This window comes from Barbatula barbatula (genome assembly GCF_947034865.1).
Source record: "Barbatula barbatula genome assembly, chromosome: 22".
NCBI lineage: Eukaryota > Metazoa > Chordata > Actinopteri > Cypriniformes > Nemacheilidae > Barbatula > Barbatula barbatula.
Genome location: NC_136785.1, coordinates 12,135,254 through 12,207,342, shown reverse-complemented (window position 1 = coordinate 12,207,342; position 72,089 = coordinate 12,135,254). Strand labels below are relative to the sequence as shown.

The 72,089-nt window shown below is 41.3% G+C and overlaps 3 protein-coding genes across 3 annotated transcripts; 2 read left to right on the top strand and 1 right to left on the bottom strand.

Annotated features, from left to right (window-relative positions):
• Window positions 1-41,788: 41,788 nt before the first annotated feature.
• Window positions 41,789-45,639, top strand: serpinf2a (serpin peptidase inhibitor, clade F (alpha-2 antiplasmin, pigment epithelium derived factor), member 2a). Its single transcript, XM_079486583.1, has 8 exons — window positions 41,789-42,123; window positions 42,640-42,710; window positions 42,810-42,996; window positions 43,117-43,260; window positions 43,611-43,799; window positions 43,895-44,037; window positions 44,508-44,706; window positions 44,843-45,639. The coding sequence occupies exons 2-8, from the start codon at window positions 42,654-42,656 to the stop codon at window positions 45,277-45,279; spliced, it is 1,356 nt and encodes a 451-aa protein (XP_079342709.1). The 5' UTR covers window positions 41,789-42,123; window positions 42,640-42,653; the 3' UTR covers window positions 45,280-45,639.
• Window positions 45,640-45,915: 276 nt separating this feature from the next.
• On the top strand, window positions 45,916-50,143 carry serpinf1 (serpin peptidase inhibitor, clade F (alpha-2 antiplasmin, pigment epithelium derived factor), member 1). Its single transcript, XM_079486584.1, has 8 exons — window positions 45,916-45,977; window positions 46,880-46,943; window positions 47,032-47,218; window positions 47,302-47,457; window positions 47,555-47,758; window positions 47,899-48,038; window positions 48,584-48,794; window positions 48,899-50,143. Exons 2-8 carry the CDS (start codon window positions 46,881-46,883, stop codon window positions 49,162-49,164), a joined length of 1,227 nt encoding a protein of 408 aa, XP_079342710.1. The 5' UTR covers window positions 45,916-45,977; window position 46,880; the 3' UTR covers window positions 49,165-50,143.
• A 3,876-nt stretch (window positions 50,144-54,019) lies between these two features.
• slco2b1 (solute carrier organic anion transporter family, member 2B1) lies at window positions 54,020-71,671 on the bottom strand (the record flags this gene model as incomplete). The annotated part of the gene is given in 15 exon segments (XM_079486252.1): window positions 54,020-55,337; window positions 55,653-55,773; window positions 57,199-57,263; window positions 58,166-58,335; window positions 61,166-61,307; window positions 64,674-64,863; window positions 65,580-65,744; window positions 66,531-66,636; window positions 67,455-67,585; window positions 67,981-68,073; window positions 68,159-68,383; window positions 68,515-68,677; window positions 70,052-70,189; window positions 71,596-71,650; window positions 71,652-71,671. Coding segments are annotated over 15 exon segments (1,971 nt in total). The 3' UTR covers window positions 54,020-55,150.
• Between the last annotated feature and the right edge of the window lie 418 nt (window positions 71,672-72,089).

The following is a 72,089-nucleotide window of genomic DNA, read 5'->3' as shown; positions in this document are numbered from 1 at the left end:
ATCAGATAAATAAGTTTACGTCCATCTTACTGTTTGGAGATAATAAAGCAGATGGAGACATAACTGAATAAGGAATATGAGAGAAAAAAGAACAGATGTACTTGAAAGAGAATTGACTTTATGCTACACTGAGATTCTTGGGTTATGAACTGTGGGGTTACTTATGAAGATTTCACTCAGTGTGTCATCCTCTCTTCTTCATGCTTCTATCAATCCATCCCTCTTTCTGTTTGTTTTTCAGTCTCCACCTATATTCTTATAATATATAACAGAATTGCCACAGTAATTTCATGTACTCTACAATATTTAGCAGTATTGACTATAGTCATTGGTTAAAATGTAGCAAATGCTGTAGTAGGCTTTAGTTTAATAACTACTATGATACGATTTTTACCACAAGTGAAAAACAAAGAAATGCTTCATACCAACTGCACTTTTATTTTTAGTTTCTTTTCCCTTCAGGTTTATTCTTTTTATACACATTTCTCATGGTCATGCGTGTGCTGATTGGTTAATATCGTCCAGGTCGGGAATATAATTTAACCTGTTGTTAATTCTGTTAATTATTAAGATGCTCACAGTAAATAATATTGATGTTACAGATGAATACTGTCATTGTTGCCTATTGTTTGGCGTTCGGTTATATTATGCTCATTATTTATACAATGCTGTTATTTTCGATAAATTAGAAACTATAGCTTCGGTGCATTTCTACTGTGAGATATGTTTACTGATAAAATCGTTGGATAACTCCTGTTAATCAAACTTTGCACGTATAACGTTAGTTGGTTGCAAATGCACTGATTTTAATTTGGACACATAGTTTATTCATTTTCTTTATTGTACCTTTATTCCTTGACTGTACGGATACCTCTGCCTGTGATGATGCTGTTTGATGCTTGCTACCTTTGACATGCATCTATCTTCAATACACTGCGACAAACCGGTCTCCGCTTACAAAGCAACCGTTTATTATCAAAGTAGACACTTCAAGATTTCTTTAGTCGTAAGCTTTACGTTACTAGGCTATTCGCAGAGTTTTAGTAATCATATATAAAAAATAGCCTCCTGCATTTTGAGACATCACAAGCATTCAGGGAAAGCTGCCTCAGATGAGTCCACTCGTGATGTCACACTCAGTCAGCTGAGTTCTTTCACATCTGATCTTCTAATGTCATTTCGACAACGAATTGGCAACTTTCGTGTGCACAGGAATTTGTTCAAATTCATCACTCATCCACACGAAACCACTCAACTATGAACTGCTCAGTGTCATCCCTGGCATATCCACTGCAGGTTTTGAGTTAGAGACGGCGGAGCTGGAAATATGGTCGACCAAATTTGTCGCTCTTAATACCAAGCTGGAAATGGAACAGAAATGGAAGGGCACCGTAAGGATAATCTAATTCTGAAAACCTGGAATGAACTTCCTCCGAACTTTGCCACTATGCAACGCGTCAGTACAGCCGTTCTGACTATTTTGGGGTCCACTTACTGTCACATATGAACGATATCAAGTCTGACCAGCGCTCAAGGTTGACAGAAGAGAGTTTGAACACATGTTTGAAATTAAACTTGACCACATATACACCAAACTTCAAGGCTATTAACAAGTCTATGCAAAGCCATAAGTCACACTCATTGTCAATATCCCGAATAGAGAAATGCTTTTTCATGACGGGATGTGTGACAAAGTTTTATTTTATGAAGGTTTGTTGTAAGCCTGTAAGAAGTTTATAAGCAATGGACATATTTTTGGACAAGCACTGAAATACAATTTGTTACTGAAATGTAGTTTGTTTTAATAATAGTCAAATTCTATATCTTCCCAATTGATCTATAAAAAATGTATTAGACAAAAAGGTTCTTTGTTCTTCATTCATGCACGTAATCAACATGTTGGTAGTTAGTATAACACTTTATTAGGGTTTCGAGCCCAAAGGGTTGCTACTCAGATACAGTGACCCAGCCAAATCGGCCCATAGGTGGCACTACAGCGATGAAAAGCCGTTTGGCGCACACCCAAGTGTTTTATATCAAGGTAATCATTGGCTCAAAACTTATAAAACATCTATCTCCGATTTCATTTCCGGTATGCAAATGTTTTCGCTAATTTGCATTTTATGCAAAGAAAAAAGAACTAGTCCCTGGATTTTTGCCCGATCAGAACCAAACCAACACTGATGGATTCTGTGGAGTGTGAATGTGAATAATTATCAAAATAAGAGAAATTTCGATCCGCGGTCGCTAGGGGGTGCCAAAACGTCTGAACCGGAAGCAGCACATTTGACTAAAATGGCCATAACTCGTGAATGTTTGAGCTATCTTCATGGAACTTGGACAATATGTGAAGACCCTCAGTCCGGCGTCTTTGTAATCAGCGTTTGGCCTCTAGGTGACGCTATAATAGAAACGAATTCGAAAAGGGCTTTAACTACGCAACCGTTTTCCGATCGACTTAGTATGGTGTGCCTTTGTGTCAAATGAACTTATTCGGCCACCAGGGGGGCCAAATAACGCTTTTTAAGTGCATAAACAATTGTGTATCACGTGACATTTGACATATACTCAAACTATTGGGATCATATGATAGCTCTTCTCATTTTAAACAACTTTGCCTCTGGAACCACTTCTGTTGATTGAACGGTTTGTGAGTTATCGCTGATGATGTCAAAAACCTACTTTCGCAAACTAGACCCTGGTTTATCGACCGATCAGAACCAAACCAATGCAAATGACATCTGTGGATTGTGAATGTAAATAACTATCGAAAAAAAGTTGGAATTTCTATTCAAGGTCGCTAAGGGGTGCCAAAAGTTCTAAATAAGCGGAGCCTATTACATTAAAATGGCCATAACTCGAGAACTATTAAAGATATCATCATGGGGCTTAAAACATACGTGTAGACCATCACTCCGAGGTCACCTACAAAAGGCAGTGGTGTTTTGACACTAGCTCTCCTCATTCTAAACAATTTGACGCCTTAGACTGCAAGATCCCGAGGATTGCTGCTTGCAGCCATATTTTATATTGCTTTTTTAACATTTTCAGTGTTACAAAGCAGCTATACCTTCACATGAAAACATGTTAACTATAAGCAATACATAAAATATAATGCTCACACAAACAAACGCACTCCAAACACACACGGACAGAGACAGAAGATAAAAGAAAAGAAACACAGGTAATATTTAAGTAGACTTTCAATCCATATATGGGGAAATTATAATTCAAGCAAATTATTACATTTGAGAATAATATTAATCAGTACAAAATTCTTAAGCTTACATCAGGACACCCCGGTGAGCAAAACCTGTGCAGCCTGTTTGCAAACAGTGGCGAGGAACCGAAAACTCCAGTGGAGAAGAACACCTCGGGAGATGTTTTTGGGGCTTTCCTGTACGTTAAGATATTCTTCTTCCGTGCTTTGCCTAATAGCTCTAATTTTGTTTTCTTAAAGTTACGCTCCATTTTCTGGGCTGCTCTCTTAAAAACGTGGGTGTGCTCATTATACCACGGTGTTGGACTGCTATCTTAAATTTTATTTAGGCACAGAGGAGCGACTGTGTTTAGTGTTTCGGAGAAGACAGAGTAAATATTTTCTGTGAAATTATCAAGATGTTTTAGGTTATCTGAAATGTGAGAGAAATTAGATAATTCAGGCAGAATATCAAGAAAGGAGTCTTTAGTAGTTGAAGTTATTGTATTACCGTATTAGTAAAACGGAGGTTTATTTGCAGCTATCATGTGTCATGTCATGTGTAATGTGTAGTGTGTGTGTGGCCTTGAAATTTTAGCGCGTCTACGTAATCATGAATAAATGCTTCTTGAGACACACAGTTTTGCTTCTTTGCATGCATCAAACAAATGGTTTCTGGCTATATGCATCCATGCATTAGTTTGAGAGGGGTGGAAATGGGACACTTAGGTGAAACAAAACTGCCCAAAAGGACCTCAACCCACTTTAATTACAGTTTTTCTAAGTTGCTTTGGTACATTTCGCAGATCCAAATTGAAATTCTCAAAACTACCTGTTCAATCCTCACATCATTGTGTCACTTGTGCACATCAAACAAGCATTTTCTCATTTCTTTGAACATGTTGCAAATGCTTTTGTACATCCATGCAAATGATTATGACACAATTCTCTGGTGTTTCCTACATTATCAATTGCTTAAGTCATGTTGATCAAAATTGTGCTGGAGTATTCGCCACCCAGTTATTTTCTGTTGACCACCCAGTGTGTTTTTCTTTTTGATTATTAATAAACCTCCCGTGTCGGACTCTCAAACCTTGTCCTCTTCCTTAACCTCAAGCTGAACCTTGTTACAATGAGTTAATGCAGTTGTTGAAGTTACAGTGCAGTGGATGAGTTATGCAGCTATTGAATTTACAGTGCAGAAGATGAGTAAATGCAGTTATGAAAGTAGTCTATTAGTGCAAATGAGCATTCAGTATAATATTTCTGGTGTGCAAGTGAGCAGTATAGAGTGCAAATGATGCTGTGTGCGTGTAAACAGTCCGGTAGAGCAGATAACATGAAGTACTGGTGTGTACAGTTCAGTCATGCATGGCAGCCCTGTGGTGCAATGTAAACAATGTTATAGCAGCATTAAAGTTAAAGGTATGAGGGGTAGTGGAATCAGTGTGGGGCAGAGTTCAATAATGAAACAGCTCTGGGAAAAAACAGTTTCCTAGTCTGCTGGTTCTTGTCCGGAGAGTAAACAGTCTATGAGCGGGGTGAGAGGAGTCCTTGAGAATTCTGTGAGATTGACGCAGACAGCGTTTCTTCTGGATGTCCTCAATGGAAGAAAGTGTAGTCCCTCTGATGCGCTGGGCTGTTTTCACCACCCGCTGCAGAGCCTTGCGCTCAGCAACAGAACAGTTCCCGTACCAGACTGTGACACAATTGGTCATGATGCTCTCTATTGAGCAGCGATAGAAATTCACCAGGATAGTTGAAGACAGTTGGTTCTTCTTCAGTGTCCTCAGAAAGAAAAAAACGCTGGTGAGCCTTCTTGACCAGGCATAAGGTGTTGGTGGTCCAGGACAGGCCCTCCGAAATATGGGTCCCCAGGAATTAAAAACTGGAAACACATTCAACAGCCATCCCATTAATGTGGATGGGGTCGTGTGTGCCTCCTTTCACCTTCCTGAAGTCCACAATGATCTTCTTTGTCTTGGAGGTGTTAAGGAGCAGGTTGTTGTCTGAGCACCATGTGGCCAGGTGCCGGACCTCCTCCCTATATGCAGTCTCATTGTTGTTGCTGATGAGACCAATCACTGTTGTATTGTCTGCAAACTTGATGAAGGAGTTAGATCCGTTCACAGGCCTGCAGTCGAGTGTGAATAGGCAGTAGAGAAAGGGGCTCAGTACGCAGCCTTGTGGTACACCAGTGTTGAGGGTGATGATTGTGGAACAGATGTGGCCTAACCTAACAAGCTGAGGCCTGTTCGTCAAGAAATCCATAATCCAGTTGCAAGTTGAGTTATTAATGCTGAGGTTTCCAAGTTTGATGATTAGCTTGGAAGGGATGACGGTATTGAATGCAGAGCTGAAGTCCACAAACAGCATGCGTGCATAAGTGTCCTTATTGTCCAGATGTGTGAGCACGGAGTGCAGCGCCATGGACACTGCATCATCTGTACTCCTGTTGCTACGGTAGGCAAATTGGTATGGGTCCAGTGTGGATGGTAGAGTCTTTTAGGTGTGCCAAGACCAGCCGCTCAAAGCACTTCATAACAATGGGTGTGAGTGCTACAGGGCGGTAGTCGTTCAGGCACGTCGGGCTGGAATGTTTCAGAACGGGCACAATGGAGGTAGATTTAAAACATGCTGGAACCACTGCTTGGGCGAGGGACAGGTTGAAGATATCCGTGAAGACCCCAGCGAGCTGCTCCACACATCCCCTGAGAACCCGACCAGGGATGCCATCTGGGCTGGCTTTTCCTTTCTGTATCGCAATGACACGGTCTGTGTATAAATTACGGTACAAACAGTAAAAGTATGTTATGTTAGGATATTTGTTAACAAATATCCTAATATAACATACTTTTACTGTTTAACAAGGGTTAACCCCTTACCTGCTGTCTGCACCTGGGTCCTCTGTCCTTGTCTCACCACCCGTGATCATGACACGAACGCACTCCAAACACACACGGACAGAGACAGAAGATGAAAGAAGAGAAACACAGGTAATATTTTAAGCAGACTTTCAATTCATATATGGGGTGTCATGAATCTGCCTTCATGTCATGTCTATTCTTGGTCTTGAGGCAGATTCATGACAAAGCCTTGTGTTTTATGTGAGAGAGAGATGTTGGCTATCGGCTTTATATGCTCTCTCTCTGGTCCGTGTCTTTGTTCCCGCCATCTCGTTTCCTCGTTAACCTTCCCTGAGTGTGTCATTACCCGCACCTGACCCTTGTCAATTATCCTCTGTTTGTTTCCCCTATAAAACATCCTCGTGTTCATTGTCCTGTGCTCGTTCATTGTATTCTGTACCTTGTTTGCGGTATGTTATATGCTCTGGATAAGTCTTGCGTCGTGTCTCTAGTCCTTGTGTTTTGGTCAGTTAGTTTAGTCTTGTTCTTAGTATTGTTTTCCCAGTCTAGTTAGTCTGTGTCCTGGTTGTCCCTATTATTTATCCTGTCTTGTTTTACCCCCTCGTGGGTTTTTGTTTTCTGTCTTATTGTATAATAAATTATCTGTTAAACCCCTTCATCGCCGTGTCTGCCTGCCATTGGGTTCTTCCTCTCACAACCGTGACAGAATGAACGAGCCCGAACAGAACCCAGCAGGCAGCTTGGAGGTAAGACGAGCAACCCAGGCTCATCGCCTCCTCTGTTTACGCCAGGGGCACTCTGATGTCCTGGAGTTTGCGGACCGTTTTTTTGAGACTGCAGGGGAGATGGTCCACAATGAGCAGGAGCAGATGGTCCTGTTCAATGGCGGCCTCAACCAACCTCTAGCGGGGTGGGAGATGAAGATGCTGAGACTTCTGGGCTTCACTGACTTGATCAGGTATGCCATGAATCGTCCGGAGCCCAGTGTCTCAGCTCAACCCAGTCTTTCCCCCCCGCTGGCCGCCATCCCCGAGGGCCGTACCCTACAAATCGGGGTTGTGGGCCTCTCCTCACCCTCTGCACCCTTCGACTCGTCCAGCACGGAGCTAGTCATACTCCCCACCGCTTCTCCGCAACCGGCTACACCCACCGTGAGCCGGTCGAAGAAGAAGAAGCCGAGGAGGGGTGTAATCTCCAGCCCGAACTTCCAGCTGGAAGAGAACACCGGGACTCAGCCCAAATATTTTTTGGGGGGGCGTCATACGGGCAGGAGGGCCCCGTCCAGCGGGCCTCCTGATGTCCCGTCGAGTCCGGTGGTCCCGTCGAGTCCGGTGGTCCCGTCGAGTCCGGTGGTCCCGAGTCCGGTGGTCCCGTCGAGTCCGGTGGTCCCGTCGAGTCCGGTGGTCCCGTCGAGTCCGGTGGTCCCGTCGAGTCCGGTGGTCCCGTCGAGTCCGGTGGTCCCGAGTCCGGTGGTCCCGAGTCCGGTGGTCCCGAGTCCGGTGGTCCCGAGTCCGGTGGTCCCGAGTCCGGTGGTCCCAAGTCCGGTGGTCCCAAGTCCGGTGGTCCCAAGTCCGGTGGTCCCAAGTCCGGTGGTCCCAAGTCCGGTGGTCCCAAGTCCGGTGGTCCCAAGTCCACCCACCCCAGTTTCAAGTCCTGCCCAGCCGGCCTTCCAGCCGGCGTCAAGTCCTGCCCAGCCGGCCTTCCAGCCGGCGTCAAGTCCTGCCCAGCCGGCCTTCCAGCCGGCGTCAAGTCCTGCCCAGCCGGCCTTCCAGCCGGCGTCAAGTCCTGCCCAGCCGGCCTTCCAGCCGGCGTCAAGTCCTGCCCAGCCGGCCTTCCAGCCGGCGTCAAGTCCTGCCCAGCCGGCCTTCCAGCCGGCGTCAAGTCCTGCCCTGCCGGCCTTCCAGCCGGCGTCAAGTCCTGCCCTGCCGGCCTTCCAGCCGGCGCCAAGTCCTGCACCAAGTCCTGCCCTGCCGGCCTTCCAGCCTGTGGCTCAGCCGGCCTTCCAGCCGGTCTTCCAGCCGGTGGCTCATCCGGCCTTCCAGCCGGCGCCAAGTCCTGCACCAAGTCCTGCCCTGCCGGCCTTCCAGCCGGTGGCTCAGCCGGCCTTCCAGCCGGTCTTCCAGCCGGTGGCTCAGCCGGTCTTCCAGCCGGTGGCTCATCCGGCCTTCCAGCCGGCCTTCCAGCATGTGGCTCAGCCGGCCTTCCAGCCGGTACCCAGTCCGGCACTTATGCCGGGAACAAGAACAGTTCTCCCGAGGACTTCTTCCATCAAGTCCCCGGGGACTCCACACTCTCGAGCGCCCCCGGGAACTAGGACTGTTCCCCCTTGTCCCACTGGACTTCCCCCCATGAACTTTGTTGTTCCCCCTCCCCCCCTCCCTTGTTTGTTATTTTTATTATTTCATCCCAACCCTTTTGTAATGTATTCGTGTCTGCCCTTGATCTTGTTTAGTATGTTTTGCCTTGTCTTGTGTTCCCAGTCTGCCTTGTCTTGTTAGTCTACCCCTTGATGAACACCTGGAGGTGTTCATTAAAGGGGGGGCTTCTGTCATGAATCTGCCTTCATGTCATGTCTATTCTTGGTCTTGAGGCAGATTCATGACAAAGCCTTGTGTTTTATGTGAGAGAGAGATGTTGGCTATCGGCTTTATATGCTCTCTCTCTGGTCCGTGTCTTTGTTCCCGCCATCTCGTTTCCTCGTTAACCTTCCCTGAGTGTGTCATTACCCGCACCTGACCCTTGTCAATTATCCTCTGTTTGTTTCCCCTATAAAACATCCTCGTGTTCATTGTCCTGTGCTCGTTCATTGTATTCTGTACCTTGTTTGCGGTATGTTATATGCTCTGGATAAGTCTTGCGTCGTGTCTCTAGTCCTTGTGTTTTGGTCAGTTAGTTTAGTCTTGTTCTTAGTATTGTTTTCCCAGTCTAGTTAGTCTGTGTCCTGGTTGTCCCTATTATTTATCCTGTCTTGTTTTACCCCCTCGTGGGTTTTTGTTTTCTGTCTTATTGTATAATAAATTATCTGTTAAACCCCTTCATCGCCGTGTCTGCCTGCCATTGGGTTCTTCCTCTCACAACCGTGACATGGGGAAATAATAATTCACGCAAATTGTTACATTTGAGAAAAACATTAACCAGTACAAAATTCTAAAGTCAGGACACCCCGGTGAGCAAAACCTGTGCAGCCAGTGTGCAAACGTTGGCAACTGGCGAGGAACCGAAAACTCCAGTGGAGAAGAACACCTCGGGAGATGTTTTTTGGGGCTTTCCTGTACGTTAAGATATTCTTCTTCCGTGCTTTGCGAAATACCTCTATTTTTGTTTTCTTAAAGTTACGTAAAAAATTTTTTATTTAGGCACAGAGGAGCGACTGTGTTTAGTGTTTCGGAGAAGACAGAGTAAATATTTTCGGTGAAAGTATCAAGATGTTCTAGGTTATCAGAAATGCGAGAAAATTTAGATAATTCAGGCCGTATATAGAAAAAGGAGTCTTAAGCAGTTGAAGTTATTGTTCTACCGTATTAGTAAAACGGAGGTTTATTTGCAGCTATCATGTGTCATGTCATGTGTAATGTGTAGTCTGTGTGTGGTCTTGAAATCTTAGCATGTCTACGTAATCATGAATAAATGCTTCTTGAGACACATAGTGTTGCTTCTTTGCATGCATCAAACGAATGGTTTCTGGCTATATGCATCCATGCACATCCCGAGAACTCAGCCACACCTACTGCTCTCTCCACCAACTACTCCTTCTCTCACTCTCCCCGCCAACTGTAAGAGGAGGAAGCACAGGTTTGCTAATAAACAATAATTGGAAATATTCCACACTATCTTCCCTGTGCAACAACTATTCATTTGAATACCACGCTGTCAATATAACTTCACATACTCCGCTCAGTATTGTCGTAGTTTACCGTCCAGGTCCTCTGCACAACTGCATTGAAGAGCTAGATGTTCTGCTCTCATCATTTCCGGAGGATGGTGTCCTTCTCGTAGTCTTTGGGGACTTCAATACCTGGACAAACCCTATGCTTCTGACTTGGCTATCAGTCACTGAAGCACTGCGGCATGCCAAGGTGGAATCCAAATCTGATTCTGCTGGAACTATCTGCAGCGTTTGACACAGTCAATCACCAGATTCTGCTAGCAACCCTGTCATCCTTAGGAATCTCAGGCTCCCCTCTCTGCTGGTTCCAATCCTACCTCTACGGCAGATCATTCAAAGTGTCATGGAGGGGCTCGCTGTCCACTGCTCACCACATGGTCACTGGGGTCCCTCAGGGATCGGTGCTTGGACCGCTGCTTTTTCCATTTACATGACATCCTTAGGACCATTCAGACAGACACACGGCTTCTCGTATGACTGGTATGCTGACGACACCCAGATCTACATCTCGTTTCACCCAGACGATACCACTGTAGCAGCTCGCATAACAGCCTGCCTAGATGACATCTCAGCTTGGATGAAAGAGCAATACCTCCAGCTGAATCTGGCCAAGACAGAACTACTGGTGTTTCCGGAACACCCCACGGTGCAACACGATCTCACCATCCAACTTGGCAATTCCACTATCACTCACTCAGCCATGAATCTCGGAGTCATATTTGATGAACAGCTGTCCTTCAATGATCACATTTCAAAGACAACGCAATCCTGTCGATATGCCTTATTCAACATTCGAAAGGTTAGACCCTACCTCACTGAGCATGCGGCACAACTCCTTTTATTTTACTAATAAGATTTGTGATTGAACTCTACAATGGCCATTCTGACTAGTCATTACATATGACAGGTAAAAAAACAATTGTAACCAGTAAGATGTGAAATGTTACTTGTAACAACCGTAAAAGACACTAGTGTCTAATATATAAGTACTAGTACTTAATTAATTACTACAAGTGCCAGTGCTGCTGCTAGCCATTTTGGTGCCCTAAGCATAATTCCATTATGATGCCCCCTTCGCATACAACCCCCACACAAATATACTAGTCATTATTGTAATAAGTACTAGTCAGAAATTAGTAACTGATATCAAAAACAGAATAACTACTAGTAACTATTCATTTAAAGATATCTTCCGCCTCAAAAGGAACTAGTAAGAATGGGTTTGGAGATATCTTAATTCAAATAGATCATTACATAAACATGATTACCTTTCAGCCACCCAATCAGAGTTAACATGCTACTACTGTGCAAAATGACCTTGCCTTGTTAGCTTGTCCAGCTAATTGGTTAGCACGAAAACACAAAGAAGGGTTTGTTTATTATCACTATTTTTGTTTTTTAATGTTGAATCTCACGTGATAAGCTTAACTTCGTTAGATGGTAGAGTTATATGGGGTCTTGCACAGCAGCTTTTACACGATCCTGAACATGCTGCACAGCTGCTGCAATATTACATTTGCAATGAGCAATAATCATATCACAGTTTAAATAAAAGTTTTAGCTCATCATGCTGCTTCTGGTCTGCTTCTGATTTTACTTTATTTATAAATCAGGCTTATATTTTTACTATAAAGTATGTTTAAAACCTAATTTGTGTGCGGTTAGGATCGTGGCGCTTCTGTCAAACGGGCAGGGCGAAGTACGGAATTAAATTAGTGATGCCGGACGGGTCGGGTGGTCTTTTAATTACTATATAGTTGGGGCGGGTTCGCTTTTATCAAACAGTACCAGTAACAGGACTCTGCTTTTGATTCTATTATTGGCAGTTGATCCAGAAACTAATTAATTAATGCCAACCAGACAAACAACCTTAATACCAACTTATGCTGGAATGAATAGCTATATGACAAAATATAGGCTATGTGCCTCTTATTGCTTTTTGACGGCGAGATCGAGCTTTCGAAGCAAATGCATGGTGGCAGAACTTGTGGGCCATTTTAAACAATATCGTGTTGCACAGGGCATACCAAGAGTATTAATGATGACAAAACAATAACGTGTCAGTGTTAAAGAAAAACTGACAAAACTCACGGAGTGTAGTTCTTTCCTGAAGGACGCTGAATTAATTCAAATCACATGCCGTCATTTTACCAGCAGGAGCCACTTTCATCTATATACAGGTGCTGGTCATATAATTAGAATATCATCAAAAAGTTGATTTATTTCACTAATTCCATTCAAAAAGTGAAACTTGTTTATTATATTCATTCATTACACACAGACTGATATATTTCAAATGTTTATTTCTTTTAATTTTGATGATTATAACTGATAACTAAGGAAAATCCCAAATTCAGTATCTCAGAAAAATAGAATATTACTTAAGACCAATACAAAGAAAGGATTTTTAGAAATCTTGGCCAACTGAAAAGTATGAACATGAACAGTATGAGCATGTACAGCATTCAATCAGTGCCGCCGCTCCCACCACGCGAATCACGCGCTGTACATAGGGCACCAAATGCTGAGGGGGCACCAAAAATAGGTAAAACATTTTTTAATCTTATTAGGCTATAGAAAAATTATTAGGCAGGCACATTTTAGCCATGTTTATGTAAAAAAAGTTAGACAGACAGTAGCCTAGGCAGCTTATTTGGAAATGGCCCGAAAAGACAGCAGGAGTCAGGATCAGAGAAAAGAAAGAAGAAGAAACTGCGAGATGATGCCCGTGCATCACTTGCAGGTAAGTCCATGTTTAATCAAATTAAATTCGGGAAATGTGCATGATGTGCTGCTACTGATCGTAATGCACGTCGAACTTGTGTAACGGAGGCCAGCTAGTGAAGAGCTATGAACAGAGACGCTTTAGCCTCTTCGTTAGAGCGCCTGTCTCCCATTCGGACCGACGTCGTTTCAAAGCCCATGTAGAGAAGGCCAAGTAACTTTAATTTCGGTGCAGCTTGCAAAATCTGAATTGAGATTTTACTATTAAACATTGAAAGTTTTTTGTTTTGCTATTCTGTTTACTGAAGAAAAGTTTGAACCTTTAAGGGGGGGGGGCATCATAATGTAATGTGCCTGTCCTCTCTTCCTCCAGACTCTGCAATAAACCCCTTACTTTCAGCAGAAAACATAACTTTGGAACACTCAGCAACAGTCCAGTCCTTTTTGTCTTTAGCCCAGGCGATTCTGACGCTGTCTGTTGTTCAAGAGTGGCTTTACACAACAGCTAAAACCCATGTCTTGCATACGTCTGTGCGTAGTCGTTCTTGAAGCACTGACTCCAGCTACAGTCCACTCTTTGTGAATCTCCCCCACATTTTTGAATGGTTTTTGTTTCACAATCTTCTCCAGGGTGCGGTTATCCCTTTTCTTTGTACACTTTTTTTCTACCACATCTTTTCCTTCACGTCACCTCTCTATTAATGTGCTTGGACACAGAGCTCTGTGAACAGCCAGCCTCTTTTGCAATGACCTTTTGTGTCTTGCCCTCCTTGCAAGGTGCAAGTTGTGTCAATGGTCGTCTTTTGGACAACTGTCATGTCAGCAGTCTTCCCCATGATTGTGTAGCCTACAGAACTAGACTGAGAGACCATTTAAAGGCCTTTGCAGGTGTTTAGAGTGTGGCACCAGGTGTCTTCAATATTTAACCTTTCACAATATTTTGACACATTATATAATACATACATTTGTTTCCTTTCAGTATAGTTTTAGATTTTTCGTGTCATTAAGGTTTTATTGCAATATATAAATACCTCATGGTAGAGCGCATTCATGGCAAAAATCATAATGATTTGTTGTAATTGCGATTATTTATGTTAATTATATTGACATCAAAATATTTCTAAAATGTTTCAAAACTTCTGTCAGGTATACTGTATGCCGTATTCTTTAGGCTAAATATTCTGTTCCTGAAATACTTGATTAGCATGTCTCAAAGGTTCAACACATTTTACATATTAAAACTATTGAATTAACATGAATTATTTGTGATTGAAAAAATCTGAAGTAATTCTAAAGTTGTCTACAATATTATCTACAACTGTAATAGGCCTACTCGTGAAGAAAACAGTCAGCCACGGTCCAGAAACGCAGCCAGTATGAAACACGTGCTTCGCCCATTTTGGGAACCTCTGAGAGCACTGGACCTAAATGACATTTGTTCGCCTACTATATGATTAATGACTATAGGTAACAGGACAATATAGAAGGAACATTCCACATTCTCCCCTAATTTTGTATATTATATTTACAACTTTTGTGCATTTCATATTCTATTGTGTCTGTGATTATGGAGTAAGATGCGCTGTACCCTTCAAAGCTGTCTTCCTCTTATCACTTTGATAACGGACTAATATTTTAATTCCTTATGAACACAGAGTGATCGCAGCGAGCTATAAACGACATAAACGTATTTTCGCACGTTGTTCATGGTGAGGCTGTAACCGTACCGACGTCGGTCCGAATGGGGATCAGAAAATATTAATCTTTTAAATAAATAAGAATGACAAAGGTGCGTTTGGTCAAGTTGTTTTTATTTTATCCAAGTTTAACTTTCACCATTGTGTTGTTTCTAAGCTGGAGAGCAAAAAATAGTGCACTTTTTCAGATCCGTTTCCACTCCGGTCAAAAGAGCAGATATGGCAGTTAATAACACAGGAACCTTTCTACATTCTAATATCTGTTTTAACGGAACAACAAAGATTTAAACGGCAACTCCACTATGATATTTCCCAGCCAATACTGCAGTCCTAAAGTCCCATATTGAATTGTGTTGCTGACGTCATGTTCCCATTTTATGCCCAGCCCCTAATGTAGTGACGTCAAATTGCCGCACTTTTTTTATAAGCATAGACTACTGCAGCGTTATAATATCGAGTTAGTTGATATGGATGGCACGCAACAGCAAAACAGCTCCAATTTAGCACAAAATGAGCAACCTGTAGTAGCCGTTTTTGATAGAGTGTTTAATGCCCTTCAGCGTGCAAGACGCGAATTAATTGCTTCCACATCAGCTAATGGAGCATCCAACATTTTGACCACGACCAGAACACTCTTCAGGAGGCGTAGAAATCATGTTCAAGGTAAGTCATTTGTAAGTGGATGAATTATTGTTTTATTGTGTAAATACATAATATGCAGCTTTTAAAGCATCAATTGTGATGATCCTGCATAAATTTTACAGTTAGTAAGCATTAGGGATGACTGGTCGTTAAAATTTGTCGTATTCAAAATATTCAAGGCATATACAAATATTCGCAGACAAAATTGACATTGACCGAATAAACTTTAGACAAAGCGATCCCAGTAACTTCCCAACCAAGCCTGCGTAAGCATAAAATTTTTCAAAGCCCGCGTTATTGTGGATGTGAGGTCTCGTGGCCTTGTGCCGCTTCCCTAAAAATGCTTAATAGTATATTTTTTATGTTAGTAAATCATTAGCAACATTAATGTATTTAAGTTATTCAATTTGTTACTAAATCTTGACATTACATTGGAAATAAGTGTGTTCCACTTCTTGCGACATTTTTCAGACTTGGCGCCGCCACCATGGCGAAATATCAGGCGTTCTGGCCACTGACCGTTTGTTGGGCCCTCACTAAATCCTTGCTGTTTCAAGTTGTTAAAAAAGAAAATCTAAATTAAGAACAACACAGGCTCTGAAACATGTTATACATTTTTATTCATACTCTGAGAAATATTCATTTTAATTTAATTAATTTCATGAAACTATAACATTAATAGCATATTTTAGGCACAATTAGTTAGTTCAATTGCCTTTTGCTTAAGTGTATAGTTGCCAAGACAGGGATTCAAGCATACCTGTGTGTGTATCTGAAAATGTTGTTTAATAATTAACTTGCGAAAAATAACTTAATCTGATACTTGTTGCAAGCAGCTTGAAAGGATGAGGCAGTGTGCGCATGCATTAGAGAACACTGACTGAAGACCGAAGATTCAAGTTCTTTATGCTTTACAATTATAGATCTGAACAACAACATTTACAATACAACTTTCAATTAGGCGCATCCTCAAGAAGAGGACGTTCATCCTGGCAAGTGGGCCTTTTTCTTATCCCAGGACCAGACATTCAAAGCCTTCCATCATTGTTTAACCGAAATGCACTGACGAATAATGGATTAGGTTTGTCATGTACTCATAAGCAATGGAGTAATTACTTGTATTATAAAATTATTTAAAATAATGTTTACAATGCATAATTTTCAAACATTTTAAGTCAGTGCTTACACTAAGTTTTAAAGAGAATTGTTCTCTTTAACTGTTTTTATTTAAAAAAAAAAATTCAAGGAGTTCCATCAAAAGAGGTAGCCGATGGCATGCTGTCAACTAAAGACTTAAACTGGAGTCTGGCAGATCTGAACCATTTTGTTTGTCAGAGCTTCCCTTTGATTAGTTTGAATCTTGAGGGCTTTGAGTTGGCTAAAGTTGACAAGGGGAAAAACATCAAGAAGGTCCAAGCAAACTCTGTGAGAGATCTCTAAAAGGTTGTTGGGAAAAGCAGGCTTTATGTTGTCCCTCGTGCTGAAGTTGTAACACTCCCGTCCGTTTCCCTGCCTGTTTTCCCTATGGACTTCATTTCACGATCCCGCACCTGTTCGACATCCGTAATCACATCGTTTCTTGCACCGGCCAGCCATCATTGTCATTACCAAGGACTATTTATACCCTGTGTTTCCTTTGTCCCCTTGTCGGTTATTGATTGTCGTGTAAAGTCTTGCGTTACGTGTACCAGTCTTTGTTTATTAAAAGATTACCTGTTTTTGGATACCTGGCTTCTCGTCTGTCTCGTCCGGCACGTGTGCCGTGACAGAATAACCGACCCAAACAAGATGGATTACATTAACATCTCTCCAGTGGACCAGCTCGTGGGTCTTCTTCAAGACTTCTTCTTGAAGAGGTACTTGGAGGAGTTTTTTGAGGTTACCGGGTGGGTTGGGACGATCCCACACTTAACCGTGTGTTTCTGACCGGTCTGGACGATGACCTGCTCGCCGCCGTTCTGTTCCCGTACGCGGACGATCTTCGCCTGGAGGAGTTGGTAAATCAGGTCTTCCCGGGGGAGGGGGAGGTGGACCGCGTTGGGGAGCGGGACGGTGGCTTGAGCGGTTCGCGTCTGGTACCGGTCATCCGCGTGGGGGTCGTTCTGACTCACTCCGGGACCGCGCCCCACTCCTCCACTAAGTCCCGTCGGCGCCATTCCACGTTGGCGGGCACAGCGCAAGCAGCGCGAGTGCGCTCCCGGGATTCCGCCGCAGCGGAATATGGAAGGCCATGAGTGCCTTCCCGGGCACAGCTACCGGTCCTGATTGCATCAGAGGCACTCCGAGAGTTGGGCCCCCTCTGGTTTTCCGAGCCAGCGCCCCTCTGGTGTCCCGTGCCAGCGCCCCGAAGCACTCCCGTGCCAGCGCCCCAAAGCACTCCCGTGCCAGCGCCCCGATGCACACCCGTGCCAGCTCCTGTGCCAGTGCCCGAAGCACTCCCTTGCCAGCGCCCCGATGCACACCCGTGCCAGCGCCCCGATGCACACCCGTGCCCGAGCCTCACCAGGCCTCCGTACCCGTGCCCGAGCCTCACCAGGCCTCCGTACCCGTGCCCGAGCCTCACCAGGCCTCCGTACCCGTCTCTGAGCCTCACCAGGCCTCCGTACCCGTCTCTGAGCTCTCTCCAGAGCCCAAGGAACCCCAGGGGCCAACCCAAATGTTTTTTGGGGGGGTGCACATTGCCTATCCGGGGAGCCCGGCACCCACCAGTCTTTCCCGAGCCTCCGGACCCACAGCCCGAGCCCAAGCCTCCGGACCCTCAGCCCGAGCCCAAGCCTCCGGACCCACAGCCCGAGCCCAAGCCTCCGGACCCACAGCCCGAGCCCAAGCCTCCAGACCCACAGCCGAGCCCAAGCCTCCGGACCCACAGCCCGAGCCCAAGCCTCCGGATCCACAGCCCGAGCCCAAGCCTCCGGACCCACAGCCCGAGCCCAAGCCTCCGGACCCACTGCCCGAGCCCAAGCCTCCGGACCCCAAACCAGGGGAAGCCAGCTGAGAGACTCCCTGTCCCGTCCTAGTTTGTATGTCCCGCACGAGTCTCTCAGCTTTATTTTTTGGTAACTTCTGAATTCATGATTTTATCCATGATTTCTGAAATATTGTAACAATACGTGGCGATGCAATTACAGACAAGCAACGTGCCTCAGACTCAACCTCTAAACATTAGTGCAACAGATCCTGCTGGAAGTCTACAGTAGATGCTTCCTGCAACAACAAGTGATTTAGAGGTGATTTTATCGTAAGAATTATTCAGTTGATTACATGAATTGAGAATCTAAACATCACGTCGTTTATTGCTATGTCATTGGTAACTTTGCTGTCTTTTGTCCCCAATGTTGAAAAGCTTATTTTAGGACTGCAATTCTTTTTGTAACCAATAGATTATATAAAACATTTCTTTATAGGAATGGAGGGCTTTAAGGAGGCAACAAGACATAGAATATGATGAATCATTAAGAGCTGATCAGGAAAAAGTATTTCTTTTTTTAAGTACGTGTATGTCAATGTAAGCAAAATTATTCTTGATTTATGAAAACTGATGATTCACCTATTGACAGGATCAGCGAAGACAAGAATTGTCAGAACTTGCAGAACGACGCTTAATGGTAGATTGTATTGTTTTTTTTCTTACATTTTCTCAGAAAGGCAGTCTTCTGCCTATTACAGTGGGTTTCCTGCAAATAATATAGTTTGTGACCCCTAACATCAGAACAAATACAGGTAAAAGCTGTTGAATAATAAACTTGACCCTTATTAACAAAGTATTTGTTTTCTTCTTCTGCCATTGCATCTATGGCAGCCCATAGAGCTGTATGATAAAATGTTATGGAATTTGATACTCCATTTGTGGAAGTAACAAGCGTGCACAAGAAAACATTACAGTAGCCTTTTGGAGGGACTATCTTCTGGATGCAGAAGGCAAGTAATGGGACTGATTGGTATTGGTGGTTTCTTGGGTAATTGGAACAGTTAGTACATACCGTGCATAAAATGGCATAAACCATTACCACACATAAAACTCCATGGATGATTATCTTAGTACTCAGCCTTTTCACATTTTTCTCTTTTTTTTCAGAAGGCAGCTCTAACTGCTCACTGAACAAAATTCTTATGTTTGCAACTGGATGTAGTGTTCTACCTGCCATTGGATTAAAGCCACAGCCATCCATTGAGTTCTTACACGCTGTAGATGCCTTACCTTTGTCTGCTTCAGTGAGGGAAAAGTTTCCAACTGCAAACACGTGTGTGAACTGCTTGCGTCTCCCCTTGCACAAGGACTATGCCACTTTTAAGTCTAATATGGACTTTGCCGTTTGCAACACACAAGGGTTTGGTCAGGAGTAGGAAGAAATTTATCCAAGTTTAACTACAGTTATTTTGTTCAAAAGTCCCTTTTAGGCTTCAAACACTAGAGCTTAATTTCATTTTTTTTAAATGTGGATTAGAAATAAAGCTATACTTAGTAAATTTTTTGACAGTTTGTGTTATTTTAGCCTTTATGACTTTAAACCTGATCCTAATACAAGGAACCAGAAACCTGCTCTTAATACAAGTGACCAGAATTACTAAAGTGTTACAATAATTCAGGTCTATTGAATATAAATGTTACATTTACACAAATAAATGGAATGTTGATGTTTTCAAGGAAGTTGACCATTTCTTAGTATTTAATGTAATATTGAATTATGTTTAATTCAAAATGTAATTTAATGGTTCTGCATTGAACGTAAAAAGAAGATAAAAACAAACTACAGATAAAGGGAGAGGAACACTCCAACATTCACAAACTTGTCATACAGATAGAGATTTCATTGCTGCACATTTGATATTTTACTTTTAAGTCTGCAATGTCCGCTATGGCTCTCAAAACACCTTGTTGTTGTTCCTGACTAAGAAAAACACTGGGTTGTTGGACATGAACGGAAGGGATCTCGTTTCCTAAATCAGCTGGGAAGTCGTGAATTCCATGTTGTGCCAAAAGTGCCTCCAAATTGTGTTCCCTGAATGGATCATCACCAAATACATTGTTGATAGAAGTGCTGTCTACCCACATGTTGATAAGCATGCCTTCAGTCAAGATCTGAAATGGTGTTCGGTTGTTTTCTGTTCTTAGGCAGTGGTGATTCCAGGCCTCTCGAAACCTGCTCAGTCTGCTCTGTATTTCTGGTAAATACACAAGATGCAGGATCAAGTTTGCCATTGTCCTCAAGGCTGTAGAATTCAAAACTTGCAAGAAAACGTCTCTCCAAAGGCGCTCGATTCTCTGGTTGTGCACAGATTCCCCTATGTGGCTTCTACGCTCAACACCATGAACAACATTCATGAACAATGCCACTTGTGTGTTCTCTCCTCCGTGATCTGATCGCACTCTAGATGGAAGTCCATAAATGCATGTGGCTTTTACAAACTGTGGAAGCACTGTGGCAGCTCTGTTGTTGGCATTACAATTCAGGTATGTTATCAGGCAAGAGTATCCATCTATAGCTCCATGAATCACCAAGCCCCATCTAAAAAGAAACAAATGAAAATTCATAAATCGAAATAGATTATTAGTATTACCAAACAAATCTTATCAAACAAACCAATGATATACTGGAACTTTGATTAGTGTACATATTGTAGCTGTGCATCCATAGAAAAAAGTTATCACACTCTGCATATGTGATTCTCAAAAAACTTTGCTTTCAAATGTATAAAACATATTTGCATGTATGTTTCTTTTCAAAGCTTTTAATTAAAAATATATATTTTTCAAAATGACTCCATTATATGTTATGAATACCTTATAAGGCGCATATTCCCATCGATATGCCACAGACTGTTTGGATATGGCACATAGTAGGTTCTTCTGGCCACAGCAGAGCTCCATCTACATGCAACCGCCGCTTGGTCAATTAGCAGTGAAGGCCAATGTCAGTCTAACTCTCTGACGAGTTACCAGCAATCCCTCTGCTCGCAGCAATGCTCTCATCATCTGTTTTGATGGGGTAAGCTTGATTACTTTAAGAATCTGAAGTATTGCACTTAAACATTTACATGTATGCATTTGGTTGATGCTTTTGTCCTAAGTGACTGAAATTCCATTCAAGGCAAGTATTTTTTTTATTAATATACCTGTTCCCTGGGATAAATTCCCATGACCCAACACGGTGCTCTACAAAGTGAGCTATAGGAACACTTAATTTTTAAGACTCTTAAGAATAGTTCACCCATTAAATCCAATACCAGTAGGCCTACTACATTTTGTCATTAAACATTAAAAATGTTAGGGATGATACCCTGTTGTCAGTTTAATTAAGTTAATTAGGCCTAAACATATCAATCACCTAAAATCTTGGCATTCGAAATGACTTTGTTATTATTCACCCAAAATTAGTTTGTAAACAAAGTTGTTCCTTATTTTTACAATACATCATTAAACTGAAAATTATTTTAAATGTAAAGATGAAAAGGTAAAAAGGTTAGTAGTAATGTACCTCACTGCCAGATCTAGGATACAGATTGTGGAGTCGTCTGGTGTGCTGTTCTAACTCCTCATCTGTCAACAAACTTGATGTGGAATTCCGGATTGGCATCCCCAGAGCTTTTGTCCTCTTATATAGAAATGATGCAGAACATCCCAAAAGCCATGCCATGCGTTTGATGGTGTAGCCCTGAGTCATTAGGAATTGCAGCTGTTGTCTTGTAACCGTAATTGTAGGTCTCCCTCGCTGACCTGTTAATATACATATTTGTAGAGCGCAGTTAACATAAATACTTAAGAACATGATTGGATTTAAATGTAATCTAGTTTGTATCTATTTAAATAAGATAAATTCTGAGTTCTCATAATATATGTTTAACTTATGTTCAATTATCTCTGGTAAATTTGGTGGGGCATTATATTTCAAATAATAATTACAGTACACATTGACTATTGAACATATAAAAAATAAAGTAAAAAAACCCTCAGATTTCATAATCCCAACTTCAATAAAGTAAAAAATAAAGATGTGACAATATGTAGGGGGAGGAGAATGTTTACATGCGTCAGGTTTAGTGGATAAAATACTTCCGCAAAGAAAACACCTGTGTATCCTTGCTCATGACTCCTCAGAATGCGAGAATTGAGATGTCCATCAAGATGGTTGAGCTTGATCGGTTTCTGGGTCATAGGATGGAAGATTGAGGAAATGAGGAGGCATATTGAGAAGCACCCTTAGTGTTTTGCCACCCAGAAGGGCACACTCCAACGTGCTCACGTGGTGTTCGTGTGGTAAAGTGATGACACGTCCATACCCCCTATTGTCACAAACCTTTTTGAGCCCATGATCCCCGATTTTAGAATATATGAATTGCAAGATCTACCACTCAAAAAGTTAAAAATAAAAACAGACCAGATTGAAATTCCATCTTGAGGCCTTTTATTTAGCCTATAATTGTCGGACTATTTGAATTACATGAAATTGTTCCACTTTTTTTAAGTTTCAGTGCTTGTAGGGCACCTCAGTGGCGTGAATTTGTTAATTAGAAATTATTTTCAAATAACTTTTTAAGTGAGTGTACAGAATTATGGCATTAGTGTACAATAGTGTATTAGTGTTAGGATGGAGGATTTGGGGATTTAGGATTGGGAATTTGAGGATTGGGCATTTAATCATTTAGCCATTTAGGATGGAGGATTTGAGGATTTGGGGATTTAGGATTGGGAATTTGAGGATTGGGCATTTAATCATTTAGCCATTTAGGTTTGAGAATTTGGGGATTTAGAATTGGGAATTTAAGGATTGAGGATTGTATGCAAATTAGAAGGCGTGGCCCAAATACTGAAAGATTGGTTTGAAGTGGCTGGTGCGCAGAGGCATGTTATGGACAGCTGAGGGAGCTCCCAGTGCTAAGGAGCACACTGTAATGAAACCAAACAGAGCGAGCGAGTGGCTGGAGCGAAGATATGAGGCGCTGTATAGGGTTTAAATTACACTGCGCTTATGAATACATGTATATGTGTGTATGCACGCTTTTATATATTGCTTATATTATCGAGTTTATATGTATGTGTGAGTGTTTTATAGATGTGTGTGTGCTAGAGATTGTATGTATGTGCAAGTGTTGCCCAATCCTATATACCAAATTTATTTTCGACTTGGACTTTTAGTATTAAATTTAGACTTTTAGATTTGGTTTAAGACTTTTAGTTTTAGACCTTTAGTTTACAATCTGACCAAATAATCCCTCCATAAGGGCTCCTGCCACTAGGCGCCTCTATGCCTACAATAGCTCCTCTTCTCGTCCTGCTGTGCTTCCTGCCAGGGAGACCCAGAGGAGTTGTGCGATCAGTGTCGTTCTTAAAGTGTATGTTGCCCCCATTGCTGCACATCACAATAGAGTTTGGACCAGGTGACTCCTACGTTGTGTTGAGACCCTGGCCAGGCTATGTGCCCAAAGTTCCCTCGACTCCCTTCCGGGACCAGGTGGTGAACTTGCAGGTGCAGCCCATTGTGGAGGAAGACCCAACCCCTGCCGTGTTGTGTCCAGTACACACCCTGCGCTTTTACTTGGACCGTACGCAGACCTTCAGAAGCTCTGAGCAGCTCTTTGTTTCGGATGACAGCAGAAAAAGAGTCTCCAAACAGAGATTGTCGCACTGGATCGTGGACGCCATCACTTTGGCTCATTCAACTCGGCTCATTCTTTCAAACTAGTCTGACATGTGTTGCTCTGGTCAGACTTTTTATGCTCTGTTAACTTTACATTGATTTACATTATTTGAGCAATAAATGCAGTAATTCTTAATGCTGTCCACTAGAGGGGGCGACAGGATAATCTTATTCATCTTTTCAGTATAGTTTTTTCCTGTTCGATTATGTCTGTTTAAATGACAAGTAAATGCAAACATTTTATTAGTACAGCCAGAAATAGGCCATATATGTGTATGAAAACACTTCAAGCCGTACAACTAAAGTTCCCATCTGGGCTTTCTCAAGCCTACTATAAAGTTTTTTTCACAGTAAATATTTTATTTTCAAAGTTTTTTCACATTAAAAAGTTTATTTTCAAAGTTATTTCACACAAATAGTTTTTTTCAAAGTTTTTGCACAGTAAATATTTTATTTTCAACGTTTTTCAACAGTAAATATTTTATTTTCAAAGTTTTTGCACAGTAAATATTTTATTTTCAAAGTTTTTTCACAGTAAATAGTTTTTTTTTAAGTTTTTTCACAGTAAATAGATTATTTGCAGAAAATAAGGGTTACTTAAAGGCCACACGGATAGTATTGACTACTTATGAACATCAGCTTATGATCTGAAAATGCATCTTTTATCATGACTTTTAACAGGTCCATGACTAGAAATGCACCATCCAATCCTTTTGAAGTAAATGAAGGAAAAGATCAGGAACTGTAATCTATGTTTGGATGAAGTGAACCTATAGTAGTGTAGCTAGTAGAAGCTGAGGCAGGTTATTCCTTTATTAGTTCTTGATTCCTCATCAGTAGTTCATGTGGAAGGAGGAATTCATACTTTTATAATTCATTGACCCTTGACCCTTATTGTCCATTTTTTATTTAATATTGCATTCCTCTATAATGGGTGCCTGTTTTCTATCAATTTAATAACATTACAATGTCAGCCACTTCTTGAATAGTCCTGTCATGATTCTGCTGCATCATGTCATGTTTCTCTTGGTTTAGTGGCAGGATCATGACAGAACCTCATGTTAAATGTGGAGAGAGACAATTATTGTTCTTATGGCCTTCCATACTCTCTCCGGTCTCGTCATTGTTCCCATCCTCTCGGTACCCTCGTTATTGATTAATCCCCTACACCTGTTTCCCTCTTGATTTGCTCCCTTATTTAATGCCCTTGTGTCTTCTGTCTTGTGCTGGTTCATTGTGGTTTGTGTGGTGAGTTCCTGTGTTGTGTTAGTTTAGTTATTTGTAGTTTATGTCAAGAGTTTATTCAAGTCTTGTTTATGTGTAGTTAGTTTTAGTCCTGTTCTGTCTTGTCATTATATTCCCATGTTTTGTTATGTTACCCCCACGTGGGTCTTTGTTTTATTATTTATTAAATTATCTGTTAACCCCTTACCCGCTGTCTGCGCTTGGGTCCTCTGTCCGTGTCTCACCCCACGAGAATCATGACAAGTCCACTCCTTATTTTTGAGTTTTTTAAATGTTTACAATAAAATAAGTGGTTTGTAGTATACAAATTCTATAAGTAATTCATTAGTAGTCTTATACTTTATTGACCAATTATAGAATAATACATACAAGTACGTAAATGCCTAAACCTAACCCATACCCTTAAGCACCGAAAGCTTACCCTTATGCTAACCTTAACCGTCTAAATCTTACTCTTAAGCTATTGTACCCTTAACCCCAAGTACCAATACTTAAGTGAGAATGGTCCTAAACTCTATATTATTTGTTAAACGTGTATATACAATACTAATCAAGTATATATGTACTCTATGAATATGAATATATATATATTATATTTGTCTGATTATATTAACTAGACACTGGCACTATTAAGACTATGCGTCAGACATTTGGAGAGGATAGCCGTGCCTTCGCGGTAAGGATAATAACCATCCCCTCCAAACAGGTCAGGTCTCTTGAAAAAATATTTCCAATTGTCAATAAATCCTAAATTATTTTGTGGACACCACTTGCACATCCAATCATGCAGTGACGATAATCTACTATACATTTCATCACCCCAAAAGAGCATATTACAGTATCTGACATAGTTTTAGCCATGTCACACACCTTTTTAATATTACTTTTGCTGATCTCGGACTGACGGAGTTGAACCTCATTTATGCCTAGTTGAATAATAATTCTGTTAAATCTACGCTTAGCATTAGCCAAGACAGTTAATTTGTTTTTAATGTCAGACGCTCTGGCCCCCTTTATACAATTAACCACGGTCCCTGGTGACTCTATTTGTACATGTTTCAAAGTAGAGTCACCTATTAACAGGGTGCTTACCACAGGCAATCCATCCGGAGTATCTTTGTCGGAAGTGGATCTGTCTGAAACTATTACAGGAGCAGGAATAAAGCTCCATTTCGCCTTGTGAGCATGTTCCTGTTCAGGAACAGCCTGGACTTCAGATGAAGATCTATAAATACATAAAATATTGTTAAGACCTGTGTCTACAAACATTCGAACACCAAGCAATTTATGTCTGATAAAGGACAACAGGTAAACATTACAAACATTTAAGCTAAAACCAAGAGGATTTGCTAAACTTACCGAGACTTATCTAAGGGAGAAACTTGTGGATCACTGACGGGAACTGAATTTGGTGGATTTGGGGCGAGTGGAGAAGTTGCTGAGAACAAAGCACATACAGTAAATGAAGCACCTTATATGTTGTTGCAGCCTTTAAGTACTTGAGTAAAAACACTCCTTAAAAAAATGATATTGTTTCAAATTTGTATAAATGTCTTTGTTCTGATGAACACAGAAATAAATTTGGAAGAATGCTTATAACCAGACAGATAGTAGGAACCCATAGTAGGCCTACTATATACTTTTTTTGGTTTGTTGAACACAAAAGACGACATTTTGAAGAATGTAGGACAGCAAAACGTTCTGGGGCACTTTTGACCACCACTTAAAATGCTCCTACTATGTAGTCAATAATATGCAAGTCGCAAAAGATGTCTGGTTATAAGAATTCTTCCAAAAATCTTTCTTTGTTCCCTTTAACATAATTTTAAAGTACGTAAAGCACTAGGGTAACTTATTAACTGACTAAAAGTGCAGATTTCTCACATCGCCTAACTAGAAGCATCTCACACACATTTTCAGTCAATGTATAAACTTCTTAATATAAAAAAAGTTCAGCCTTCATCCACTAATATATAGATATTAAGATATCTCTGACAATCACAATCTCTGAACGCTAACCCGATTACACATTTGCTAAAGAGTTGACAGTGAGTTTATATCAATCACTTATCAGCAAGACAGTAAAGCTTCATTTGAAGAACAACTGTGAATAACAAACTTACAGATTTTCTTCTCGTCAGAAGGCGGAGGAAAATAATCATTCCACTTGGGCACATCTAGCTTAAAATATTTCTGTGACGTTGAAGCGCTGTCAAGCTTCATCTGAGTCCGCCTCGAATAACGTGCAGACTGGACACGTAGCGGCCTCCTTTGTATCCAAATCTCAAATTTCTCTAAACGCCTTTGCTGTAAATACAACAGACAGAGAATGAATACATGTGCCACATTCATGGAAAATTCGAAGTTTCATGTAGTGATTGTGATGAGGGATCAGTTATAACTCTAACCGTTGAATTGTCACAAATGTGACGTCTGTGAGGAGTAACAAGCAGAGGACGTTCCCTCCTGGTGGATACAGGATCCTGAGATGAAGGTCTATAAATACATAAAATATTGTTAAAAAAGTTTATGCAAACATTTAAGGACGAAGAATCATTTTTTTTTTTAAACAAGCAAGGCTCTCTTAGAAGTTGTTTTTAAACCTAGTAACTGTTCATTAGACTTTCAACTGATTCTTTATGTTAACTGTGCCTATCATTTGTTACCCTGTAGTGGTGGAGCTTGTGGTTTTTAGTGTTTGACAGCAAGGCTCAGAAGCTTTGCCGTCAGCTCTTCTGGTCATCCCATCTGGACCTGTAAATGAAAATAAAATCATATACATAACAGTACAATAAGACTGAAGGAGCACAGCAGCGTATTGTCAGATGTGTGAGAAAGACAAGTGATGTCAACAACATTAAATAAATGAATGGGTACGTGACCTTATTAGGTTAACTCTACTATACGAGATAAGCAAACATCATATTTATTCTAGATTTGAGCAGATATGCTTACGTGAGCTTCTCAAGTTATTTTTACAGGGTGCAGCCAAAAAGTAACAATAAAACAAAAACGTACATGCAGGGCATCGTGTGATTGGGATGTAAAATAACTTCTGTGACAGACACTGTCCGATGAGCAAGACAATCAAATAAATATATATACTTTATGGATGTAAATTATTAGTAGCTTACAGATTTCCTGTACGATTTTCTGCAGTGACTCGAGCGCAGGATCATCTCTGTTGTTGATCGAGCGCATATAAGGATGGCCTGTCTTCCTCTGGCTCTTCAAACCGAGCTTAATAGAGCTCAACTCTTTCCGCTGATCAGATAAATGCTCAGTTGTTTCCTGTAAATACAACAGACGGAGAATGAATACATGTAACAATTGAAATGTAAAAATGTATTTTCATGTAGTGATTGTGAGGGGGGATCAGTTATAACTCTAACCTTTGAATCATCACTAGTGTGACGACTGCTTAGAGTATCAAGCCGAGGACGTGCACTCCGGGTGGATACAGGACCCTGAGATGAAGGTCTATAAATACATACAAAATATTGTTAAAACTTTCTGTAAACATTCAAGGACAAAGAATATTATTTATTTTAATTAACACGGATAAACCTAAACAAATCTGTCTCTTAGAAGTTGTTTTTAAACCTAGTAACTGTTCATTAGACTTTCAACTGATTTTGTATGTTAACTATGCAGGTGCATATCTTTCGTTACCCTGCAGCGAAGGAACTGTTAGTCCCAGCCATTGGTTCAGAAGATTCACAGTCCACTCTTCTTTTCATCACAACGGGATCTGTATATATAAAAAAGAGATCATAAACATAACAGTACAACAAGACTGAAGGAGCACAGCAGCAAATTGTCAGATGTGTGAGAAAGACAAGTGATGTCAACAACATTAAATAAATGAATGGGTATGTGAACTTATTAGGTTAACTCTACTATACGAGATAAGCAAACATCATATTTATTCTAGATTTGAGCAGATATGCTTACGTGAGCTTCTCAAGTTATTTTTACAGGGTGCAGCCAAAAAATTAACATTAAGCAAAAACGTACATGCAGGGCATCGTGTGATTGGGACGTAAAATAACTTCTTTGACAGACACTGTCCGATGAGCAAGACAATCAAATAAATATATATACTTTATGGATGTAAATTATTTGTAGCTTACAGATTTTCTGTACGATTTTCTGAAGTGACTCGAGCGCAGGATCATCTCTGTTGTTGATCGAGCGCATATAAGGATGGCCTGTCTTCGTCTGGCTCTTCAAACCGAGCTTAATAGAGCTCAACTCTTTCCGCTGATCAGATAAATGCTCAGTTGTTTCCTGTAAATACAACAGACGGAAAATGAATACATGTAACAATTGCAATGTAAAAATGTATTTTCATTTAGTGATTGTGAGGGGGGATCAGTTATAACGGTCAGTGGTAAATGAGACATTTTTAATAAACAATTATTTCACGACGCAGGACTTGGACATCTTATTTATTACTGAGACATGGATTGAGCCAGATGATTTAAGTCCTTTCACTGAACTAGTCCCGCAGGATTGTTTATTCCTTAATTCGCCGCGGCTATCTTGCCGTGGAGGGGGACTAGTGTCACTGTTTAAAAAACAATTTCCATGCCGTGGTCAAACAACTAGTACTTGTCGTACTTTTGAAGTACAATTGGTGCCACCTACATCAATAAACTCTCAGGTATTTGCCTTGATCTATCGTCCGCCTCAGCAAATTCATTTAAAAAATCCTTATTTAGCAGAGTTTGTGAGGGGTCTTGTTATGAGATATGATAAAATTTTAATCTTGGGTGACTTCAACATTCATGTTTGTTGTGATACTAAGCCACTCTCTAAAGAGTTTCTGAACCTTATTGCCTCCCTTGACCTGGACCAATGGGTGTCTGGTCACACTCATATTCAGGGTCATACTCTAGATTTAATTTTATCACATGGTTTACATGTAACAGACATTAGCATTAGTAATACTGGCTTGTCGGATCATTTTCCGATTCTGTTCTCTCTGCCTCTTAATGCTTCTACACACAAACTTCATACTTGTCCACGGAAAACTCGATTTTTTAAAGAATCTGCTAAGAAGGATTTTATAGCTCTATATCCTGGTTTAATTGTGAATCAACCCATGGTTCCATCATTAGGCCTCTTAGATGCTGATGAACATTTGAACTTGTTTAATTCTATCTGCTGTAATGTTTTAAATACTGTTGCTCCAATCAGGGAAAAGAAAAATAACCTTAATCATACTTCTAAACCATTGTTAACTGACAATGTACTTTTAATCTTCATGCTGAGAAAAATTCCTCAATGGGGTTAAGGAATGGAGAGTAGGGTGAGAGGAACTCCATCAGCATCCTGTTGTGGCCCGCAAACCATTGCCTGATGATGTTGGAGCGATGGAAACTGACATTGTCCCAAACTAACACAAACTTTGGCAGGTCATATCCAATCTGACCCCTCTGTTGTTCAGGGATGAGATCCCTATAGAGAGTGTCAAAAGACTGTTAGGTGTGAAAAGGGGCCATCTGCAACCCAGTGAAGTTGTCTTGCAGTCCTATGTGGAAACAAATATAGTAATGCAAAACACTAAATTGAGTAAAATCAAATGCCACTGTTTACTTAAAGTATACTTACTGTATATTGTAAAACTAGTGCTTAATGCTATACTATTCAACAGAGACCTATTATAATGCATTTTGATCAACATGACATAAGCAATTGATAATGTAGGAAACTGCAGAGAATTGTGTCATAATCATTTGCATGGAAGTACCAAAGCATTTGCAACTTGTTCAAAGAAATGAGAAAATGCTTGTTTGATGTGCACAAGTGACACAATGATGTAAAAATTGAACAAGAAGTTTTGAGAATTTCAAATCTGATCTGAGAAATGTACCAAATTGACTTAGAAAAAACTGTATTTAAAGTGGGTGTACTTTTGGGGCAGTTTTTTTGTTTCACCTAAGTGTCCCATTTCCACCCCTCTCAAACTGATGCATGGATGCATATAGCCAAAAACAATTCGTTTGATGCATGCAAAGATGCAACATTGTGTGTCTCAAGAAGCATTTATTCATTACGTAGACATGCTAAAATTTCAAGGCCACACACACTACACGTTACACGTTTCATTAAATTTACTTTTAGTCATTTAGTAGACCCTTTTATCCAAAGCGACTTACAGATGAGGAAACATTGGAAGCAATTATAACAACATAGGCAACAAAATGCATAAGTGCATTAAATCCAGCCCATTAAAGCCTAGCACAGTATACAAAGCTAAGAATAGTGAGGTAAGTACAATTTTCTTTTTTTAAGAAGACAGAAAAGAATTAGAGGTTGAAATCAGTCAGCTACATTTTGACGGAAGATATGCATTTTCGCACACTACACCAGCCTGTAGTGTTCTAGCAGTGTAAGGTTGAGATTGGGTTTCTTCAGTAGCCGTGTGATGCAGGCCTCTTTGAACGCAGTGGGAAATGTCCCAGTGGTGAGCAAAGAGTTGATGATGTGGGTCAGAACAGGCACAACTGCTGGAGAGATGGCTTGGAGGAGATGGGTGGGGATGGGATCCAGTGGGCAGGTGGTAGGGTGGTTGGAACCAATGACCTTGGAAACATCATCTTCAGACAGAGGAGAAAAGGCGGGGAGCACACACGTGTCAGGGTTATGGGCGGGTTCAACGGGTGGTGGTGGTGTAGAAAATTGGCTGTTGATGGCGGTAGTTTTCTTTACGAAGAACGATGCAGATCATCAGCCGTTAACTCCGATGAAGGTGTGGGATCAGGCGGACAGAGGAGAACAGAGAAGGTTTTTAAGAGCGTGCGAGAAGAAGTGATCAGACGTGTGCAGCGGAGTGACCTGAGAGTGATGAGCGGAGCATTTCTCGAATCATCCTTGACATTTGCAAAACAATAAGTGTATTTCTGATTTTGATTGTTTGATTGCAAGAGACAGCACATGATTCACGTTTACGCTTTTACTGTTTGTACAATCATTTATTGACAGACCGTGTCATTGCGATGCAGACAGGAAAAGACAGCACTGCATAGCACAAACAAATTTAGAAATCTGAACATAAGACAATCTCCTTAGGGAAACATGTACATGCAGTGCAGTGGAATTACAGTGCAGTCTTCCTACACCTCCTGACGTTCCTGTCTTTTGGGCAACGAATTCTCATCCACATCACAACGAACATCTTCTCTTGCGATACAGCCTGAAAATAATCTTTCAGAGGTTCTAATCCAGCCACTGCAGGCATCCGCTGTGATGTCATCACACGCTACATCCATGGCAGCCAGAAGGGTCATCTGTGTATGCGGCTGGCGATCATATACTTTTAATCTTCATGCTGAGAAAAATTCCTCAATGGGGTTAAGGAATGGAGAGTAGGGTGAGAGGAACTCCACCAGCATCCTGTTGTGGCCCGCAAACCATTGCCTGATGATGTTGGAGCGATGTAAACTGACATTGTCCCAAAATAACACGTACTTTGGCAGGTCATCTCCAATCTGACCCCTCTGTTGTTCAGGGATGAGATCCCTGTTGTCTAAAGACAGTTTAGGTGTGAAAAGGGGCCGTCTGCAACCCAGTGAAGTTGTCTTGCAATCCTATGTGGAAAAAATATAGTCAAGTCAGCTTTATTTATATGGCGCTTTTTACAATTTTCATTGTTTCAAAGCAGCTGTACAAGAAAACATTCACTATAAGTAAAACATAAAAGGTTATGGAAGTCAAAACACAGGTCAAATATCAGACACACAATAAATTCCTATATGCAGTGTTAATTAAATAAGACTATCAAATTCTAGCAGCCCCCCCGGCCAGGCAAACAGTATGCAAATGGTGGCGAGGAACCCAAAACTCCATTGGAGGAGAAAAAATCCTCAGAGGGAAACCAGGCCTAACCAGGGGACTCCAGTTCCCCTCTGGCAAAAACTGCTGCCTCTGCACAAGCTCGACAGTGCTTGCACAACAAGGCAAAATAAAAAAAGTTAGATTTAAAATGATTATTAATAATCTAATAGCGACTAAAGTTTTGTAGAGTCGCCACGTCCTTCGTCCAGCATTTGTCAGGTCTGGGAATGGATTGCGCCCTGCCCGCTCCGGTAACCTTGGACTGCATCCTGCCCGCTCTAGTAACCTTCGAACAATGAGACAAGACTGGCTGAGAGTAGAGTACTGTTCTGCACTCTTTGATGCAACAAATGCATCAGTTGTTATTGAAAGTGTCCCTGGTTCCGGTTGATCTAACTAGTGCAGCCTAGATCTTTGAAATATATTTATTATGATGGTGTAGTGTATGCAAGATTAAAAAGATGCATCTTTAGTCTAGATTTAAACCGACAGAGTGTGTCTGCCTCCCGGACAGTTAAGGGAAGACTGTTCCAAAGTTTAGGCGCTAGATAGTAAAAGGATCTGCCGCCTGCACTTGATTTTTAAATTCTAGGTATTACCAACTGACCTGACACCTGAGAGCGTAGTGCACGTGATGGACTATAATACGTTAGAAGTTCTCTCAAGTAGTGAGGAGCTAAACCATGCAAGGCTTTATAGGTAATAAGCAAGATTGCGGGAGGCTGCAAAACACTAAATTGAGTAAAATAAAATGCCATTGTTTACGTAAAGTATACTTACTGTATATTGTAAAACTAGTGCTTAAATGTCGTGGTGGATTATACTATTCAACAGAGACTCATTATAATGCATTTTGATAAACATGACATAAGCAATTGATAATGTAGGAAACTGCAGAGAATTGTGTCATAATCATTTGCATGGATGTACCAAAGCATTTGCAACTTGTTCAAAGAAATGAGAAAATGCTTGTTTGATGTGCCCAAGTGACACGATGATGTGAGGATTGAACAAGAAATTTTGAGAATTTCAAATCTGATCTGAGAAATGTACCAAATTGACTTAGAAAAACTGTATTTAAAGTGGGTGGGGGTACTTTCTCAAACTGATGCATGGGTGCATATAGCCAGAAACAATTTGTTTGATGCATGCAAAGAAGCAACACTATGTGTCTCAAGAAGCATTTATTCATAATAACACAGACATACTAAAGTTTTAAGCCCACACTACATATTATACATGACATGAGATATGATAGCTGCAAATAAACCTCAGTTTTACAAATTCTACCAGAAAGACTCGGGAGGCAAAGTGTAGAGTATTGAACATTTATTAAACAGCTGGTAAACAGAATATATGGTTATGGTAAATATGGTTATTGAGTTTCTTTGGAGAAGGCCCTGTCCGTGGCTCACATCCAGAGGGCCAAGAAGTCCTCCACTTCCCGTCTTAAGATGAAGACGGGGCGTAGCCAACCCCTAAGATGTTCGTAGGCTTACCTCTGGAGCGGGGCCTACCCCCAAGAATGAAGAGAGATTTCTACTCACCCGCTGGGGTTCCTGTAGACAAGATTTAGAATGCAAATGTTAATTGATATGGCCGAATGATGGTCACCGGCCCCGATTACCCACGACACTGAGACAAGGCCCTGATGGGCCACGACACTGAGACAGGGCCCCGATAGGCCACGACATTGAGACAGGGCCCCAATGGGCCAAGACACTGAGACAAGGCCCCGATGGGCCACGACACTGAGACAAGGCCCCGATAGGCCACGACACTGAGACAAGGCCCCGATAGGCCACGACACTGAGACAAGGCCCCGATAGGCCACGACATTGAGACAGGGCCCTGGTGGGCAACGACACTGAAACGAGCTGACTGAGGAAACTAAACACCACCACCAGTAATTGCATGAATTTACCTGGATCTTGACCGGATAGAGCTCGTTGAGCTGCCTTGATGTTAGAGGAGTCCAGTGTTATGTAGGACTCGTAAGCAGACGATGACCATCTGCCCATCCGTTTGATGGTTTCTGTTGTAATTCCGCGTTCGGCGGCAGTAGTGGCTGCTCCGATCCTGAAGGAGTGTCCGGTGTACAGGAGGGGCGAGAGATTGCATGCTTTTGAGGCCGCGGCTAGTTTGGTTCTGAACCAGGCTTTAGTGACTGGCGTGCCGTTCGGTAGAGTAAAAAGTGGAAAGTGTGGGGGAGTTTTGGGACGGACTTTCAGATAGAGCATCATGGAAGTGAATGGACAGAAGCTGGTGTTGATTTTCGGAAAATGGCGCCAGCTCGCTTCGTGTCAGATTTTGTGTGTTTAAGGGTGATTGAGAAGGCTTCCGAGGTAAACTGGAAGTCGGAAAACAAAAGGCCTTTCATTGGGTCGAAATTTTTCATTGAGTCTGGCATTAATTCCCCCGGGCGCATGAAGCCATAGAAAGCTGAGAGGAACATGGCCTCCAGCAGTGCATTTACGTAAGGAGTAAAAAGCCTGCCGCGGAGGGAATCAATAAGTCTGTGTAATATAGATAGTGTGATAGGCTTGCGTCTATCTGGATGACTGCACGACGAATGGGTCAAGCCTTTGAGCAACAAACGCACTGAGGGATTGGTGAAGAGGCTCGGATAATCGTTATTATGATACGTTGCGTAAAATTGGATTCCCGCCAGTAGTCTCCGAATGGAAGATATGGTCTGGTTACGGTTCTCATAATTATGGACGAGGAAGGAGCAGACTGATAAGATCAAGATGGGGAATAGCGGAATTTGGAAGGAGAAGCAGAAGATGTTAAACTGGGACCAGGCGGAAGTGTATGACTTAAGTGTCGACGGGGCCACTCCTTTAGACATGTAGCGTCCAACTGATTGTCGAAGATAATCTAGTCTAGGCAGGGCAATGGCTCCTGGTCTGCCGAAGGGCAGAGTCGTCTGAATGTCTGCAGACGAAGACGAGATAGAGCATCGGTGATGGCCCAGAATATGTCTGGCTGTGATTATAAAATTAAGGAGAACTGACTTGTGAGATCTCCCTTTGTTAATTATGGCAACTGTTGCCTCATTATCGCAGTACAGGGTGATACGTTCGCGAGACCACGCCGATCCCCAGATGACGCTAGCAACCGCTATTGGATAAATCTCATGAAGAGCGGACGAAGCGAACCCGGAATCGGGTTTGGGGAAATCGTGTGGCCACTTCTCGGTGAACCAATGGCCTTTGAAAAATCCCCCGAAGCCTATAGAGGGGGCGCCGTCTGTAAACAATTTCTGGTCGAGCTGTGATTCTGAAGCGTCGTTATAAAAAAAGTTCGTCCGTTCCAATTATTAAGTAAGTAGGACCAAAATCTGAGGTCGGAACGGCTTCCTTCGTCTAGCGAAATCGTATCGCTTAGTTCCGACACCGAATGGGTCAGGGTAAGCATGCGTGAGATAAATGACCGGCCTTTGGGAAATTATGCTTGTGGCAAAGTTTAGGTGGCCTAGGAGGGAAAGCATATCTCGTTTGGAAGCTGCGCTGCGTGACGAGAACTCTTCTGTGAATGACCTGATTCTTATTAGTTTATCGCGAGGAATGGAAGCTTGCATTTTGACCGAATCGAGATGAATGCCTAGAAATGTTAAAGCTGTGCATGGTCCCTGTGTTTTCTCAGTGGACAGGAGAACGCCGACGTCGTCGAAGGTCTGTCTGAGTGTGTCGAGGGTGGACGTTTGGGAATTGGGGAAATCAATAAGTAGAAAATCGTCGAGCAGGTGTAGGACGAAGTGCAGTTTATAGACGTTCAGCAGAATCCAACACAGGGCTTCAGAGAGACAATTAAAGATGTTGGGGCTGCTTCTGCAACCGAATGTGAGTCTCGCAGCAAATAAAAATTTAGACTCCCATTTTACGCCAAACAGGTGGCGGTCCGCGGGGTGTAGAGGTATGATTTTAAAGGCATCTTTGATGTCGGCTTTGGCTAGCGAAGCCCCGGGTCCGGCTAGCTTTATTAGCCTAATAGCGTTATCGACAGATGCGTTATGTAGTGAAAAGGGTTCTAAAGGGATGCATTCGTTGACGCTTGCGGTCGTGCTGGAATGGGAAGAAGACATGTCGAAGATGAGAAGTTTTTTACCTGAATATTTTCTAGTGGCAATGCCAATTGAGTTAATGCAAAACAAGGAATAAGGAGGGGCGTCGAACGGGCCGGTTACATAACCTTTATTTACTTCGTTCTCCAACATGGATGAGACGATTGCAGGTTCTGACATGGCTGATTGTAGATTTTTTGCAACAAAGGAAGCTGTGAGTTGTGACGTGATGTCGACCTGGAACCCTTGAGATAGGCCGGTTAACAAATAATCTACGAAACATCTATCGGGGGGGTTGATAGGTAGTTTGAGAGGATTGGGACGTTAATGGGAGTAGATACGAGATTTATCAGAATTTTCTCTTCCAATCGGCGGCTTCCTCTCGGATAGCTGGCCTGAATCTCCTGGGGCAGACGGATTTCGGGTGTGGGGCTTTCCAAAAGCTACATACGTTGTGGAAAAGAACAGACAGATTCGTTAAAATTATTGCAAAGAGAAGTGCCGTTAAAATTTATGATGTCCCAACCCCTAGCATCTGAACGCTTTCTTACATTTACAGCGCCGAGAACAACGGGCGAATCCGGACTAGCGGTTGTTTTAGGGCAAAACTGTGTGTCTGTGGGAGCTGGAAATGGAGCATGCGAGTGTCATATGGCCGCCAAAATGGCGAACGAGCAGTTCCGTATCTACGATGGACCAGTCGATTCTAGAGTTAAAAAGTGAGATGAAAGATGCGGATTTAGCAGAGAAAGATGTGTGGTATTCGTAGAACAGTGTACCCCCGTAGCGTCGGCTGAAATCTGCCATCGTTCCTAAATAAATATCCAGCTCCTCCCTTCTATCCGGGTAAACTTGGCAGAGTATGTCGCGGTAAATTCCAAAAGCGGTCACGAATTTGCCGAACGACAGGTTACGTTGGAGTCTGGGATCGAACATCCGGAGAGAAAGACTGCCACGTCAGCGCACTCGACCATTTTCCTGTCGGCTGCAGGCAAGGGGAGTAGGAGTAGAGCCAAGTTAATTTCCTTACCTTGGATGATGTTATTCCTTAGTGCAGGAGATACCGTGGCCGTTGCCGGAGGGCCGAATCGCCTGCCGAAAGCTTTGGCTGAGGTGGCGGTGGCGAGGGTAAAATGTGCTGTCGCCGGCGGAGCAGTTGCGTCCTGGAATGGTATCTGGATGATAGTTGGAGTAGCTACGGGGGTAGACCTCGACGGCATGCTTGGTTGATCGTATATTCCGGGGATGAGATGGTCAGTCGATGGTGCGGACCGCATCCTGATGTTAAATCCTGGGTTGCTGAGCGCTGTCTCGAAATGCACCATTTTTATTGTAGGCCTTGAACGGTGGCGGACAGAGATCGAACGGCCTGAAGCAGCTGATAGTTGGCGTCGCAGGATGCCTGCGGCGGAGAGTAGATCCTTGTGGGCTACTGGCACTTTTCGGATTGCTGAGGCGGAGAGGATTTGCCGGTTCACTTCCTAACGGCTTGTTTGGGCTGGGTTGGTAGCGCTGATGTTGTCGGAGGTGCGTCGGCCTCGCTTAAATTCCAGGCTTCTCTGCCGAAAGAGAAGATCGACAGAACGATCATCATCGCTTCCTGCCTATTAGCTAATCCCCGCTGCTCCAAATGTGAGTTCCTGTCTGTTCTCGGCCATCTGAATTTCGCGATGAGAATAATCCTGCAAGGCCGCCCGTTCGTTTCATACCTGCTCTCTCTCGCGTCCTCCACGCACGCTATAGAGGACACGTTATCCATATCCAACCATGGATAAAATGCCTCAGACAATGGAATGGTTTGTCATTTTTCTACAGTGACATGTCCTCGTCCCCCATCGATATTCACCTGTTCACTGACGCCGGCCCTTTCTGTAGGTTTTCGGAGGCTTCCAGTATTCAGGTTTGCATCCATTTGGCCCTTCCAGCTCTTAGAGATCTTCAGCACTTTTCAAACTGTATCCACTGGTTGTCGCAGCATCCCTATAGGGAAAAAGGTGGTCGGCTTCCAGTATAATCGTACATTGTGATAACGAGGCAACCGTTCATTGCATTAACAAAGGCCGTTCCCACTCCCCCGCTGTAATGCCGTTCCTCAGACGCCTCACCTGGATCTCAGCCTGTGACCAGTTCATTCTTACTGCCAAACACATTCCTGTATCAAAAAATCTGATTGCTGATGCCCTTTCTCGTTTAGCTTTCCAGAAGTTCAGGCTGCTGGCGCCAGAAGCAGACCCCTTGCCAACACCGGTACCTCCCTATTCGCAGCTGATATTCCGTTAATCCACCCACTAAAAACACTCCTATATGCATCTCGAAACTCCATCACCCAAGCCGTCTCCCTTAGGACCCTCCAATCTTATCTCACTGCATGGAAAAGCTTCAAGTCGCATCACCACGCATTCAACATTCCCTTTCCCACTTTTTCTTTCCTCTCCATCACCTCCTACATCTCCTTTCTAAACTCGTCAAAAAACATCCAAGCTAGCTCAATTAAAGGTTACATGAGTGGAGTCCACTCCTTCCACAAGCTCATATTCAACTCTCCATCCGCAGCCATAGCCAGCTCCCAAACATCTATGCTCGTTCAAGGCATTCAAAGAACCCAGCCTGCTCGCCCAGACACGAGGCAACCTATAACCCTGGATATACTGACCAGATGCATTTCCACCCTCCGTAAAGGATATCACTCCAAGCACGTCAATCGCACACTCGACAGCATGTTTATCCTAGCCATTTTCGGCTTTGAAGATGTTCGTAAATTTCCACCACATCCATCTTCAACCCCTTTATCCATCCAACGTTATCGGACCTATCATTACTCGATTCAGAGACGATTTCATTCTCCATTAAACAAAGCAAGACAGACCAAACCAGAAGGGGACATTTCATCTTCAACCTCCAGTCACCGATTCAGCCTTTTCAGACCCTTCTAGCCTACCTTCACTTCAGAAAATCCCAGACCAAAACCACATCAGACCCTCTCTTCGTTGACGAATCTAACTGCCCAGCCACATGCTTCTGGTTCCAAAAACACCTGAAAGCCGTATTGCTCCTGTCCGGCATTCCCGCAGACCACTTTTCCGGCCACTCCTTCCACATAGGCGCAGCAAATACAGCCGCCCCAAATCCAAGCACTAGGGCGCTGGACATCAGCAACTTTCAAGAGCTACATCAGGTCAGATCGCTCCATCATCAGGGAAGCCCATCGAACCCTCATTTCCCGAATCATCTAAAAGAATCCATCCTTCACCCACATGGGCTCGAACCTCCACCACTTCAGCCTTCATCTCCCTAGCAGGAGATCTCACCGCCACTGCAACCACCTCAGCAATCACCAGGGATTCAGACCCCACCCGCAGGGGCCATCGCCCATGTCTCAGGCTCTGAGCAACCTGAGCCAGGGACAGCTTTTCCATTCAAGCATGAAAGCAAGCGCCGCGACAAGAAGCACCCAAAGAAGCCAGAACTTTCATCTAAAGCGTCGAAGCCAGTGTCACAGCAGCGATCACCTCCGCAGAGCCAAGTGCTTCCATCTAAAGCGTCGAAGCCAGCGTCACAGCAGCGATCACCTCTGCAGAGGCCAGTGCTTCCAACTAAGGCGTCAAAGCCAGCGTCACAGCAGCGATCGCCTCCGCAGAGGCCAGTGCTTCCATCTAAAAAGGCGTTGAAGCCAGCGTCGCATCAGCGATCGCCTCCGCAGAGGCCAGTGCTTCCAACTAAGGCGTCAAAGCCAGCGTCGCATCAGCGATCGCCTCCGCAGAGGCCAGTGCTTCCATCTAAAAAGGCGTTGAAGCCAGCGTCGCATCAGCGATCGCCTCCGCAGAGGCCAGTGCTTCCAACTAAGGCTTCAAAGCCAGCGTCGCAGCAGCGATCGCCTCCGCAGAGGCCAGTGCTTCCATCTAAAAAGGCGTTGAAGCCAGCGTCGCATCAGCGATCGCCTCCGCAGAGGCCAGTGCTTCCAACTAAGGCGTCGAAGCCAGCGTCGCAGCAGCGATCGCCTCCGCAGAGGCCAGTGCTTCCAACTAAGTCGTGAAGCCAGCGTTGCAGCAGCGATCGCCTCCCCCGAGTCCAGTGCTTCCATCTCGCATTCAGTGTTAGATTTGCCGTTTATGATAATACCATACCATACCATACAATACAATACAGGCTACTTTCAGTGTTTTGTGTGTTAAAAGGCTTTATTTTGTACAGATATAGGATATCACTCCAAGCACGTCAATCGCACACTTGACAGCATGTTTATCCTAGCCATTTTTGGCTTTTGAAGATGTTCAGAAATTTCCACCACATCCATCTTCAACCCCTTTATCCAGCCAATGTTATTGGACCTATCATTACTCGATTCAGAGACCATTTTTATTCTCCATTAAACAAAGCAAGATGGACCAAACCAGAAGGGGACATTTCATCTACATATTCAACCTCCAGTCACCGATTCAGCCTTTTCAGACCCTTCTAGCCTACCTTCACTTCAGAAAATCCCAGACCAAAACCATTCCATACGATACAATACAATACAATACAATACAGGCTACTTTCAGTGTTTTGTGTGTTAAAAGGCTTTATTTTGCACAGATATTGTTGTAATTTTGTCACCTAGAATGACGTTTCGCAGAGGAACCCCTGGATTTTGTTTAGCCTAGTGGCATTGAGTCTAACAGGGGGTGGGATTAAGGATTCAAGGTCTTGCGTAGGCGGAGAACTAGACTTGCAGGACAAGCTGGACAAATACATTTCATTTATGGGTTTTGAAAATACTTCTAATGACAGTACAATTACGAGCAACATTTAATAACAAAATAAGTCTTCAACTTATGATTTGTTTCTTAAAGATGTTTAACTAAACTATGCAAGAAATTTGTAGGTTAGTTAAATATATTAAATCAATTAACTAATAATTAAAGAATTATTCAATTTTTAATCCTATTGCTGGGATAAGCAAGAGAACAAATATTATTTTTCACATTTTCTTTAGCAATTTAACAGATTTAAATATTTGTTTTTAAACTTTTAAATATTTATACAATTATTAATATATCTTGAAAACATTTCTGTGCACAGACATTCTATTATCCTTAACATTATTTACCATATTCTAATATAGACATTTTGTTCATTTGGTGGCTATGTGGCATTTCTTGAGTTTGACCGCCGGACCACATATATTCATATTTACATTTAAAACTAAACAGTGACACAAGTCAACGAGTAATAAAACATTAACCAGCAGCACAGTGTCTGACACCATTATCAGTCCTTATCAGAACAACATCATTCCCTCTCCTTATATTTAACAACACTTTCCTACGACAAGGTTCGGTAAGTTGAATGCATCTATTTAAACTTCTAAAACAGTTCTAGCTTTTTAGCTGACAATATATCTCTAATGTTGAAATCTGGCAGAGTTTTTAGTCTAGCAGTGACATGGCATGCATGGTGGCAGGACTAACATGTGCTATTAAAATATTGGAAATATTTCAGAAATTGCAGCATTATCACAGAAATTATATAATTACATACGCCATTGATAAATTGCTAAATTGATCTTATTTTTTTATTAAATGTTTTCAACATTTCAATAATTATTAATTTTATTACCAGCTGTATTTAGCTGGTCCTATTTTATTTATACAACGCATTTTATAGCCCTTTCTGTTTTTTCGTGGTGTACCACCTAATCTTAAAGTCTCATCAGACCAAAGGCTAATATTATCTCTGCTCCAAATGTTTTCTAAAAGCACTCACTGCACCACAGTTGTTTTTTTATTGTATATAGTCTTTTTATTAGTATCTAGAGAAATCTTATTACTAGATGCATTTTGTTGTGTTTTCCAGGCCAAAAGAAAAACATGAAGCATAGTCATGTGGTGTTTACACTGCTTTGTATATTTAGGTTTGGACTTATGGTAAGAAACAGCTTCTTTACTCTGGATATCAAACTGTCCTCCAAAACCTTTCCTGTTAATAATGTATCTTAAGTGTCTTTATAAAAGCTTTTTTCCCAGGCTTCTAATAAAACAGATAAAGAGAAATGCAATGGTATTTTAAGCTTGGAAGCTCAACGTACAGTTGGTGGTGCAGTTGCCAAACTTGGCTTAGAGCTTTTGGAGAATTTACAGCCTGGGCTTGAGCAACCAAACATAATTATATCTCCACTGAGTGTTTCCCTCGCACTTGCTGAGCTTGCTCTGGGTGAGGAATCTGAACAGTTGTGAGCATACACACATTATTTTAAAAATAGGGAACCTTATATTACAGTGCAAGATGGTATGATATAAATATTAACATATTTGAAAATATTTTGCTTTGTAGGTGCAAACAACAAGACTGAGGAGAAGTTGTTAGAAGTCCTTCAGGCACAAGCACAGGCTAATTTTCATGAAACCTCAAGCTGTCTCCGGGAATATCTGACTACCAAGGCTGTCAAGATGGCATCCCGTCTCTATGTCATACCAGGTAGAAATAGATTACATTTTGGTCAAAATGAATACATTATAATAAATAAATAAACAATTAGAGAAACAGAAATAAAAATAAAATGGTAAATGGAATATTAGCCAAAGTCTGGGGAGGGTAGGAGAGCTCCCCCCCATGTTTTTCTTGGGCCCCTCCAAAAATGTCAAACTGAGAAATAATAAACAATAAATACTTCTTATTTGCATTATCTGTTGAATAATGATCTGGCAATTTAATCGCAAATGTGAAATGATAATGTAATCAAATATGAGTATATTACTAGAAAGGTGTTGCAAATAACTGTATAGTTGTTTCCTCTTTACATTTTTGAGTTTTTTGTCATTGTAAAGGTTTTAAGGTGAACCAAGACTTCATGGATAGATCTTCGCGACTGTATAAATCTGAACCTGCACTATTAACCTCTATTGAAGAAGTCAATCGTTGGGTGGAGGAGGTCACCAAAGGTCACATAACCAACTTCATGTCTAGTCTTCCATCTAACGTGGTTCTAATGCTGATAAATGCCATTCATTTCAAAGGTTGGTTAATTAAATAATTATATATGTATATATATTTATATTAGGAAACAATTGGTTAGTAATGATGCAACTGACAATGTAATTCTTACTCTTAGGGGAGTGGCAGTCTCGCTTTGACTCAAAGTTCACTGTAAAGGATTTCTTCTACATTGACAAAAAAACCTCTGTTAAGGTGGACATGATGGTGGCAACCAGATATCCACTCAGCATGTTTGTAGATTTAAAGGATGGAACGCAGGTTATTATCATTTCCTTTATCCTGCTTATTTTCCTGATAATTTAAGGAACACTTCACCAAAAAATTACTTTTACTCACCCCCAGCTGTCCCACGTGTGTATGACTACTGTGTTCTTTTTTAGCGGATCACAATCGGAGTTATATTGAACAATATCCTGGTTTTCTCAGCTTGGTAATGGCAATGGAAAGAGACTTCAAAAAAAGCTAAAGAAAACTGCATATATTCAACATAAATGTTGTATATCCAGGGATACATGTCCAGGGATGTCTCATGACACCAAACAATACATTTGTGATCAAAATTACATTACATTACATTTCAAAGCCAGGATTTTGAAAACAGGAATGGCAAAAATGTCACTCTAGGGTGAACTGTTCCATTAATCATGTTGTTCTTTAGCCTAAACAAAGCATTGTTATATTATTATTATCTTAACAGCGTTTGGTGTTTCGCCATTATCTATCCTCAGGTTGCAAGGTTCCCCTTCCAAGGAAACATGAGTCTTCTTGTAGTAATGCCATCAGATGGAAATCTATCAACCACGGCTGCCAAACTCAACATTTCCGACCTGTATGAACGTCTCCCAAGTGAGAAGTCTATGCATGTGAAACTACCCAAATTCAAACTTGAGTCCAAACAGGATTTACGTCAAGCACTTACAAACATGGGTAAGAGAATCCTCCACATGTTCGCAATTGACATTTTTTGTGGTAAATCATTTTAAGCTAATGTTTGGTCAACATGAAGTTGAGTGGAACTGTGAGAATATTTATGCCTGAATACAAACTTTTATCTATATTTCAGGTCTGGGCATGTTGTTTTCTGGGCCTGACCTATCCAGAATCTCCCAAGGCCCATTAGTGGTGTCAGGGGTACAACATGCCTCAAGTATTGAACTGAACGAACAGGGGGCCGAAGCCTCGGCCGCGACCTCTGTCACACTAGTGCGTTCCATTCCCACGTTTGCCGTAAACATGCCATTCATCTTTGCACTGGTGGATGATGCGTCTTACACGCCTCTCTTCCTGGGAATGGTCACCAACCCCAATCCTCGAGCGACGGCTGAACAAAGCGATGAGCCAAAAACTGAAAATGAAACTGTACCAAGCAATGTTCGCCTGACTGACACAACACTCAATGACGGCCCACATGAAAACATGTTAAGTTACATGTTAAATATGTGGAGGGAAACAGTTCCTCGGCAGTTCCTTGGACATCAGGAAACGGATCAAGGGAGCTGAAAGAAAACACATGCATGGATCTGTCTATATTACATGTATGTGGTTAGGTGAAACGCAGGGTTTTGGTTTTCGTGACCTGTCTAAAGTACAGTAACATTATATATGGACATGCACCTCCTGAACATTGTTTAATTTTTGTAAGAGGAGAAAACTTAAGGACAGACATATTAAATCACATTAGAAATTATTTTTCTAATGATTAACAACATGTGCAAGTGTATGCAATGGCACATTAAATGTTTTTATTATCATACAGCTAAATCTGAAATATTATTAGGATTATAAATATTATAGTACATATATTGTTAAGTAGACATTGTAATCAAAGACATTTTCGTTGTATTCCACAAAACACCTTTTTTTCGTCTACCTGCATTGATGTACAGTGTTTTAGCAAATGGAAGTTTGTTAACCATTCTTAGCATTTCTTCATGCTAACAGTTATTACAAATAAAACGCAACATTTGAAAAAAAAACGATAATTATTTTCTACAGCATTATAGCATAAAATATTTTCATATTGTGATATTTTGGGATGCGTTTTACCGTGAAGACTTTCTCCTCGGCAGCTGCGGAGCTCAGACGTCATCGCAGGGCGGGTTTCTTAAGTGAAACGCTTCTCGCGCATCTGCTCGCGCACAGTTGGCGCAGCTGTGGACGGAGAGTCTGCACGAGACGACGGTAAAAGAAGAACGCAGGTCAGAAATATAAACATATCAATGTTCTTTGTGTTTTAATCTCAAACATATTTATTAATAAGTATTATTGTTCTATGCTAAAATGCTTTATTTGATCAGCCCTATTTCTTCTCCATTAGGTGTGCTCGAAAATGCTGTTTGTTTGTTATTCATCATCGTATTTAAGAAAACATGACGCTTTTGGGGGTTGCTTTACATATGAGTGTTAAACATTTCTAAGTGATAAATATTGGGACTAAATGTTTTTTTTTAACTTTTGAAGTAGTCTCAAACTTGTATATTTTTATTGTAGGTGTCTTGTAAATGTGTTAATAAATTGTAGTTGTGGACTGTGAATAAATGAACGCGTGCAGTGGATATAGCTTCGTCCACTGTTTAACTGCGTGGCATGCAGGCAGCCAGTCAGATGAATGTGAAAAAACAATAGGGTTAGGTGTATTTTTTCCAGTGATGGATCTGAACTCAGCAAGAAACTTGAAGACGACTTTAATGACAACCAGATGTGCTGAAGGAACATGGGAAAGTTTCTGAAAGAGGGTCTGTTTTTGCAGTAGGAACTCCTCCACTTGAACCCATTCCCGACGTTAACTGTGTCAAGTGTTATATAAAGTTTGGAAACTATTTCGATTTTTTTCTGGCTTCATTAAAAAATCTCTGCAGAACACAAAAGAAGATACTTTGAAGAATTTTGAAACTGAACAAATCTGAACCCCAATTGACTTCCATTGTATGGAAGACATTTTTCAAAATATCTTATTTTGTCTTCCACACAAGACAGAGTCATATACAGGTTTTAAATGAAATTAGGGTCAACAAACAATGACAGAATTTGTTTTTGTAACAGTGTGGACGTCCATGTATGTGATGTCATCCATCTAATCTTCGGTTTTTGTATTTGTCAGGATGAAGAAGACAACCCTTCTGTTTGGTTTATGGAGTCTTCTCTGCCTCTCACATGCTCAGATGGTGAGCAGTAACGTTCCCACGAATTCCCAGTTGTTATCTTTACTCTGACATTATGCAGGCTTTAACGTTCACCTCTCTCTCTCTATAGACAGATACAGAGGCTGACGGTGAGGAGGAGGTGGTTGATCTTTTCACCACACCACGCACCAAGCTGGCTGCCGCGACCTCTGATTTTGGCTACAACCTTTTCCGTCAGCTGGCAGCACGTGACCCCAAGGTCAGCGTCTTCCTGTCCCCCATGAGTATCTCAGCAGCCTTCACACAGCTCTCAATGGGTGAGGTTTGCGTTCGTCCAAGCACACACCCAGTTATTACGAACCTGATCTTACCTTGAGATTTTCTTTCTCATCTGTCGTAGGGGCATCTGAGCGAGCCGAGAAGCAGCTTTACAGGGCTCTACGTTACCACAACTTGCAAGACGGTCAACTCCATAACACATTGAAAGAGCTTCTCTCTTCTCTAAAGGCACCGGCCAAGGGCTTTAACTCCGCAGAACGCATCCTGCTGGCCAGGAGTGAGTGTATGATTTTATCTAGTTGAGCCTGCCTATGTGAGAAAAGCTGCTGGTTAATTAAAAAGCTGTACGTATTTTATTCATCTGTTCATTTCAGAGCTCCGACTTAAACTGGAATACCTCAACAATGTAGAGACTCAATACGGGGTACGCCCTCAAACTCTTATGGGTGGAGCCCGGGACCTGAAGGCTGTTAATGATTGGTTTAAACAGAATACCGGCAGAAAAGTGGACCAAATTCTTCCATCAGCTCTCCCGCGCAACACCGCTGTGCTGCCTGTGGGGGCAGCATACTTCAAGGGTAGATGAACTTCTCTTTTATGGACTTGGAAACTAGCAACATTTGTCATTTAGAAATGACAGACACAGTGTTTTACATAAAATCGATTTGAGCATTCTCACTTCTTAGCTACAACTTTAAATTGCTCTTTTGTTTCGCAGGTAAATGGGTAACTAGGTTCAGCAAGGCTAACAAGATGGACAACTTCCAGATGGATGGACAAGCGCCAGTTCTCATTCCCATGATGGAGCAGGAAAATTTCCCGGTGAAGATGGGGAATGACCCTGACCTTGGCTGCACGGTACCAGAAGCTATTTTTGATGAAAGATTACAAGTGCCTCCCAAATCACACTTAAGCACTGTTATGTGCCATTTTGTAGTATAAATAGTGTAAGTTGTACTGTATGTTCACTTTAAAAATTCCAAGAAGAAGTGCACTTTATGTACTAGAATGATGCACTTATTCAACTGAAAATGTGAAGTGTGGAATGCTAAGCATGTACTAAGCGGTCTTAGGTTTGCTTACGCAGCGGAAGAGAGGCGGGCACTGCCGAGCAAAGTTCACCCGCAGAGACGATTACGGATCAGTCTGACAGTGACTGAGGTCATGTTGGGCAACACAAGTGACATTAAATGTACAATAAACAAATGGATTTTCATTGACTTGGATTTTGTGAAGTACTTTTGGAGGAACAGTTATAATGGGAAAAAAAATTGTCCTGATGAACACAAAACAAGTATACAAACCCGCTTGTCAGGCTAGCGGGTCAAAGCGACGGAGGCATTTGAAGTAAAAGGATGATTTCTTTGTTATTCATCTCTGTCTTTCTCTGTTTTTTTGTCCAGATTGCCCAGGTTCCTATGCAGGATGGAGTAAGCATGTATTTTTTCTTGCCCGATGAGGTGACTCAGAACCTTACGATGATTGAGGAAGCACTTACTGCTGAATTTGTCCAGGACCTCTCCAACACCCTCCACGCGGCACAGGTCCGCCTCACTCTGCCCGTTATGAAAGTCAGCTACAGCACAGACCTGCTGCCCTCCCTCTCGGACCTGGGTGAGACCACTGTTTCATATTTTACTTTTATCGTCCAATAGTGACATTGGTTACATTGCTTATGTCATTTATAACATTAATTCATTACGTTCTTCTTCGTCCAGGTCTATCTGAATGGTTGGCAGAGACAGATCTTATAAAAATAACCAGTCAGCCAGTGAAGTTAAATGCTGTCCGTCATAAGGTTGTCATGGAGACAGCTCCAGAAGGCATAGAGTATGCCAGCACTACCCCTACTGCCAGAGGCCAATCACTGACTCTGGCATACAATGTGGACCGCCCCTTCCTCTTTCTAGTCAGAGATGAGCCATCAGGGGCACTTCTTATGATCGGAAAAGTGTTAAGTCCTCGTGACCTGGAAAGGGTATGAGACACACATTTGCACACACACACAAATACAACCAAATGAGAAAATCTCATGAGAACTTTCAATGTTAGGCCCAAGTATTTTATTTTTAACAAAATGTCGTTTGAAATGACATATTTGTACTCACATGACATTTAGAAGTATACTTTCACCACAACTGCCCTCACCATTAACATTTTTAGCATGCATAGGCATCCCCTTATAAGCAAGTATTGCTATGTGCGCTAATCCATAGTCAAGCTGTACATTTATAATAAATATGGACCTTTTTATGGATATTTTATGGATACTCAATTTCGTTTCATCTTGCTGGATCTTAGCCATACAGTCTGTTTTGAGGCATACTAACTTTATGACGCTCATAAATCTTTCGTTAGTAAAAATCCCCGAGGTATAAGCAGCTGCTGTAAAGACTGGGAAATGGTTGGGTAACATCTCAACATGTGGTAATAGACATTTTTACTTTAAAATGCTCAGTACTTTCAAATGTTTCATACTTTTGAATACTGATCATATGACTTTACAGTCCATCAGCAATGGTCGAATGAATCTGCCAACATTTATTTCATTCATTATGTACACTTACTACCCGCAAGAAAATTCAGAATGTATATATTATGTATGTCAAATTGAAGAAAAAACAATAAAAAAACATATTTCAAACATAATGTTTCTTACCCTTGGCTTATGTTTGAGCGATTAAATGTATGTTTGTATTTAATATATTAATCTGATCTTTCATGTGTGTTATGAGAGTAATATTGAAAAACAGAGTTTCAAACCGAATTTAGATTTGGATAATTACAGAAAAGTATTTGGATAAACTCCCTATTCTATTTCTTAGTACAGTAGCTGTTTGGTTTTCTTGTTTTTAAACGAGCAGGCTCAAGTTCAGCCTTTTTCTATGTGTTTGTGTATGTGTGTGTGTGTGTGTGTGTGTGTGTGTACCCTATCGGTCAATAAACTTTAGTACAAAAGTGTTTCACTACGTTTCTCTGCATTTACTCGCATGAGAGCCTGTGAGCTGAGCAAAAAGAATGGTTTAGTTACCACAACTATTTAATATCCAACTAAGGCATTGTTTTGATACTAACAAAAATCGGGATGCCAGTTATTTGTAAAATGATTTTTTTTTATTGCACATGCCAAAAAAGTATATATGTTATGTCATAGTAATCTTTCTCATGACCGAGTATCGAGCATAGAGCCTGATGGTTTCATAAAAAGGAGCTGTTCTGTAAAGCATACTGTTTTTCAAAGCACCAAAATATTCCTGGAAATATAAATAATTTGTTCAGATATAATTAACTAAATTAAATGAAATGTAATCAAAATTAAGGTTACCAGCCGACAGAATTTACGTTTCAATGTTGTATATGTTTTTTGCTTTTTAATTAAGAGATTAGTTTTTGTGGTATGAATTTTCATAATTGGCGAATTCTCGTTGTGTGTAGCATGCATCCAATATTACAACATTTGAAATACTAGAAAATTCTAAGAATCATGCTTTACTTGGGATTCCTTCATCTGGTCATTGTGTCTGTGCTCTCTGCAGCCACTAGATGGCGTCATAAGCTAGCTCATCATACAGACAAATATTTAAAATAAATAAAGCTTTTTTAAGGGAGTATTTGCAAAACAATGTGAGCATTATTTGGTGTAACTGTGGTTTTACTGTGGAACAGTAATTTATTTTCTGTTCAGTATTAATGATGAACAGCTGGACAGCTTTGGTACATGGTAAGTGTCAAATCTCTTCACATAAGTTTTTCCACTCTTGACACCCAATGTTTTTTATGGCTAAGAAAATGTGTAAAGAAAACATTGAGCTTTTCTCTTTACTTTAACAGGAAACACAGGGTCATCCTGAACTCTTTCACAACGAAATGAAAGAAGGAAACAGCACGGATGTTTCTGTTTGAGCAAACAGATCGTTTCAAATCACTGCACGTTTACTCTTCTTTTAATTTACTTTAATTACATTTTATGTATTAAAAATGTTGTTTACTCTAAATATGTTAAACTATTTTTTTATGTTAGTGTTAACTTCAATATTTTGTATTTAATTTTTTGTGTGTTATTTTTATTAAATTAAATTAAAACTTCTCAACAGTTATTTATTCTTTGTATAGTTGCAGCAAGTATTCCAGAGCGAGATAACTTGGTCACACTATCCAACTTATCTTTGAACTTTTAAGATAGCTAGCACATGCAAACAGAGCAGTGTTGTGAAAGCACCATAATCTTTTCCAATAAATCAACATAAAAAGAAATGGCTTATGGCTGTTCCTCCATTTTACATGAACATTTTAAAAAATGACACATGCCACTTAAAAAGTGTAGAAGTAGGACTGTCTTTGCAGAAAGACAAAAAAACTCTTTCCAGTGTAATCTTGAACCCTCTCAGAACACATTTGAGGATATTGTGCATTGTCGCAAAGTTTTCTAACAAACGTATAAACGAACACAATAAACTGCTGCAGGTGGCCCGATCCATTAAACAAAGAAGAGGATGAGACTACATGAATAAATCGATGCTGGAATGAGAACAGGAAACTGGTTTTCACACCCGCCATCCTGCTTACAGGTATTTGAGGTCAAAGGTTGTCAAAGAGGATCCACAACCCCTTTATCAATGCTGTTTCAATGTTGCTCAATAGTCATACAATAATTTGAAACAAATTTGTGAGGTCATTACTATCACACCACCATAACCATACACCCCATAGTAACAACATACTACAGTACCCATTACAACTATCCAACACTTAAACATATCTAACCAGCAAAATACTAATGATAATAACAACTTCCTTGAACCGCCACCTTAATGTGGTGGAGGGGTTTGAGTACCAGAGTGACCCTAGGAGCTATGTTGTCTGGGGCTATATGCCCGTGGTAGGGTCTCCCAAGGCAAACAGGTCCTAGGCGACGGGTCAGACTAAGAGTGGTTAAAAAATCCCTTATGATGCTCAATATATCAAGGACCATGACGTCGCCCGGTATGGCGCTACCGGGCACCACCCTGGAGCCAGGCCCGGGGTCGGTGCTCGTATGCGAGCGCCTGGTGGCCGGGCCTTTCCCCACGGGGTCCGGCCGGGCTCAGCCCGAAAGAGCGACGTGGGGCCGCCTTCCCGTGGGCTCACCACGTGCGGGAGGGACCATAGGGGGTCGGTGCATAGTGGATCGGGCGGCAGTCGGAGGAGATCCCTGCACACGGAAGCTAGTTATAGGGATGGTGGAACGTCACCTCGCTGGCGGGGAAGGAGCCTGAGATGGTGCGTGAGGTTGAGAGGTTACGACTAGAGATAGTCGGGATCACCTCTACGCATGGCTTGGGCTCTGGAACCACACTCCTCGAGAGAGGATGGACACTTCATCACTCTGGGGTTGCCCATGGTGAGAGGCGGCGGGCTGGTGTGGGTTTGCTTATAGCCCCCCAGCTCTCCCGCCATGTGTTGGAGTTTACCCCGGTGAACGAGGGGGTCGTGTCCCTGCGCCTACGGGTCGGGGTTAGGTCTCTCACTGTTGTTTGTGCCTACGGGCCGAACGGCAGTGCAGAGTACCTGACCTTCTTGGAGTCTCTGGGAGGAGTGCTGGAAAGTGCTCCGATCGGGGACTCTGTCGTCCTACTGGGGGACTTCAACGCCCATGTGGGCAACGACAGTGACACCTGGAGGGGCGTGATTGGGAGGAACGGCCCCCCTGATCTGAACCCGAGCGGTGTTCAGTTATTGGACTTCTGTGCTAGTCACAGTTTGTCTATAACGAACACTATGTTCAAGCATAAGGGTGTCCATCAGTACACGTGGCACCAGGACACCCTAGGTCCTCTCTCGTCGTACGCTCCTTGTTCTCAGTGCATGTCGGACTCCGGCCGGGCTGCCCATTGTCGCTGGTTCTGTTTGTAATTTTTATGGACAGAATTTCTAGGCGCAGCCAGGGGCCGGAGGGTGTCAGGTTTGGGGATCACACGATTTCGTCTCTGCTATTTGCGGATGATGTTGTCGTGTTGGCCCCTTCAAGCCAGTACCTTCAGCATGCACTGGGACGGTTTACAACCGAGTGTGAAGCGGCTGGAATGAAAATCAGTACCTCCAAATCCGAGGCCATGGTCCTCAGTCGGAAAAGGGTGGCTTGCCCACTTCAGGTTGGTGGAGAGTTCCTTCCTCAAGTGGAGGAGTTTAAGTATCTTGGGGTCTTGTTCACGAGTGAGGGAAGGATGGAACGGGAGATTGACAGACGGATCGGTGCAGCTTCTGCAGTAATGCGGTCGATGTTCCGGTCTGTCGTGGTGAAGAAAGAGCTGAGCTGCAAGGCGAAGCTCTCAATTTACCGGTCAATCTACGTTCCTACTCTCACCTATGGCTATGAGCTTTGGGTCATGACTGAAAGGACAAGATCCCGGATACAGGCGGCCGAAATGAGCTTCCTCTTCCGGGTGGCTGGGCGATCCCTTAGAGATAGGGTGAGAAGCTCGGTCACCCGGGAGGAGCTCGGAGTAGAGCCGCTGCTCCTCCACATCGAGAGGGGTTAGCTGAGGTGGCTTGGGCATCTGTTCCGCATGCCTCCTGGACGCCTTCCCCGGAAGGTGTTCCGGGCCCGTCCGACCGGGAGGAGACCCCGGGGAAGACCTAGGACACGCTGTTGGGACTATGTCTCCCGGCTGGCCTGGGAACGCCTCGGTGTCCCCCCAGAAGAGCTGGAGGAAGTGTCTAGGGTGAGGGATGTCTGGGCATCTCTACTTAGACTGTTGCCCCCGCGACCCGGCCCCGGATAAAGTGGAAGAAAATGGATGGATGGATGGATAATAACAACAACAATAGCAACAACAAAAACAATAATAAAAATACTAATATAATAATAATATAATATGATTTAATGTGACATTTTGAAACTTCTTCCACAAAACAGTATATAATTTTAATATGATTGTAGACTATAGCATTTTGTAGAGCCAAAAAACTTTCTTAGTGAGTAAATGGTAGGAACAACATTCAAGTAAACCTTGACACTGAAACCCAAGAGACCTAACTCAGCATTTCTGTTGCTTCATTTCCTGCAACACATACAGTTTTTATGCCCGTCCACGTTTTATTTAAAACAAAATCACATTCAGTACAATGTTGAATTGCAACAGAAATCTGACAGAAAAGATTTAAAATATAAAACAATTATTACAAAATTATAATTGTCACTTGGATTATTCGTCTTGTAAACGTGTATTTAATAAACGTCTACTTCTTCAAAACATCAACGATGTACGAAATCTTAGATTTTTATTTTCGGTATGGCTTTAGTTGGTTAGCGAATAAAACTAATACTTTGTTAAAAAAAACTATAACTGTATAGTTATGCAAAGTTTAAGGTACATCACATATTATCATGTAATTTGTAAACACAGATGAACATATCAAACATATGTTTGCTTGCACTGAAACATTTATTATCAATGTAATATATTTCATATAGAATGAAACCACAGAAGAATGCCTCTATTAGTGTGCATTTAGGTTATAAGAAAAATGCAAAAACAGCTTTATCATGTAAACATTATGTACTTGATTAAAAAGGGCACCAACAATAAAACTCCCTACAGTATATACGTGGCTACTTGTCTAAACTCCTTTGAGAGTTCAAACGTTTTCACATTATCAGCATCGGTATTGTGTCATTTAAACCTCCAAACACATCGCGCTCTCGGACAACATCTATAAAGACGTGTTATACAAACACATTAACATGTTTTAAAGTGTTGGCTCATATCTTTGGCAGACAAACGGTGATTGTCATGTTTCACAGAAAACAACTGTTCACAGAAACGACCATATTCACATCCTGACAACAACTTGGCCTGTTTTAGCTTGAAGACCAGCATGCAGTTAAGATTATAAAGGAGGTGATATCTCAAAATCTTTCTCTTATCGCTTCTCTCCTTTCCGCCCCTAAATTGACATTCCTATCCTTCTGTTTATTGCTGTTTTACTCTCTAAACACTCCTTTGTGTACTGCAGTGTTTGAGCTTGGCATCTTCCATTTCTCTGTCATCATGTTTGCTCTTGTCATTATTTTGGTCATTCTGCTTTTGGGTTGAGTTTAGCTTTCGAAGCACCAGAAACGTCAGAAGGAAAGAGACGAATCCACCAAATATAAAGAAAATCTGGAGTCCCAGGAACCTGAAATGCAAACAAATGTTTGAACAAATATTATGTGCACAAGCTTAAAAAAAGCTGGTTATCTGCAACAGAGCAATAAAAAGGCATGAACCCTAACAATTGGGTTGAAAATGTATCCAAACTGTTTAAACTTATTATTGGGTCATTCTCTGAGTTAATTTACCCCCAAAAGGTTGGGTTTCTCCCTTTTTCTCCCTTGTGTGTCTTGTGGTGTTTAGTTCATCATGGCGATCAGCGGGGTAGTATTTTATCGTACATATTATAAGCGCTATAAAAATAACTTCATTACATTTGAATTTTAAATGTAAACTTTACCTGTGTCTCAAAAAGTCCAAATCGTAGTAGATACACGATGTATTCCTGTCACATTTTTTCCCCCACTCAATGCAGGTGCTATCAATGGCATGGCCATACAGTACGGGTGCTGGGAGGAATGCTGTCAGAATAAAAAAAAAATGTTTCCCATGCATACAGTTATGTAAACACGCTTATCAGTACAAACAAAATAGAACCATGAGACATGCCCAAATTCTGCCAAAACATCCTCTGAAAACACCTTTTCCCGTTATGATATGTTGTCTGTTATAACGTGGTTTGCAATGCATCCTGTGCTATTGAAAGCTTAAACAGGTATAATGAAACGGTGAACATATCACCTCTGTAACTTTCACAATACTTGCAAATCTTGTTAGTGTACATTGAGAAAAAAAACAAATAATACTGAACTAAACAGGACCAACTAATATTCTTGTGAAAATGTTTTTTTAAAGGTTGAAACATCTATAGACCACTTCGATTTGGTTCTAAATGTTCTGTTGGTTGTATTTTGTTCAATAATTTGTGTAGTGTTAAAGAACTAAAACAGGAAGTTCGTCTGGATCAGCGTTGGATATGTATTTCTTACGTTTAAAATGGTCTTTAAAAGTGACATCTAACTTTTGAAGTTAAATGTTTTTACAATTTCTTTTTCAGATTTGCCTTTTCATTTTCTTTTTCATATTGGCAGTCTTTTAGTGAAAATGAAATGTCAAATCACAAATTGCATGTCCAACGCATTGTCAGTGTATAAAATTAACATTTTTATATTTCCTTTTGGCACATATAATGCGCGCAGTTGTGTATAATGAAATTGTCGATCTGGTTTTCAATTTCATCGATGAATTTATTTATTTAAACTTGGCAGGATTCGCCTTCCATGCAAATGTTGGATCTCTGCCCAGAAGGTTTATATTTTTTACTTTACATTTTAATTTGATAAAATGTATTTTGCATTTTATCGAGCAGCTTCTTGAGGCATCATACTGTGATGCTTTTTAGACTGTATTAAAAGAGTTCCCAATTGAACCGAGCAAGGCAGGTCGAAAGCCGTGAGGGAACAGCCGAGGCCGGTGATGCGAGTGTCAGCTGTGCGTGCACCAGTCTCACATCTCTCACGGAGGAGCTCCGGAAGCATAAAAGGACGAGCGACAGGAGCGTATGACGAGAGAGGACCAGGCCTGGAGTTTGTGTTGTGTTTAATTATGTTTGTATGGCTGACCGTAGAACGTAAGGGAGGCCAGCATTTTAAGTTCGTTTTATTGTTTGTTAATTTAATTAAAAGCTTGTTTTACGTTTGCCGGTTCCTGCCTCCTTCCTTTCTCTTATTGAATCTTGTTACACCAATTGGGCTTTTCCTGCATGCTTTTCTCCATTATGCTAAAGAAACCTGTTCTATTAATATCATGTAGCTGTTATTGTGAAATGTATAAATGTTGTTTATGAGAGAACGCTGTGTCCTCATGACAAGGGTTTGGCAGTTTAAATAATGTTTTTTTAATAATGAAAACATGTCTGTTCTGCATGAGCTATTGATTTCGCTTACCCAGGACTCTAAAGAGCATGAACTGGATTCCCAAAGCAAAGGACTTATCCTGTGGAGTCACAGTCCTGAAAAGATGCCAGAAATATGTATCATTAAACAAATAATTTTTTTTGTGAAAACAGCATTTCTCACAAAGCATTTGCTCGGCACAAAGAGTGCATCTCCTGAGGCTTTTCTGAAAGTATAAGGGCCATTTAAAACATGTTCTTTGTTATCATGACATGCTGTCAGGACCTGCACAGACACGTCTATATGAAGGAAGAATGATACCTTCACACAGTCTTGCCAAATGGTGTCAAGAATCAAATGTAATTTTCAAACTGGATCTGAAACATGATTAAAAATGTGGTTTCCTGCATAAAAACACGATTCTTATTTGATGTATAATTTAGATTTCGTAAAGAGAAAAAAGTCACAATTTGACACTAATGTAGCTTAGTGCTTTAAAACTCCAAAAAAGTACTATGCCTTGGGGAACATCAACTGTGTTAATCTGTAACACGTTGCAACCTGCTTAGCAAGTTTATCCCTGTTCTTCTGCATGACCTCAAAGTATGTGACCCGTGAAAGTGATTCTTTTATCATTGTGTTTGACATTTGTACATAATGCCACAAAATCATACTTCAGTGCCTTTTCACGATGAAAAATGTTCTCAACCGTTTTAAACAAATCTTCAACACAAAAACTTAAATTAAACTATAACACCAAATCATGTACTAAACTATACTGTTATACCATTATACAGTAGTCTACTTAAAAAAGAAGGAATCCTGCAGGATCATCATAAATGTATTATACCAATAAATAAAATAAAACGTTATCCTGACTGTAAAATACCATTATACCAATAAATAAAATAAACGTTATCCTGACTGTAAAATACCATTATACCAATAAATAAAATAAAACGTTATCCTGACTGTAAAATACCATTATATTAAAACGATCTTAGAATAGATTAAATACCTGAGGATCATCATAAATGATGGGGTGTGAGAAAGAGAAGCCGCAAAGCATGTGAGGGAAGAAAGGATCATGAAGGGAATGAGATAGTTGGCACATCCATTTCCACATGGTCCTGGCGTGGCATAACCTAGAGACGTTCCCGAGGCCACACATGCACAGTCTGTGTAGTTCTAAAGAAACACTTAAGGTTATACATTGACAACTTGAAAACGATCAGTTTGAATTTAAGATATTTATAGTGCAACCATTGTTGTTGGCAAAAAGTATAAACAATTGCTCTTCCATTTCTCAAACTGTGTCAATTATTGTATTGATTTTCATGTTTGTTGCTTGAAATCACAAAGAAAAAAATCACACTGTACAACGTTTACCAAGCGGGTAGATAACAAATGTAAAATAACAAAAGGTTAGTATAAGGAAAGATGAAACAGCTTTCCTGTAAAAATAGAGCTCATGTAAACGTGATTATGTTTTTTTTTATTTTATTTTAAAAGCAGCTGTTTTCACAGTACATAGCAGAGCATTTTACTCTTGTGAGGTTTTAAAAAAGAGCCATAAAGGCCATGCAGGAATCTGTTAAATACACCTTAACAGCAGGAACTTTAGTGTAACTTCAGTTTAGCTATTATGCCAGCCACAGCTGGAACCAGCTTCCAGCTGTGGCTGGCATAATAGCTAAACTGAAGTTACACCCACAGAAGTCACATTCAAATCCAGACTAAAACACATCTGTTTAACTTTGCATTTAATGATGTGCACTGTGCCTCTGACCGTCCGACTGTCTGTACTGTACTTTATTTATTTTCTATTCTAAACTGTATTTATTTTATTTTTTTATTCTTAACTGGTTAAACGTTATTTTTCTTATTTCTTCACTGTTCTATCAAATGGGTATTTTAACTTCTTCTTTGTAAAGCACTTTGAATTACCATTGTGCTTTGTGCTATATAAATACACTAGCCTTGCCTGACGACTGACCTACTTTCAGTTTGAGATATCAGACACATGTGTTATCCAAAAACAGTTGTGGGGAAAGTGGTAAATTACAGCATGGATGTAACAATTTCAGTCAAACTTAAAATCCTCAGTGAATTAGAAATAAATGGATCGTCATTGTTCTTCTGTTTGTATTTTACTAAACCCCTGATAATTGAGTCCAGAGTCAGACATTAGAAAAATACTGGTCTATGCACAAGTTTTCTATTTGAAAAACGAATTTGTTGTGGATGTGCTAAAAATGAATGCACGTTTTTGAGAGACAACATACTTTCTAGGATTTCTGTGAGTTAAAATATTCAAACCAGAAGAAGAAAAAAAAACAGAACAATCGGAGAAGGGATGGCTCTTTATAAAATAGCTACTATATCTTATCTCAAGGATGACATTTGCAATTGAATTGTCGTTCTTAACAGTGGTTGCTATTAATACATTGCTACAGTATATTATTAAGGAAACTCATGCCAAAAAGCCTGATCAAAATCAAAAGATTTATAGGGATCAAGAAGCAAATTTCCCTGAGCAACATGCTTCAATTTGTCCACACACTACAATTTGAACTGTATAAATGAGTTTGTAGAAACGGTAAAAGTACTGTAACCTGGCTTACCCGACATTTCTTTTACAATAATTTGATATAATAATACAGTTATTTAATTGTTTGATTGGTGTGTAGTCATTTAATCAAGGCATCCACTTCGTCTTGTCTTCAGGATATTTGTTCTGAAATATCTAGTTTATTTTCATATGTTTGTGTAGTTTGATGTTCACTTTTCCCACAAGTACAAGTAATCATGCTTGTTTTGGTTGTTCAAACATTTCCAGCTGTAGAAGCATTTCGGGTCCAGTTTCAGAGGTTTTTTATTTCAGGAAGTACCCAAATTTTCCACATTAAGACGTTTTTGAGTGATCTTTTCTGTTACCAGTCTTACAGACATGTATAGTAATAAAGATATAATTCTAGGATTCTTTATGTATTTCATAGTCTCATGCGATGTGTCTTTTTGTGTCAAATAAAATATGCTTTTTTAAAGCTCACTTCCTTGCTATTGTGAAAAGCACAACACAAATAAATGGAATTGAATTCTGGATGTCCCAACACTACCACAAATTTGAATCTAAACACTTCCTCTTTAACCGTAACCTCGGTTTTCTCACCCAAAAACGGTAAAAAGCAAGATGGGTTACAAATTTACACCCAAAAAAAGTTTATATTTGACCTAACCATGAGTTGAAACAACCCAGCAGTTTGGCCTAAAATAACAGGTTAATTTGGGATCCAATGGTTGGGTGTGTGCATTTTGGTACATACATGAGTTGAAAATACTTACTTGACTATAGAATACTATGCTTTAAAACTTTAAGACAGACTTCACATGGGTATTTAAACCACCAAACACTGACATATCAGCGATACAGTAAATCAATGGTGAAAACCTTTCTTTTCATCTCAAGGATGACATTTGCAATTGAATTGCAGTTCTTAACAGTGGTTGCTATTAATACATTGCTACAGTATACAGTTAAGGAAACTCATGCCAAACAGCCAGATCAAAATCAAAAGATTGATAGGGATCAAGAAGCAAATTTCCCTGAGCAACATGCTTTAATTTGAACTGTATAAAGGAGTTTGTAGAAACTATGTATATAGTTAAAGTAGTTGTTAAAGTAGTTCAAATGAGTTGAAAATAAGAGCATTGTTTTAGATGGTATGTGGTTGTTTGGCCGGGTACAAGTACTTATTTTCTGCTCCACATCACATCCCCATTCAACCACTACACGAATTTAAAGATATAGTCAGCACTTTATTTTACAGTAATATTACACATGTATCTTCTATGTATCTAATATTAGTCTATCCTATGTTTTGTACTGCCTAGTACTAAAATCTATTTATGTATTGATGCACCTGGGTTAAGTTAACAACTCTCAGAATCAGCACTCTCTTTTTTGTTTTATTAAGAAAAGTTCCAGGAAAGAAAGTAAATAAGAGCTTACCAATACCTTAATTTCATTAGTTTCTGATTTTATTTCTATCCTGCATCCTGCATGGCAGGGGGAGCGAAACTCCATTCCATCTGAGCCACACACAGGGTTGAAAACTTCAGTAGAGCAGGAACACGAGGGGCACTGTTGGGACGTTCCTCTGGAAAATATCCGCAAAGCAAAAGAAAGTAATGAACACAACAGGATGCACATTAGCATGACTTATAAACAAACTGCAGTTAGTTCAGAATACAGCTGCCAGAGTTCTAACCAGGTCCAGAAAATACGATCACATAACCCCCATTTTATCAACCCTTCACTGGCTACCCATTAAGTATCTTATTTACGTGCTAATTGCACTTCTGGTTAGACCTTCCACCCGGTCCCTGGGTGCTTGGTTAACATTTCTAACCATCACGCTGGCTGGGAGTGCGGTCCGTCTCGGTATTCGATCCAGTTCGCAAGAACTCCGCAGGGCTTCGGGCATCCTCTTACCTAAGCAGATGCAGGGATGTTCCCGTGCTCCAGGCCGGGGCTGCCACCCCTCTGGCGAAGGCGATCGAACCGTCCCCCTCGGCCAAGATGTCCAGTGGCTTCTACACCCGCACTTCATCATCCCCAAAACCAGGGGTCGCTGCATACCTTGAGCAGCACTTTGCAAGGGTGCCTTTCAGGAGGCGCAGAAGCGCGTTCTGGTGTCTGTCAGACGCCAGGATGGTTCATGACAACTGACCGCATACACTCATGTCCAGTCTCCCTCGGCACTGTCGAGGGGCTGGCATGTCAGTAACGGGTCAGCTGGGAAAAGAACAGCTCTCCCTGGCGCGGAGCACCTTTTTCCTGGTGGGGAACTCGACACTGTCTCCATGACGGCTCTCGAGCATGCACAGTAAGTGCTGAGCTGCTTGAACTTTCAGGCAGCAGCCAGCGGTCCCCTGAAATCAGTTTCAGAGGCTGCATGGTGTCCTCGGGGGTGGCCTGTCCCCCTCGTGTTGATGCACATGGGACCGCTACAGCACTGACTACAGAGACGAGTTCCCTGGAGTGCGTCGCGCACTTGCAGTAGGCGTGTCGTCATTACGCCTGCTGCGGTCGCATCCTAACCCCGGGCAGGTCTTGAGGCCGGTCGTGGTAACGACAGACGCCTCCCTAAGGGGTGCGGGTGCGGTGTGCAACGGGCGCGCAGTGTCAGGTCGCTGGACGGGCCCCCACCTGCGTTGGCATATCACTGCCTGAAGTTGCTAGCTGTCCTGCTTGCACTGATGAGGCTACGGCCTCTCGTGCAGAGCCAGCATACTGGCCCGGACAGCACGACCGGCGTAGCGTACTAAACCCCAGGGTGGCATTCGCTCGCTGCAGTCATCGCAACTCGCCCAAACGCCTCCTCCCGTGGAGACAGCAGGTGGCAAAGCCCCTGCATGTCACACGCCCACCGGGTGTCCTGAACCAGACAGCCAATCGCTCTCTCGTTAGTGACACCTCGTGGGAAGTGACGACTCCACCCCTGGTGGAGACAGCAGGTGGCAAAGCCCCTGCATGTCACACGCCCACTGGGTGTCCTGAACTAGACAGCCAAGCGCTCTCTCGTCAGTTGACACCTCGTGGGAAGTGACGACTCCACCCCTGCGGGCCAGCTTGGGTGTGGTTTGGGCGGGCACAGGGGGACCTGTTGCCTCCCTGAACACCACCCAGTACCGCTGGCCACTCCCTGGACGAGGCCCCCCCCTCGACACGGAGGCCCTAGCGCACAGCTGGCCGCGGGACAAGCGGAAGTATGCCTTCCCCCCAGTGAGCCCCATTGCGCAGGTCCTGTGCAAGGTCTGGGAAGGGAGTATCAAGGGCTGCTAGTTGCGCCTTACGGGCCCAACTACACTTGGTCCTCGGAGCTACTACTCCTGACGACAACTCCCCCTGGCCAAATCCCCTGGTGAAGGGCCCTACTCGCAGGGGATGGGCACGTTGTGGCAGACCTCTGGGTCTGGCTCCGGATGGGACGAGGAGTTCCTGGATGATCTACCCCCCACAGTGGTGGAGACTATCACTCAGGCAAGGGCCATTCCCGCAAGGCTGGATGCCTTTAAGTGGCGCCCCTTCGTGCCCTGGTGCTCTTCTTGAGAAGAAGACCTGCAGAATTGCTCGCTCAGGAACGAGCTGTCCTATTGCAGGAGAGGCTGGGGAGTAATTTCCCTTTCCACATTGGAGCGTGGGTACCCGCTATCGCGGTTATCACGTACCAGTTGCTGGTGAGCCTCTGGGGCGGTATGACCTGATTATTAGGTTCCTCTAGGGCGAGAGGGGCTAAGGCCTCGTCCGCACCCCGTTCCCTCTTGGGGCCTTAAGGTGGACCTTTGGATCCCCTTTTTTCGGGCCCTGCGGAGAGCCCCCTTCCTCGTTCTGCGAGGGGGGTTGGCTCTCCTGCTGGGGCTCGAGTCCATCCAGAGGGTGAGGCAGCTGCAAGCATTCCGTGTCCACCGATTGCCAAAATTCAGGCCTGGTGACTCTCACGTGATCCTGAGACCCCGGCCGACTTACGTGCCCAAGGTTTACGCCGCTCCCCTTCGGGAACTAGGTGGTGAACTTGCAGGCGCTCCCACACCGGGAGAAAGACCCAACCTGTACGTGGGGTGTCCAGTAAGCGCATTGCGCCTCTACTCGAACCACACGGAGGGCTTCAAAGCCCTGAGCAGCTCTTTGTCCATTATGGAGGTCAGCAACGGGAGTGCTGTCTCCGAGGAGAGTTGTCGCGCTGGATCGCACACGCCGTCACTTCGGCGTGCCCATCCTAGCCCGTGCCCATTTGAGTGACGGTACACTCCACTCGGGGTGTGGCCTCCTCGTGGGCACCGGCTCAGTGCGCCTCTCTGGCAGACATCTGTAGAGTTTTGGGTTGGGCTACGCTATACCTCGCAGAGGCTTGCAACCTCCATGGGGAACCGGCAGCTCGAGTCTTGCCAACAGTGAGTCTAGCTCCACCGAATCACAACCTGAAAGTGTGACTATTTAGTTTTGTATATAAAGGGGTGAAACAAAAATAGTTTTTTATAACGTTGACAATCTAAAATTCTCTATGTAACATAACAACGCACAGTATAGACGAAATAATATTATTACTAACGTATTAACAGTATTTTACGCAAAAAAATTATTTCATTTCAATGATGAGCAAAAGCACAACATGCATGTTGTCACACCTGAAGACTCGGCCTCAAACTGCTATCTATAATACCCAACCACTTGTAAACTGTAATCCAGCAAAGATTTGCGACACATGATGAACGCGTTTTGACCAATCACAACAGACTACACCATCTGACCGATCACATGAGACTTGGCCTCTTGGATAGGAGAGGATAAAATATAAAGGAACTTTAATCTTCTGGATTAACCTAAATGTGTAGTCTATCCCAAATAAATGTGCATTCACCTAAAGTACATAAAAAACATTATTTCACATTTGATCACATTGAACAGCTTAAACACTTCAGATGCTGATACTGAAAGGATTTCTGGGCCAAAAGTGACTCACCCCAGATGTTTGATGTTAAAAATGCTCTGTGTGGGGCAGCCAAGGAAGAGAAGTGGAATGGCAAAGCAAATACTGAGAAGAACCACTGTTGTACACATCAAAGCAGAGGATCGGACGGAAAGACTGAGTCTGCGCAGGATAACTCCTCCAATCATAATGCCTAACATGGCTGAGGGTATATTCAAACCACCTTCAAACACACAGTAAAGAGGATGAGACAGTATGTTTACATAAGCCACAGGCTTATATCCTTTAATATCTCAATTATTTAGACTAGCCATAAATTAGATCATGGAAAGCAAATGTAAACTTTTTCTTAAGTCTCCTGTGTTTCAGAAATTGCTCCAGAGAAAACGGCTCATACATCTAAAAAAAATGTTCTATTGGAGTATCAGAAGAGATCTCAACAATGTCACAAACTGAGCTCAGATTTGCCAAGTCAGCAATTTAAATCTCAATATGATTTCTTATTGAACTTTCAACTTGGCCTGATTCTGAATATTTTATCTGCATTCTCTTTTTTACAGCAGAGATGAAGTACTTTTACTCGTGTGTACATTTTCAAGTATCTGGACTTTAAAATAAACACTTGTCATTTTGAGCATATATCACCCTTTTTACTCCTCTACATTTCATAATAGATGCAATTGTTTAATGCTTAATACTCGAGTACATAACAAATCTAGTGCTTGCTCAAGAATTTGAGTGTAACACACTTTATGCAGATACTTATAGTCTTTCTATAGTCATTTTACATCTCCATACAGTGACTATACTAAATTGTTTTATTTCTCATAAGGAATTTGTGAAATGTAAATCAAATGACAACTAAGAAATTAGAAACCTCTGATCAATAACATGTTCTTCGTATTTGATTGAACGCCCCTGTGTTCTTCACCATCTCACCTATCATCATTGTAGAATCAGAAGCCGTCTGTGTGAACTGCTTCTCTATGAATTTGGCCATAAAAGTGGCCAGTCCAGCTACCATGGCAGCCATGTTCACCTGCGCCAGCACTACCAACAGGTAAATAGGGTTCCGTAACGTTCTCATTAAAATTTTGGGGAAGCCTGAGGTAAAATAGAGACAGAAAACAATTGAAAATAATCTGTCAGTTACAGCACACCATGAAAAAGTAACGGGATCTATAAACAGTATCCAAAGAAGCACTGCTAAGTCTGTGGTTTTGCTTCAAGGCCCATTCATTGTAATTTAAGTGCTTGTACAGTATCTACTAAATAATTATTTGCCAAACAATCCAATACAAACATGGGCTTTTTGTGAAAAGCTCATTTTTTGGATTGCTCCCAGAATACAAAACTGAACGAAGTAGTTCTTTTGAAAGGCAGCGACTGGACCCTAAAATCTCTTGATGACACATCTTACATCTCCTCGTGAGTTACCGGAACCCCACATAATAGACAGCTAGTAAATGCAGCTGTCAGTTTGTTTCATGCCGAACTGGTTGTGTATGCCATATTTAGTAGCCTACTCGAACAGGCGTGACTGAGGTGTGAATTCTGCTGCCAATGAACAAAGCTATTGTTTCACTGCTACTAACGTAGTGCATCTGGATATGTTTTAGAAGTCACATGACATGAGGCAGCTTCTTTTTATTTGTTTAACTTGACACGTTTAGCATTAAGAGCACAAGAGAGATTTGTGTGACAGTTTATTTTCGTATTAATCGTGGAAGGGAGGGTCACTGGATTAGATGTGGAATGAATGTGGTTGGTTGTCAGCGCTAAGACACGCGCTAAAACAGGTCAGTGTCTTGCTGACCTCCACGGATCCAAAATATATTCATGTTTGTCAGCTGAACTCGCACAACTTTTTGATCAAATCGTAAAACATACTTTTTAGGAACTCGGTGAGCGACATGTCTTCCATTGTATCGGTTTTGGGTTTCTTGTCCTCTATCAGGTTCTCAGACGATGGTTCTGCAGAGACCTCTATGGTTTCCTGTGGATAATAAAGTTGTTTGTGAAGAGATGACAGAGCAAGCGACCGTGGTTACTTAGGCTTACAGGTTTTCCTTTAGTGTCATCAACCATCAGTCATAAAAGCCTTTTGTGAAAAAGGTTCTTTATAGAACCATTCAGCCAAAAATCTGCCTTTTTTGTATATCAATATAGAGAATAAGGTGAATTTACAGTAACTATTTTGTATCTTTTATTATCCACCAGATATAAAACTTGATCCTAAACTGTGTAACATCTGACATGAAAGGAAATGACACTTTGCTACAATGTAATGTAGTGAGTGTACAACTTGTACATTATATACATTCCTTTGTTATACTAAACACAGAGAAAGATATTTGGAAGAATGCTTGTAACCAAACAGATCTGGGGCAACATTGACTACCAACATTGACTACCACTAAGAAAAAAACTTCTTATTCTTGTCAACAGTGTTGTTCATGGGAGGTCAGCAAGTCATTGGATCAAGTTTAACAAATGCTGTTACAACATGCTCTGACAAGCGCCTTTGGCAGTCGCTTTCTTCTCTCATGTTTTTGAACATGTTCAGTGGGACCTGAGCCTGTTTCAGTAGCAGTGCCAAATTCCTGCACCTTGAATTCACCCACCAAAAGCCAAAATATAAAAACAGAACACTGTTGACTCGCTGTCATTAAAGCACAGTCGGGTATAAAACTCATAAAAATGTATGTTTTTAGAATTTTTCAGTTTTTAGAGTGTAATATTTAAGATCACATTATTTGCTAATGTGAGTTTTATATTCTTAAATCAATACCACAGGTGATATTTGTGATGTACCTCTTTAATCATCTTCCTTGGGAAAAACATGTATGGCAAAGATGTTAGGAAAAGTATTGTCCCGGCCACCAGGAGTCCCAGCCACCAGGCTCCCACCCATTTGGCATCTTTTTTATTAAAGTTGATTTCATCTGAAAAGCAGGTAACATATTACACATCCCCTAAATTTGAAAGGCAAAAAGTTAAACATATTTTTACTGAAGTCAAATGAATCAAATTAGTCGGACATAGTATTACTAAAAAACATCCTGTGTTGAGTTGATGTACAGATTAATGGAGCAGAATAACATTGCTTAACATGCGGAATCTTGACGTCACTGCTTCTATTTAATATTTATTTTGCATGTCGAATCGCACCTGTCCAAACATGTTGAGAACAGTTGCGAAAGTTTTTTTACTGTATAATGGCATCTCAGTTTTGGCAGTTTAAATCTTAAGTAAAGGTTGGTACTTGATGAAAGACTGCATAGACTTTACATGCGTGAGCCTTTTATAGAGGTGTGGACATGTGGAATGTGAGACTCACTCATCTTGTGAATGTCAACAAAGAAACGAAGCATGAAAGATGCCATGATGTAGCCACAGGCTGGCCCTATTACAGTCACAGTGAACATTATTCCTGCAAAAGATTTTAAGAAGTTGCAGAATCATGGAAACTAAAAATTTTACAATGCCAAATGGCGAGTGTTTATGACTATTCCAACCTAGGTAAAATGGAGAATTCCGCTTTTTGGAATAATCATCTATGTAGGAAATCCCAAACGGTTGAATGGGGACTCCGCCAATTCCCAACAGTAACTGGCCCATTAGAAAGAGGGGATACACTCCAAGGTGGTCGTTGGCATTTTCTTGTTTACACGTCTGATTGGACGCTTCATTTGGGATAATTTTCTCTGACTGGCAAAGGCCGGAGCTGTTGTTTATGCCATCTGTAGGACAAAAATACATCTCTAAACTCAGTGGTATACATTCAGTTGCTAAGCACTAGTAAAACAAATGCTACTACATTTTCTTTTTTACTTAAATGCTGAATTGTCGTGTAACAGAAATTGAAACTCACTGCTTCCAGAACCTGTATAGTCATACTCTCCACTAATAAAGTGGGGCAGCGCTATAAGAAACACTCCCAGACTTGCGAGCAAAGCTCCAATTCCAATACATCTGGGCCGATGAACCCTGCTCCCAAAGAAACTCACAAACACGATAAGAACCGTGTTCCCCACCTTTATTAAAAAAGGAAAGATGAAAACAGCTCAGACGTAGTCCTCACAACGGTTTATCCATTTATATTTAAAAGGGCTATAAGCTGGTATAAGAGGTGTCCTTAAACATTATCTCTGTTACAGACACTGCAAATAAATGTGGCTCGTGCGCAAAACTCTGGTAAACTAGCTTGCTTACCAAACAACCAATATATGAGTAACAGGAAACAAAGAATCTCAGTTTTGTTGTGCAAAGCTATGTATCTGATAATGCTTTTTTAAGCATCTTTGTGTGCGAGCAACATTTTGGAAACAGGGGGCGTATCTAAATAGAAATGACTGTGATTACTCCCAACATGACACAGCTCAGAAATGATGTTATTGGACTTAATTCCCCCAAAAAACTGAAGAAAAGCACAAACAATACATATCCAGCAAAGATACATAGATCTGTATATAATAATTTACAGTAATTTGTGAGTTGTTCAATAAGTTCAACATAGTTCAACATGATGTTGTCATGTCCGATTGATGTTACAGTATTTATGACAGGAGGCCGACTTTAAAGTCGCACTCGTGGCAAACCAGGAAAGCTCCTCGTTGTGTGTCAGGTAATTATGGCAGAAGGAAACAGCTTTAAATAATACAAAATAATAGTTGTGAATGCTGTCAGTACAGCGTATGAGAACATTCTAGACCGGGGGTTCTCAACTTTATACGGATCTGGGCAAATATATCAGCATATGACTTTAAAGTACCGTGAGAGTGATTCAAAAGCATATGGAGCAGTGGGCACTTGAATCGCTCTCACTGTACTCTAATGTCATATGCTGATATATTTGCACAGATCCGCATTAAGTTGAACAGGTGTATTTCTAAAGATTAGCGTTACTAGACGATACATAAGCTGCTGAGTCATGTCATTTCTCAACATGGTGGATGTTTCATTGAGAAAACATAAAAAAAAACGATGTAACATCTGTTGACAGTATTTTTTCAAACTGGTGCGTGAAATCTTATTGTATCTTAAATCTTATACTATGTAATTGCGATTTATTGTCATTTTTCCCCAATCAAAACCACTTGAACACAAATCATGATATAACAACTTCCATGCTCATAAACACTTGAATACACCGCAGTGAGTTCCGTAACCGCATTAAAAATGTAATAGCCTTAACTTGTCGCTGTAAGAAAACATTATAATTGCTAACCTGGAGCTTTAACCAGTGCCAAAAACAAACAACCAAAAAATCTCCTTCTGGCCATGTATCACGAATACGATTTTGGAATACTTTTCAACCAATTTTTTGTAAATTCAACATAAAAAAGCAATAAATCTAGATATCTGGGGCGGGGAATTTGTTTATGTTAGTACCATACAGTTTATTTCACCTCGTTGAAAGAAACCAGCAGTCCTGATTTCTGACTGGAAAATCCATATCTTTTCTCGATGGTGGTTATGGAGCCCTTCAGATAGCCAGACACCAGAAGCTGAGCCAGCTGGAGCATTCCATGACACAGTACAAAAACCTGAAACACAATACACCATCAGAAAGTACTCCCAGTTGGAATTAAATAGACTTTTAGAGAAAACCTTTTCAGCGGTGCATTTACACTTTACATTTGTTTCTGACTATGTGCAATGCCCTGGGATTGAACCCATGACCTTGGCTAAGCACTAACCACTAAGGAAATCATACAAGCGTACTGTAGTACAATGTTGCTATATACAGTTTGTTGGCAAAACCAGCAAGTTGGCAGGACAATTTGACCGCAACATGCGTCTCAAGGCCGGTCTCAAGACACTCGTGTTCGAGTGTTTTTAAAAAAATAGAGCGCTGTGTTTTGAGAAGCAGAGACGCGTTCTGTCTGAATGGCCCTTAGTGCATATGAAATATGTTATACACACATTTGCTTATTATTAGTATGACTTATTTAACCTTATTTAAACCTGCAGACATTGTTTTAATATGTGTAGTATTAATATTTGTATTTATGCATTGAAGAATTAAAGAAGTATTAAAGAATATATAATCCACCAACAATCATTACTGATTAGAATTTTTGTACGTTTGTTGTCACTAAATGTAGAGTATATTGTAGCATTTGGCTGAAAATACAAACATACCTGTACTTTAATGAGCTGAATTAAACCAAGTTGAGGGTTAAGATTTACAGTTTCAAGTGTTTGAGTTATTGGTTAATGGGCTGAATATATTCTGCACATTGGCCAGCTAGTGCTACTAGCTATACCAAACAGATGGGACGCGCTGCTAGAGCCAATCAGTTAACTGTGATAAAAATTCAGTAGAAAAGATTTATGGCATTTAATTTATAGTGTGCAGAACCAGATGCATTATCACTGTAAAATAACAGCAGCAGAGCATTTTGTAATGAAATTCAGCAGTGGAAAAATGAACAATGTAAGGATGTGCAATGAATACAAGGAAATTATCTTGTAAATTATTCAGGGAGTGAAAAGGAAGAGAACATATTTATGTCTTTCGAAAATTTACAGAGATTTACAGATTTACAGAGAATGGTGTGTAAAATAAAAGCTCATAATGATTTAGTTAATCTGGTAGTTTTTTCCTCAGTAAATGATTTCGCAATAGGCTACATGTTGAAAGCACTGAATCACTGCGGAGGAATTCTGCCCTGTTAAAAACCCCTGTAAAAAAACTATAATGTTACGTAATATTTTTTCACATAAATGTACGTTTTTCATGTTTTTCTTGTTGATTTGCAGTCTTTTCCTGCAATTTCACAGATTTTACCGTATTTCAAAATGTTAAAAACAGCACATTTTTGTAAAATTACAGTTTTTACAGTATACTGTAACAATACCTCTGTCTTTATTATCATATTTTTAATTAGATGTATTTTACATTTTAATAGTGTACGTTTTATGCTCAATTTGATTGTTGACATCTTACCTTGATATTGTTAAAAAGACCCATTGATCTACGAGGTCTCACTGTCTGTGTGTCGCTGGAGTTCAATAGCTGTCATTGATAAGATGCCCCCACATGTGGAAATAAAAACATCCTGCTCTTATCTCAGTAAAACACAATAGGACTTCCTTTGTTACCTCATTTTCAGAGAACAACGGATTTCTTTCAATTGTCATCCGAAATAGATCGCAAAAGTTTAGAAACGAGTGCGTTTCAGGAGTGATGAAAGTCTCCATAGTTTTTGCATTGATGCTTTTTTCAGTCACTTTTAATAATGTTAATTCAGTACTTAAAAAGTTATAGCAACAAAAGCATACATGCTTCCATATTGAGGAGAATGTGCACCAAATACACAGTTCAACTGTATTTTTATGAACACATTTTCATTTAAAGACAAATGCTTGTACGCATAAAATTAGAATGCATTTAAGATATGTCTATGCATTTCTATTAGTCTAAACATTAGTTACTCCTCT

Coding starts and splice junctions, on each gene's coding strand:
- serpinf1 (XM_079486584.1), top strand. CDS start 46,881: ATGAAGAAGACAACCCTTCTGTTTGGTTTATGGAGTCTTCTCTGCCTC. Junction 47,458..47,554: donor ACGCATCCTGCTGGCCAGGA/GTGAGTGTATGA, acceptor TGTTCATTTCAG/AGCTCCGACTTAAACTGGAA. Junction 48,795..48,898: donor GCCCTCCCTCTCGGACCTGG/GTGAGACCACTG, acceptor TTCTTCGTCCAG/GTCTATCTGAATGGTTGGCA.
- serpinf2a (XM_079486583.1), top strand. CDS start 42,654: ATGAAGCATAGTCATGTGGTGTTTACACTGCTTTGTATATTTAGGTTT. Junction 43,800..43,894: donor AAATGCCATTCATTTCAAAG/GTTGGTTAATTA, acceptor TCTTACTCTTAG/GGGAGTGGCAGTCTCGCTTT. Junction 44,038..44,507: donor ATTTAAAGGATGGAACGCAG/GTTATTATCATT, acceptor ATCTATCCTCAG/GTTGCAAGGTTCCCCTTCCA.